Below are 62046 nucleotides of genomic sequence, written 5' to 3'. Positions count from 1 at the left end.
TTTTACTACACATAGTCCACATCGTATTGTATTTACATGGATGGACTAATGCGGATCATCACACTACAATGAAAGAGATGGATGGCATTCATGAAAAGACAAACAGCAGTGTCCCATCCACATCGCATCAGCCATTCACCTCATTGTGAACAGTTCCTGCAAGGAGATAAGAATATAAACCTTTTAAGTGTGACCGGAAAACCAACACCATCAAAGCAGCTCTTATCCTCAGCTTGTGTTTATGGAAATGTTCAGAGGGATTTGAAGAAGCCCAGTGAGGAGAAACTGAGATCACACCGCTTTTTGGGTAAATAAGGCTGTGAATTAATCTTCTAGTGTTTATATCAAAATAAATAGGCTGATGTGTATTTGAAGTTCAAACTTCACTGAAAACTTTCTGCCACGACTACTAGTGCTATTCAACTCATATATTTTTGGGTGGTCATTATCTCAGTGACGCTGCCCTTGGAGGAGGTGACTGTTGGTTAATACATTACTGGGTGTGATCTGGCAGACTGACAGCACGCTCAATAGCTAATGCATTCATGGCGTCCTCTGTCCAACGTGCCAGCCACTCTGCTTCCAGCCTGATGCAGTCATCCTCTCGGACACGACAGCTGTAGTAGATACTGAGGCCTCGGGTTCACCTTTGCACCAGCAAGTTTCAGAAGTTGAAATTTCTGCTGATGTAAGCCGAGTATTCACTGGGATCAGTGCAGACAAGCAAACAAAAATCCATATGGCACAATCAGGCCAGCGTACTACACCAAGACCTCTGGCTCTATGTCTGGTGTTTCCTGGACTGGGTGAATCATGAGCGCGAGTGCAAGTCCCCCCCCCCCCCCCCCCCCCCCCCAGCTAAGAATCTAAAGCTTATAAATAATAATGAATCTGTAAACACTGAAAACAGAGCCCTGACTAAAAAATGTCTCGTTTTGATTTTGGTCTGCTGCATACCACCCTTCAACTGTTATCCAGGAGGACAGCTCACATCTTGTAGAACATTTCTTAAATGTCACATAGTTGCTGTGGCACCGTTTTCAACCATGTCAAGCTCCTGTTGGCATTTGAATTTTAAGTTCAGTGAAAAGGTCGTGGACAGTGGCACAGATAAGAAGTGAAGACACCGGCCTCTCCATGACAGTGAAATGCCACTGTCATACAGCATACTGTAACAACATTCAAAAGCAGCTGATTGGAGATGTCTACAGAAAAAAGGAGAAGCATGCTTTCCAGTTTCCTCAGACCTCAGGATTGCTATAACAAGTGACGCTCAACTATGAAACTATGAAGTCTCGTCAGAATATGGACTGGGAGTCATAACACTCTGGAGGCCGCCACAGTTGTTATTGTCCAGTAGCGCATGTGTGGAATAACGATTTACTACTGCCGTGGTGTACATGCACAGTAGCAGCATTTCCACCATCGGAGCCCAAACATTCTCAAAAAGTTGCACCTTAGAAGTGGCTCCAAGCACTGTTGTCATGCCAATGGGTGCCCAAAGCGCAATGAAGATTTTGTGTTTTCACTTGCAGGTTGAGTTAAGCACCACCAAAAAGCAATTCATTCTGACAAAATGTGACACATTGTAGTATAATGTCTTGGACTGTCTGACAATATTTGGTGAAGCAGAAAGGACATTTGTAATGCAAAGGTAAAGCTGCTCAAGTCCCACCAAGTTATGAAAGCTGGACTCTCAATGCAGACTGAACACTGTGGCTTTTTTGAAAACAAGTGCTACAGAGGATGAAAACCTGCTGGTGAACTCCTCAGAATGTCATAGCTTGAAAATATCTCTTCTCTGATAGGATGGTTCCCCAATGAAGACACTGTCAGGGATGTAACTGACTTTCAGTTCTACTTGTTGACTGGAAGCCAACATGACAGGCTCAAGCATTACAGGAATTACATTTTTGGTTTTGTCAGCATGCTTCGAAGCCCAGTGTTCAACCTGTGAGGCTGCCTGTAATTCCTCAAGTGCGCTGCATCTTCTGACTTTGCATTTATTCCTGGAAGAGGCCTGGTTTGTGTCAGTATTTGTTTGCCTGCAGGCAGACAGCGTCTTTCTCTCTCTGGCTCAAATCCACAGTGCTGAATATTAATCATGCTTTCATGTTTCATTTTAATGTGCATGAGTGTCTGATCATGCAGCTGACCTACTCAGCTGACTGGGGATGTTTATCACACTGTCCCCTAGTTAAAAGTTTGATGTTCTGAACTTTCCTAATGAAACAGAGTCGCGACAGATCGATCAGTTTAGGTAAAGAAGTAAGAAGAATGAGAGCTTAAAGCTGCTGACATTTACCTATCTTTTTTTTGTTTGTTTTTTTTGTTTTTAAGTTCCTCTTTGGAGTCAGCCCCGCAGAAAATATGATATAAAGTGCAAGACATTTTACATGGACGACAAGAGACACAGGCAGACTCCACACAGATTCAACCATGGATAGAAATCCATGAAGTGAAAGATAGCTGCTTGGTTTTTGGCCTCGCTTCACACGATGGATTTTGGCTCGGAAAAGACTTTCTTTATTTTGCATAGATTATAAAAACTTTTCCTTTTACACGTTTCCTCAGGTCCTTTTATTATTTTTTTCATTCATTGAGCATTTCTGACTCCAACTGGAAATTAATTGCTCTTCAAAGGCTCTACTATCAAAATATATAATTTTCTGGTGCAGTAAGGTAAACAGAGGGCCTCAGTCTGAAGATTGATTTGGTGCCTTTTAGGTGTGAGGACGGATTAGTGTCTTTACTGTGTCCTGTGTACAAAGTGTGCTACATATAGATCGTCTCTCCCACTTTGTCCTCGTATCTTTGCCAAGGTTACAGCCACATCTGATGCATTGTATCCATTATTCAGGCAGTTTTTCTCTGATGCTGATTCGACATTAATCACGTAATGGCCTCCGTGGTGGCCAATAAAGGCTATATGAGAAACGTGACTGTGTTCATCTATTATCTCATTAGCTCCGTAAAATGACATATTTATGACTTTTTCTGACATCATTTATGGCTTCTTTAGTTTTTGTTGCTACGCTGCAGAAATTGCCCTGTTCCTAATTGTCCATGTTCTTTCCTCATAGGAGACGATACAGTAAGCCCCCTTGCTCCTATAATTAACCACATGTATGATTTAGAGTGCACAGATATTCAGTCTTACAGACTACTGTAGATAACACCATCCTACAGAATGTCAGAAAGTTTTATGCGAACTTAGATGTAGTGCATGTAATGATATACACCGTGTGCAGTGATAAGGCAGTACATCAAATCCTGCTTGTACTGCATGCTTTAGGTGCATCCCTACTTCAACAGACTCTGCAAAAAGCATCATTCTAAGCCGTCCGCGACCATCAGGTGTAACGTTAGTGGTTCTATTACTCAAAACTTTGGTGTTACAGTAAAAAAGCCATAAGCAACTCTCTAACCATCTATCATCTATACCACGTTATCTAATTTAGAGTTGCTGGGAGCTGGAGCCAATCCCAAAAGAGTAGACTGGGTAAAGGCAGGCTGCACCCTGTATAAGTAGCCACTCCATCTTTGGGCAAACGCAGAGAGTCTGACAAGAAACACTCATATTCACACCCACACTAACTATTGAATCACTAGTTATACGCAGGCTCTGTTTACACAACAAAGTTTTTCATTGAAAATGGAAAACTTGCATTTTGGGTGTCTGTTAACAAGACAACGGAGCCACTGAAAACACAACTTTTGGCAAGCGCCTTTTTGAAATCAGTCCTGAAAATGAGGGAAAACAAAACTTTCCTGAAAAGCTGCTTCTGCGCATGTGCACCACAGTAAATAGTTCTTCTGCACATGCACAAGTTAATAACAACAATGGCAGCCTTCAGAGTGTCATGATTCCCAGTCCATAATTTTCTCCTGGGATATGGTGGCTTCATAATTGAGAGTCACCTGTAATCGTCTGTTCATTTGAACGCTCGCCATTTTCAATGTTTATAGCGTATTCTCTGCGCGCATGTGTGTGTTTGTGTGGTTTTGTTACATGCAGAAGTAGAATTTGCAAACTCTCGAAAACACCCAGAAGGGCCCCTAACTCAGTAGTAGTAAGTGTTGGAGCAATATTTGCTTGATATACATGTATTTATTTCTGAAAACCAATTATCCAGCCATTCATGTTCTGTACCAGATTTATCCAGACTAGGGTGGCCTAAACTGCAGGTACTGCAGGTGAAGATGGAGTGTTTGGATAGTTGGAGAAAGCTGGAGGAGCGAGAGAAAACCTGTGCAAGCCTGGTGCCAACGCCACACAGAATAAGCTCTGTCAGCCAGAAAATTACAACAGGTAATCTTGTTGCCCTAAGACAACAGTGCTAACTACTGCACCACTGTGCCACCCTGAAACCCAGTTAAGGTTTGGCAATTGAGCAGCACCTCAACTGGAACAATGTAGCCTGCCTTACAGGAGGGGCTCATCACACATCTCTTATCAACTTACTCTTTATAAACTAGATTGTTGTTTACGTACACGTGGAATCCTCTTAAATCACGTGCCAAACCTGTATCCTATGTATTTGAATCGGTTTACTCTTAATAGGATTGATATCTTCAGGAGTTGGATTGTATTATCTATCTTTAGGCATTTATTTATTTATTTTGGGCTCAGAGCGCCTTTGTGAAATAACGTCCCATCTGTTTCCAAATGAATTTCCATTTCCCTGATCATCCAGAATCTTAACTGTGCCCTCCTTACCCAGATTTCTCCAAAGTAGAGTATTTGGGGCACTGCCACGAATTATGACTGTTCTGGTCAATGTCCTCCAACGATTTCTGTTCAACTTTGTGTTTGAAATGCCAGCAGTGAGGGTACATTTACTCTCCCACTGCCACAATTGCAGCTTTGCCTTCACCTAGAAGCACCTCAAGACTGAGCCGTTTGGCTGACGGTGCAGCTGATGAAATCAGTTTCACTCCATAAACCCTTGATGTCAACAGCTGAGCGACATCTGTGGTACTCACCGTCAGTGTAGGAGCTAATGATGCCCAGTGGACAAAGTGCACTGCAGAGTTATTTTAAGAGTTGCTTGCAAATCTGGCACCTGTGTAAGTGTCACACATGCCGGCCCGACTTCAGTCATGGAAATACACTCCGAGGTCCACAAAAAGGAGTGGCAGTGTGATTATTCTCTGCATCACCTCTGTGGGATCTGCTTTTCAGTAAAATAAAAAATGTTTGTATTTTATGTAAAGGCAAGTGAAGCTTTCCTTATTTCCTCATTTCCTTTGTCATTTTGTCTTTGTTACAACAACTATTTATCTAAACTTGCTTGGAGTTTGTCCCGATTCACATCCTGCTTCACATTTGCTCAACGTGTAAATACGTCTTGTCTGTTGTAACACTTTTCAGTAATCGCACCTAGTTTTACTGCTATGTGCTGATCGTGAGCCCCAGAAACAACAACTCACTCATACCTGGGAAAGCTCCCCCGAGTGGCTTTGGCTTGTGTGTTTTTGGCTTCCTTTCCTCCTTTAGCCAAACCAATGATAAGCCCCCACTCCCTGTCAACATAGCTGAAATTAAATGGATGAATGACTGGAAGAAGGACAAAGAAATCAAACGCGCTCCACTTGGCTCCATGTTAATAGGAAACCCAGACGGCAGTATTGACTTTGTTTAACTTTCAGATTCAAGGAGAAAAAAAAAAAGCCCAGAAAGAGAACATTAATAACACTTTCTGATTAAGCTGCATGAAATCGCTAAACCTTTTAACCATTTTCTCTCCTTGAAACACAATTTGTGCAGATACACTCTTGGACCAAATGTATTGGACTGTGTCGTTTAGTGTCTCAGTTGTCAGTTTCTAGCTGAGTTGCTCACAAAATCCCAGTAGCTGCCATGACATTCACTTATGAACCACTAAGTGTTCCCCAGACCAACATGGAAAAATACTTTGTCCCTGCAGTTGAACAACTTCTGCATTCTTCAGCTGGCGGTAGTTTCATATCAACTCTCTACCTGTTTGCACAAAGCAAACATTAAAAAGCGGATGTAGCTGTTCTGATGATGGTCTGTGATAGGGAAGCACCAAAGACATGCAGAATGTGCATTTCTGTGAGGAATGACAGGAAGCTCCACGACAGGTATTGTATCAGCTGGGCCTGCAGGATGGACATAGGAAGCAAGAATAACCTCTTGAGACCTTTTGCTTTAGCTAGAGCTGCCAGGTTACCTTCTGGTTGGATTTTATTTCTTAAACACTGACATACTACCTCGAGGTATGCCCAATGAAAACACAGTGTGGCTGATCATCGTCACGACTCATTAGCAGATTGCACTGGTTTGAAACTGCTGACGTTACTTGGATACTTCATAATGTTGTACCAGGGGAGGAATTTCAATCAATTAACATGATTATTAAAAGAGCCTTTGGACTTGACTGGATGTCAATGCGAACCGTATCAGAAAAGGTCCCCATGTGTGAGCTATTTATGTACGCCAATCGCAGTAGTAAACAAACCCACTCACCACCAGGGTCATTTACATCTCACACATAATTACGCAGCTCAATGCGGTTTAGAGGATCACAGGACTGCATCTGAATCTGCATTTTAATGAGGCTTTTGTCTGCAAGCTGATTGTGAAATTACATGCAAATTATATCTCTGAGAATTCTCCTCTATAGCAACAGATACTGGTGCAACCCTTTATATATCTTCTTTAACTAGAACATTCCCTTTTTTTGTGTGGAGGTGTTATTTTTGGCGTGTTTCGACTCTGCGCCCCACAGAGCTGTAGTTTAATGGTCGATATCTTCTTTATTATCTGCAATAAATAACTTAACCTGTTTACAGTTTGTGACTATCAAAACAATTTGCAATTAAACTACCAGAGTTGAAAGTTTTAACAGGAATTAGTCACTATTTTCTGCCTTCTTATGAACAAAATCTTTGAATTATATCTGTACCTGCAAAATTCCCATTTTCAGACGTCCTCTTACTGAAGGTTAATATTCATACTATACTGCAGTTTTGCCTAGATCCATCGACAGCCTGTTATACTCTCAAATTCCAGTGTGCTTATTATGTTGACTTTGGTTTGGAACTTACATTTTCTTTCACATCATGTATTTATTTCCTCCTGAAGAGTTGGATCTGGCGGTTACAGTAATTAATTTGCAACAAAATGTTAATATGTACATGTCCACACTTATAGGCACTGTGTGCATATTTTTTTATTATATTGTATTTTATCTGCTTTTTTAGTTTCTGCTATGTGTGCTTCTTTCTCTTTACTATCCTGTTTTACCACTGCAAATTTCTCCACAAGTGAGATAAATAAAGGGATATCTTATCTTATCTTATCTTATCTTAACACAATGTGGACCAGAAGTGACAGGGTGTGCAATATTTTTGGAAACATCATAATAATCACTGTCTCCTGCTTAAAAAAACTACAAAAAAGTATCAAGAAAACTGTATCCTCATGCTCTGTACATCTTTTGTCAAGAATGATTAAGTGACTAAATGTGTTTGTTTATACACATTTAATTTAGATGGAAATACTCTCCACAAAGGATCTTTCACCTGTAGTTGTCTTAGATATATCACAAAAAGCCACAGTTATCCCCCATGTCCAAATAACCCGAATCATTTATTCGAACCTCTGTGAACGGAGCACAGCAAATTTGTTTCACGCATCATGAAGCAAATAGAAGCGTTTTGTTGTCGTCCGAAGTGGCAAAGACAGTTTACAAAAACAATAATGAAAATAGGTTTGGCTTGAAGGAAGTGGGATAGAGACAAACAAAGCAGAGACGAGTGGGACAAAAGAGACAAGAAGCCAAAGGGACTTGAATAAAGGGAGCAAAACACAGACACAGAGAGGAGGAGGGGAAGTTTTAAGAAAAGGAGTGGTGGTATGTGATGAAGTAAAGGCTGGACTGAGGGGTCTGGATTGTAAAAAATGATTCCTGGGCCATTAAAGCTTGAATTCCTGAGTGGGTGTCACAGGCTTCACCCCACAATGATGTGACCTCAGAGGAAATAGATCCTAATGTAAAAAGTCCTAATGTCAGCAGTTTTCTGAAAATTGTTTTACCAGTGATTTTATTATTTTTTTTTTCATATGCAGTCCATCTGATCCTTGTGTTTGTGCTTTTATTCCGTTTTTTTGTGGTCTCCAAGATGTCCATCCTGATAAATAAATTTAGCCGGGCTCTGGTAATCATAGAAGCCTTATTTATTTCTATCAAATACTTTGAAATGTATTCACAAACCGCATTTTATGAATTATAGAGCCAAACTGCAAAGAGAGACTTTAAATGCATGAATATGATTATTGAATTTTTTATTCCCGAGTGCTGATGCTTGACTCAGTGCGATTTAACCAGTTTGCATTATTAAAGTATATATGATATTTTTACTACATGGCTGTTCAGATCATCTACATAAACCACGGGAGCTCCTATAGGCTGACTAAAGCTGTGGAGACTGAAAATAACATGTTGAAATAATGGTTGCTGTGGTAAAGTCTACCAACTGAGGAATAAATATCCTTTTATGTCATGCATCCAATAAGGAAAGACCGATTATAACACTGCGTTATCCATTTCAAATGAGTTATTTTTTGAACTCTCTGAAATATGGTTGGCTGATTGAACAAGGATGTTAAAAGAGTGTTAAAACATCTTGCTGAAACAAGCCGGCTTCAGTGATTGAGGTCAAATGCTTAGCAAATGTTTGATTGTGGATTTTTAACCATTAGATCTAGGCTATTGACATTTGAGGCATTGTGTCAATAAAGTGCTTTGCTTGACTGAATCCCAGCAATAAAAGTAAAAACACTGGAATATAAAAAGATGTCTCCACCGTGGTTTGTTTTCCAACATGTTTTCAGGCATGTAAAGAAACATGGCGAGGAATCTCCACAGAATAGATGTGAAACACCGAGAGCAACAGCTCTCTTCGATGTTGATCCACTTTCTATCCGGCTTCCAGTCTCACTATAGATCCTCATGCAATTCTCATGATGTCAGCGCACGCTTGGCTAGCTGCGGTTAACTTCCATTAATGGGTGTACTGGCTGTAAGGTGGAGGTCCTCGGGATTGACGACGGTGAAGACTGAACAGCTGTGAGATTAAAGGTGGAGGCAAATCGGATCGGGCAGGGTTTGTTGTCGGCAGCCCTGCCGGTGTGTCTGCAGTTGTCAAAGTGTGCATGTGTAATCAGTGTGAACGCTCTCCTGAACATCTGAAGTTCGTCTCTGCAGTGTGAGGATGCAGCACTGAGAAATGGATCTCCCAGAGGAGAGCCCAGGCCTGACAAGTCTAGTGGAAACACTGGCTCTGACGAGCAAGTGAGGCAGAGTGTTGTCAGGAGCATCTTAGGAAGATCCCCAGGAATCCCCCCAGTAAGATATCAGTGTTGCTTTTTAGCCCCGGAAACTCTAGTTCAGATGTGGTGTTTCTCTTGGTGGAAGCTGGGTCATCGCTAGGTTAAAGGTGGTCTGTACCACTCTGGTTGAATGAGGATCAAATGCAAAACCATGTTTGTTTGTGAATGTTACAAGAACTGACTGTACTTATCACAACGTCTGGTTCTGGATGCTAAATAGTCGCAGATGTCTTGTTCAGATCAAATAAATACTGTGTTCACCACAGCCTGTACTCAGCGTTAACAGCAAATCTTTTCATTAAAACTCAAGATATGTAAACCCGTATGGCTAAAAGCAATGATTGCCAATACTTTATCATTAAAAAAAACAAAAAACAGTTCTAGTAGCAGCAACAACAGAATATATCAAGTATTAAAATAAATACTGCATTATTACTCAGGCTTACTTCACACACAGTTTGGCCGGACCAGTAAAATGGTTGCAAAATACTGAAAACTTGTGAGTATTTCCTTAATTTAATGCACAAATAAAAGCACATCCTATTAATGCTCACAACAGTTTTTACTAAATCTATGATGAACAACCTCAAGTTTGAAGAACAGTCCAATCTGGGGTAAAGGTCAGGAAAGAATCCTGTTACATCTTTAAACACAGGATTTTTGCATGCACGTACTCACTCTCACTTTATGACTTTGATGCTGATGTTATTTTACCAGCAGTAAGCTTTCATTCGAACTCGCAGCTGGATGACTGACTTGCACCTTGATTGAGTCTCCGTCTTGCATCAGGCGCTGTGATCTACCAATCGTCACCCACCAGAGACCTGCCAGTTTGCCGTCAAGATAGAAGTTGAAGGCATACCGAACATCAATGTCCCTTCGAATGAAAGAAACATCAAGCAAAAGGCTTGGCACCTCCAAATGCCTGCACTTGTTCACAAGAAGCAGCCTCTCAAGACTTCTCATGAACTCTGTCCAGCTGCTTGTTAGTGTCTCCTAGAGCCACTTGAATGAAGTCCCCCCCCACCCACCCATAGTTCAGGGTACAAAGTTCTCGCTATTGTCGCAGTTGTTAGCAGCCAGTGAATCATAAGCTTTGTTCACACCGGGCATGTGTAGCTCCATGTAAACAAACACTCTGGTGTGGTGAGATATTTGTCAAAATGTGAACGCTGCTATCCCAATTGGCACGTAGCCATCAAGGGAGTGAAAACCCCTTGAAGAGCCGGTCTTACTTTGATTCCAAACAAATCTGCGTGTGCTTTGTTTTTGAGTACCAAAGTATCACGTGGAAAAATATGTGGACACAAAATAAAGCGAAAGAGTCGATCTGCTTCCGGTGTTTTACGCCTTTGATGCATAATTTAAGCTCTCAGTTGGTAAATAATACCACCACAGTCATCCTCCAGGTGCATTGATGAAACTCACAGCGTTGTTGAGGAATTAAGGTGTGTTACATCTTTTGCACTGATATGAGATGTGAATGCAAAGTGCCCCAAAGTGGAATCACAGCCGTAATATCAAGTTGTTCCCTCAAACAATGTCTCAACCGGCGTTTATTTACTTCACTCATTCGTTCATTTACCCTCCTCACAATCTTCCTCTGGTCTCTGTTGGCCATCTTGCTTTGGGTCGTGGTGTTTTTCAACATTAAGTGGATTTCTCCTCACCGTGTTCTTCCCATGAAATGCTTCAAGGGAAATGCCCTGAGGGTATTTACCTCCCTCATTGGGTCAATTCACTTGTTTTTCGCACCATGAGGAATGACCTCATTCTGAGGCCCTGTGAGCTTACGTTTCATGATTGACAGCTGCCCTTGACTCCTGCGTCGCGTCGCAGAGAAGGATCAGGGGATGTTGTGGTCTTGTGAGGGGGTGAGCCGAGCTGCCTCACTGATAATGCAGCTTGCAGCGGCATCTCGGGGGGGGGGCCGCAGCCCAGTCACACAAGGGTAATTACCCGAGCGCCGGGGTGTGGGGCAGATGAAGTGATTTCATCACCTCTGAATTAAACATGGTCCAAGGAATATGAACAATCCACAGGCTGCTTTTCTACCAACCCGGAATCATTCATGAGGCCTTTTATGACTGAGAAATACACTTGGTCTTTCTAGGTGTGAATTTTAAGGAGAGGGACTTCATATTTGTTTTCAGCACCACTGAATTAAACATGCTTCGAAGAATGGGAACAATCTACACGCTGCCCATGACCACAAACACTCCGCCAGAGGGAGTTGAATAAACACAGAATTCAATTCAAATATGCTTCAGGGAATAGGAACAGTCAACTTCAGGGGAAGTTGAGCCGTAGAACAATTCACAATGTTGTTTCTGTAATATATTATACATATTTTCAAGTGTGAATTGTGCTGCATTTTGTTGCTCAATGAATTTTGGAGACTAAAGTTTCCTGTGTTCCTAAATCCAGCCTGTGCGTTCTCTGCTAAGGTTTAAAATCCCCACTGCATTTGGAAGACTTAGTACCGCAGACAAAGGGTTTGTTCTTTGCCTCCTGTCTGCCCTCTTAATCTTCTTTAGAGTTTCACTTGTGTCCTTTTTTAATCTGGATCGCCAGGTGGTTTCTTTTTGTGGCATGATCTTTATATTTTGCCGAATGCCTGAGGACAACAATTTTGTTTTTAATCTGCTTTTAATGCCGCCAACCCGGGAAGAGTTGGGCCCAGAGGCAATATTTCTCTTCTATATGTAGGTCCCATTCATAAAAAAAAAAGTGTTATATGAAGAGTACTATGAGGAAATGTCTTCAAATTTAACTCAGCAGCACTTTCCTTGAATTTCAGGACCAATTGGTGAAATTGTACTGGTAAATATTGGATGTAAAATGGACTTTACTTATATCGAACCTTGTCAGCAGTCTCAATGCATTTTACATGGTCAGTCACACAATCATCCATTCACTCACACTGCTGTCGTGGTGTCTGCCATGCAAGGTCAACACCAACTTGGGGTACACCGTCGTGCCCAAGAACACATGGCAAATCTTGTGATTGGAAGACGACCTGCTTGTGGGTTTAAAAGAAAGCCTGAAGCCTCCAAATTGTGTCACCTCTTTACAGTGACATCTATGTTTAAACACACTTTATTGCATCTGGAATGGAACGATGGAAATGTCACCACTTAATGTTGGGACACGACCACTAGTTCTCTCACATTGTGTTGTGCATCTTCTACATATGCAGTAATCATCTATCTAATAAAGGCATCGATTAACCTCATGGCACGAACCCAGAGGTCAAGTGAATCACTGTATTCACACTCTACTTGATATTGTTGTTCTTATTGAGTCCATTTGCACTTTTAAAACAGTTCCAAGTCCTTTGTTTTCGGTTTAGACTAAAAAATTGGAAGCAAACTCCTGCCAGTGCTGCATCTGTAAAATCATTTACATGCAGTCTTTGTCTCCATCAGCCTCCAGAGTTATGTGCTCCCTGACTGACAGAATGAAAAGTGGAGGCAGAGCGCTGCGTTGGCGACCTCGCTAATGCAGTTCAAACAAGACCAGGTGTTCAATGTGCCATCTGTGTGTGTGTGACTGACAACCTGCATGTCACAGTTCAGCCCTTCCCATCAAACCTTCATTTGGGACTTGTCAAAATCCACTTAACCACTCAGACATGAATGGCTAAGCTCCTCCACTGATCCTGCTTCTTTTCTTTAGGGGCCCCCGGGGCTGTCGGATCGAGACCGGGCCCTTGGGTGCTCTGAAAAAAAACTCCACAATCTGACACACATGTTCCAGTTAGGAAACATAAGTATAATCATGTGCGAGCCTTCTTGGATTTTGCTGCATTTACATTTACACTCATGTCCATGTAGAATTTCTGAGCCACCACAGTTTTTCCAAACAGATCAGATCAAGATGGATAATCTCAAAAATATTTACAATTAAAGAGAAGTTTGCTTCTTTTTTTAGTTCTCATTTCAAATGACACACTGCATATTCTGAAACGCTGGAGTCCCATAACACTACTTGCAGCCTTTAAATGTAGCATTAAAATATGGTTAGAATATGTATTTATTTTCAAATCCAAGATCTGGACACCGAATGTCATAGCAAACTTTGATATATCGAGGGTAATGTGATACTGCAGGGGTTGTAAGACTTCAAGAGTGAAGTTCAAAGAGATTCTTTATTCAAAAGGGAAAAAGCAAAAGCAAAACTTCCTTCACAAAAAGGAAACAAAAACCCAGAGTCTGACCAGGAGCCAAATCCAAAGCCTGGAGGGAAAATGGCAAAGACGCACACAAGTGACACAGATGAGAAGTCCAGGCAAACTGGACACGGTGGGAAGCCAGGACTGAACAGGACAGACGAACAAAAAAACAAACCTGGGGTTTTAGATTAAACAAAAACATGTAAACTCACAGAACTAATATAGCAAGACAATTTCTCATTTCTGAGTGGATCACAATATAAAGAAAAACATGAGTGCGTACATTTCTTTTTTTTGTTTGTTTGTTTTTTCACAAAAACCGTTGTATCTCCACAACATCCAACATCGTCATCAAACACTACCATGTTTTGTGTTACGCAGCCTTTGACCTCCTTTATCAAATACATTCAATAGTAATAGACGCTGGTTATAGTTATACTCTATCGTCACTCCTTATTTTCAGGAAAAAAGTCAGTGAGACAAGAATTCAGGTATAACTTCCGATATTAACACACGTACTTAACAAGAAACCACTGGCTGATTGGAAAAGTTTACTGTACCACCAGAGGTTTTGAAAATATCATTATTACAACAAAAAGGTAAACTAAGGAAATGCCAACTTAAAGTTGAGTTAAAACAAGCAAAGCAATAACAATTTTGAGAATACATGGGACTAAAAAAAGGCAATAATGACTGTTTGAAAAGAATTAACTACAAAAACAATTTGAACTAAATATTAGCAAATACATTAAAACCGCTTGTATGGAATCATAATATCTATTTTCTCTTATCTGTAAAATGTTAGTATAATACAGTTTTTTAAATTATTGCTCCTTTTTTTCATCAAGAAAATCCCTGACCTTCCAGTTTGATACGTTTTAGGTCTTGTGATTGCAGTCTAAGTGGAAATAAGGTTTAAGTATCCATTGATTGACTTAATGTTCCTCTGGAAATAAAAATGTTTGTTGAGCATCCAAATCCTGACTTGATAAAACAGACCCTATCGAGGCGCACAATTTCTCATGGACAAATATATTCATATATATTCTATTGTGAAATGCAGTCGATTGATGCTCGTCTTTGAACTGGACACACACCGATGAATCCTCTAGACATAGAGCGATCTCCTCAGGGATCAAAGCTCAGATCAGACGCTCCAAGTTGGCACAGACAGCATGGGTGAACCTGACAGTGATGACAGAAAAAGAGATGGCTGACAGAGAGGAATGGCATCCATCTCCGGCCTCTCCTGTGCGTCGAGGTGACGAGCAGCCCGCTGCTGTGTAGCCAGGCGGAAAACTGCCCTTTCTGGCTTGAGCAGCCTCAGCCCTTTGGCACCTCACCCTGAACGTATCCCTCCAGCATCTCCATCCATCTGCAGATCAGCATAATCTGCATCCTCCTGCCACGGATCTGACTGATACTACACCCCCCCCCCCCCCCCCCCCCCCCCCCCCCCCCCCCCCTGCTGCTCTTTGATGTCCACCAGTCAGTCGCCAGTTATTAAAGACCACTGGTGGCGATGGGGAGGGTTGTTTCTCCACACTTTAATCTCACTGACTAATACGGCAAGCAAATGGGGTCACAACCCTGACGCTTAGTTAATACCTTAAGAATATGTGAGGATGCTTGTGTTGATACATGCAACACGCGATATCAGTGAGCAGAGGAAGACGAATAACCAGCTGGGTCTTCTGGGAATATATTACATTACACTCAACCTAAAGTGTCATCTTTAATTGGCTTTTAAACTCTTACATTAACTCCTGCATGCCCTGATAAAATAGCGCCTCATACAGCAACGGAACCACATGGATACAATATTGCTATTTGCTGCCCCCTGCTGGTGTGCGGGGTGGAACTACAATTGCAAATGAGTTCACGGACCATCCGCATTGTGAAAGATGTATTTTATTCTTATTGTGTGAATGCTGGAGTCATTCATTTTTATTTTCTTTCAGGGTTATGGAGGATTAGGAAAGAGGGGGTTGACTCGGGTCAACTACATACACCGACAGACTACAACAGGGATGTCAAACATAAGTCCCGTGAGTCGAAAACGGCCCACAAGAAGCTTCTATCCAGCTGCCAAACTACCAAGCAAATTATACAATTTTCAATGAGAGCATTGATTTTATATATATATATTTTTTTTTTTAAACAAATTCTCTTCAGTGTAGGGGACACAACACAACACTGAGACTTGAGCTGAGATATATGTGATGTTGCTTTCAAACTAGACTCAAAGCTGTGTCTGTAAAAACATGTAAAATACAACAGCTATAGAGAGATTTTTGTATTTTGCTCCTGAAAGTTTCAAAATAAAAATTGTTGTAGATTGGCGTAATTTTCTGTAGTATTTGTTTGGTTTTGTGACACTATAGACCTTTTTATCATGTAGACTGCGCAACAACAAAGAAAATCATCAGAGTTTATATTCAAAGGCTATTACCACACTATTTTATCAGTCTGGCCCACTCAAGATGAAATTGGGCTGCATGTGGCCCCTGAACTAGAATATGTTTGACACCCCTGGACGACAACGTCTCTCAATAAGAGCATTTGCCTTGAAACATCATTCGAACCCCACACAGACATAAACATGAAGGCACACTCTCATACACTCGGAGGCGGTGGTTTATTTGAACATGTGAGTCAGACAGTCCCTGTGGGCTACAGCTGGAGAGAGAGCTGCGCGCCCCACCCAGCAGCACCAGCAAACGTGCTTACAGCTGCCCCATCCCCTCCTCCTCCTCCTCCTCCTCCTCCTCCTCCTCCTCCTCCTCCTCCTCCTCTTCCAGCCTCCCCCCAGCCAAGCTCCCTCTCTATTTTATGCGTGGCGAGAACCCCTCCCCTACACTCCAGGATGTATTGTCCTCCAACTTTCTCAAGTGAGTTAAGTTTCCAACACTGAGCCTCTCACTCACAGCTCTGTGGCGGAACTTAAAGAGCAACTACTGGATAGCTGCTGTTGGCAACCAGATGCCTGCTTGTGGTGAGTGTATTTTTGTGTATGCACAGGAATGTGATCCTCTGGTTAAAAGCTGGTAGCTTTAGGTTTAAGGGAGGGGGGGATTTTTATTTTGTTAAGCTATGTTTTCAAAAGATAGATTAGATGTTTGAATTGTAATCCTTGTGTCTAAATGCTGTTAATGTAAGTTGATGAAAACTTTGATTTAGCAGTAAACACTTAGACAAGTCAGGGCTTGTTCCCTCTTGATTTTTATTTTATTTTTTTTCATTTTTTTAATCATCAATCATTACTTTGTTTAGGATGTAAACAACCGCTTTTCACACATAGTTAGTGATGTTCATGACATGTGATTGTCTGCAAAAAGTTATTTAGTTGCATTTTCATTTTAAATTAAGTTGTGGGACTGTTTTAAATGATGCCTTAGTCCATACACGTTGGGTGTGATTGCTGTGAATATACATCCTTTGGAAAATACAACATAAAGAAGGTTGTAACACACATAACGTTTTTATCATATAATTAGTCTTTTCTTTCTTTTTTACAATGTGCTGTTAGTACTTACTAGTGCTACTTTGTTACATCAATCCAGATGTGTGTGTGTGTGTGTGTGTGTGTGCGTGTGTGTATGTGTGTGTGTGTGTGTGTGTGTACAGTGAATTTTACTCCATCTGACTATCAAGACCATTTTCCCATCAAGAAGTTTAAATACTTTTTTCTGACATCCAGACACGTCTGACTCAAAACAGGAAGAAGCAAACTCTTAACTAATACTTTGTGACCCAGGTCTGGTTCTTTAAACTTGTGAGAATAGACAGAGGAACTGTAAAAACACTCATTAGGTACTCAAGGCCCCGGGGGCACGTGGATCTTTTGTCTGCCTGTGAGATGCTCATCGCCTGAGAAATGTGACTCCGCACTCTCCTTTTCAAGCCTCTGTGGTTGATGCCTCATGCTGCACTTTTGGCTCAGACAGTATTAATTTAGAGACTGAAAACAAACACAAAGCGCCCTGGAATATTTTCAGAGTTTTTTCCACGAAGAGTCTCAAAACTAATTTATTGAAGCATTTCGGTCACTTTTGTTTCTCGTAGTGTATGCTTTGTTTACGTTCGTCCGTAATAGGGACGTATACACACACCGTGTCTGATAAGCACTCAGGGCGATGCGATACCATGTGGCTGTGTAACAATAGGCTGTTTATGTGGATTAGTGGCAGTTGGAAGCAGAAGAGCAGTTGCAGCCAGGCACAGTGCGGCGCTTCTCAGCCTTGTCTCTTGACTGTATGAAAAGCAGCCAGATTTTCGGGGCCGTTTTCAACCCGGGGGCATGTCATTTACTAAATGAATGGGCCTCTTTTCTGGACAGTTGGGCCAGTCACAGTCTATCATGACAAGAGACAAGCGAGCCCACAGTATTACTTCTCTCTGCAGAGGACTGTTTTCAGCAGGCACATTTGCATTCCTTCAGCGAATGGTGGCATGAGGGAAGCAAAATAATCATAACGATGATGTATGAGACAGTTTATGAACATACTGTGGCTATTACTAACACAGCTCATGCTTGTAGGCCCACTCTTAAGTCATGACAATGTACCATGATGTACTGTCTGTCCTACATGCTGAACTGTATTCATCCATGTTGTGTTATCTTAAGCGTTTTAAATTTGCTTCTTGCTGGAATGCTCTGATGGTCATGTGTCCAGTTTTGTGTGAAGGAAGGCCTTGGGGAGTCTATTACAAGACAAACAGGGAAACAGGCAATCACAGACATGTATTTACACCTACTAGCCTCAACACGTTTTGGGATTTTCGGGAGGAAACCTGAAGAAACCTGAGTACCTGAAGAAACCCCGTGCACACACATGGAGAACATGCAAACCCAGAAAAAACCTCAAGCCTGGATTTGAACTGCGGATCATTGCATTGTGGGTCAGTGTTGGCCACGACAGCACAACAAAAGACCAACACAATGAATTCACCCTGAATGGATATTTAGCAGTACAAGTCTTCTCATGTACCTCAGTCTGTCTGGTCATGTTCACTCAGTCATTAAGAAATTACTCATACTGATAAAAAAAACTGCCACTTGACCAAGCAGTCCTCCTCCTCACCACCGCTTTTGTCGCGTTTGGATTTTGTCGCATCATTCACGTTGTTTTGGTTTTTGCGCCCGCGGCTTCGCCGCTGGTTTACTCTCTCTATGCTCACGCCGTCATTTCCAGGCACAGTCAGCAGCTGTTTTCAACAAAATGAACCTCTAATAACCCACTGCGTGCTTCCTGCTCAACACCGCACAGACCGATTTAGCGTCAGATGGTGACATAGCGTTGCCTTTAGAGCCGCGGAGCCTGAAACCAGCGAAGACACCAAACAGATGGACTCAAACTTGAAACATGAAACATGTGTCACCTGCAAAGTCCACCTTAATGTGCTTTGAGGAAAGATGTTGTCAGATGTCTAAATTATATACCTATTTTTTAAAAAAAGATAGAAAAAGCAACAGACAAGTAAAAACAAAAGAAATTACCATTTGTGCAGCTTTTGGCCATGGCAGGTACCTCCATAGATTGGACCCGATGAGCGTCAGTTCTCTTCCGGTGGTATCAGGGAACCTCCTGCCCATACATCTGATTTGCAACTATTTCTTACGTTAATTAAGATTAAGAAAGAAAATGCAAAGTGCAAAACGCAAGGTACAAAACTTCTCATTTAGTCATTAAGTAACCTGACATGCATGTTTCGAGTGAGAGAGGAAGCCAGAAAAGCCCAAAACAACCAATGCCACTCAGGGAGAACGTGCAGACTCCACTCAGAAAGGCCCTGAGACAGAAATTGAGCTTTTTGTGAGGCAAGACTGCCAGCAGCCATTGCATCAGCGTGCACCAGAAACAGCATATAGAAGACTCTTTGATAACACCTTTATGTGCAGTAGTGGCAGGTAAAAGAGGGACATTACTTAAAACTGTACTGTCAGCTGCAAATAGTTGGCTGAAGTGTTTGTTTTATTTTTATTTTTTCAAAAAATCAATCCTGGCCACAAACGTGTGCTGGGTAATTGTTGTATACGACATCTTGCAAGTGATACTGAGTGATGGGACTGCAGGCTGGTCTTGTTGCACTTCATGTACGTAGTCAACATGAGAGAAGGTGTTTGGACTCTCCTGCAGAGAACGAAACAAAAGAATACAATGGGTTTTATTGAAAGGCAGATTTAGGGTTATTGCTTTGTCAAAGAGCGGCCATGTGACGATTCTGATCCCAAAGGTCGCAAGATCATAAACCTCAGCAAAAAGTCTGTGATTTGTGTTCTTCGCACTCGGCTAAAAGCACGTAACGTTCCGGGTTCACAATGGAAGGAAACAAGGAGAGGTTACATCCAGGAGAGAGCGATCCTCCAACTGAGTGCTTCTACTGCTTGTGATTTACGGTAGACTGAACTGTGGCCTCTCGAGTCAAATCTTGATGACTGTGAGAGCGCAGTGAGCATTGCATCTGCGTCACACCGTGCCTCTCCTGGCCCGGGGGTCAGGCCTGAGGAGAGCCGAGGAGGTGAACGGGGTCACGCTGCAGGAAGACATCAAACTGCTGAAGATCGTGGCACAGCTGGATGCCTCTGATTCCGTCACTCTCCTGGAGCTTTATCTCAGTGCTTCCTGGATGTCTTTGTTGCTGGTGACACTGGTAAAGTTTGAAACAATGGCTTATCGTGACAGTGGTCGGTGTTTACTGTGTTTGCCTGAAGTCTGGCATCTCTGTGGGGTGTCGATTTCCTCTCCAGTCGTATTGGTGCGAATGTTTGAATCCCTCCTTATCTCCTGCAGGACGGCTCGGTGGGGAACCTTGATGACCTGTCTCAGGAGTACTCTCAGTATTACGGCACCTCCCTCAGTGACGTGTGTGAAAGGATGGAGGAGCTCAGGAGGCGCAAAGTGGAGCAAGATGCAGAGTTGGTAAGTCGCCTGATCAGCACTCAGTTGTTTAGGTTAATCGTTTTCAGATGATTAACAAATTCACCACATCTTTTGAATATATTTGCCAAATTTACTTTTGCTGATGTTGATGAATGTCCCTCTCACATCTGTCCATTCAGTTTTGAGTAAGAGGCAGTTTAGCTTTGCATGAACCACTGGAAAGAGTTTACCTTGCTCAGTCAGAAGGTGACAAAATCTGCCTACCTGCACTTTCGAAATCTAATTACCAACTAATTACATGTTTGTTTACACAGGCTGGCGGTTTCACTCAATACAGACATGAATCAAATTGATTTTCTCATCAAACGCCCAGCATGCAAGCAAATAAGCTGTTTTCCCTGACTTCTAAAACTGTCCCTTCAACGTGCGGCTCCTAGAGTGTGTTTTAAAAGTGTATTTTGAAGCAGGAGTCTCCCGAGATGTGTCTCGTTCTTGGGGTAACATTTGGTGGTTAACAGGTACCAAATAGTGTTTAAAAGTAAGGAGGTTTTTTGAAGAGTATTTATTGACTGAAAGAAAAATGTCACAAATATGTAAGCGCCTGAAATTACTTTTCTGCGGGGAGGAGGAGCTCAGTCATCCAGGAAAAACTCTAAAAGTGAACCTGGCTGAAAGGAGTCATTAGGGGTGATTGGGACGTCTGATTAGGTTTCCCATAGTCGCCTCTCATAAAGTCTGCCAGGGAGGAGCCCCCGAGGTCTGCCCAGGAGAGATTATAATGTATGTTGATTGGTCCGGGAGTGGCTTTGGGTCTGTCCATGATAACTGAAGGAAAGGTAGAGATATCTGAGCTTCTTTGTTTTTCCACCCGCCTGCCTTAAGCCTTTAGTGGGAAAGAAAATGAATGAAATTAAAAAGATTAAGTAGCTTTGCTCCATGTTGTGTTGACTTTCCCACTGCTTTGGTTAACATATTTGCTTGTTTGCTTGGTAGCCTGTAGTCCTACCCTGGAGAGCAGATGTAAACACTGATGAAGGAAATCTTTGAGCTTAAGAATAGCTCCTTGAAATGTAAGGTCATTTCCAAGCGGATTCTCCAATCTTTATCGATGTGCTATCTAATTTGTCAAATTGAGAAAAAGAGTTATTAGTAGTTGAATTGGATGTAATGTAAAACAAAAAGGTTTGACAAAAGCATTTCAAGGCACTCAGAAACTCAGAATTATGTCATGTTGTTACGACTACAGACGTGCCAGTGATATGGGGCAGGCATTTAAGTAAATATACCTGAAGTGACGTCGGGAGTCGGAGGTGTCAAACACACAAGTTGCACAACCGGCGTGTCTGAGGGTTGGTTAGTCTGGCCTGTGCGATGACCTTGTAAATGACAAAGGAACCGTTTCAATTTCATTTCTGAATATGAATAAGAGCTATAACTCATTCACTGGGCATTGTAATGATTTACCCAAGCTGAGAGATCAGTGACGTAACGATGAAACCAAGCTTCCTTAAAGCTCGAATTATGTATGGGCATCGATGAAATAGTGTGACAGATCATATTTGATCTGGTTTCTTTTAAATTATTGAGCTATGACGCAAGAATCACGAGGGCTTTTTTTTCTTTCTTATTTGCAAGCCTTAAACACATTGTTTTCATTGTTTCTTTTACTCATTTTCAAAGGGTTATTTATTTCTAGTGTACAGCAGTGGGTGGGGACATAACTGGTGACACATCGCCGGTGTTATTCCATAATGTGGGTCAGCTGATTCATTTACATGGCTAAATTATTATTATTATGTCTCTTTCTATGGTATGATGACAATATACTTTACCTCTCCACATCCTCTGCCTGTGTACTGCAGGGAAAGATTGACTCATTGGCCACATCACTGCAGCTCCGCTCTCAGATCCAGGTGAGTGTCCAGCTCCGAGTGTGTCAGACCCCCAGAGGAGGACACTTCCTCTTCTATGCGTCAGCAGACAGGCTCATAGCCGGCCGAGCAATTGGCCCATCGTGGTTGTCTGGAGCAAAAGCAATACACCAGGCCACAAAGTTACATTAAACTGAATGTGACACAGAGAACTGGCCTTCAGACGGCAGTTGAATGTTCGGGAATGAATCCCAAAACCTGGTGATTTGTGGGATGTTGCTGTACTTGAGTAAAAGCTGCTTCATATTTACAGTTGGCATGTTCTATAAAAGCCAAATGTATCTATCTTTAAGACATGGAGCGATGTATTCACAGTCCTACCTTTCGAGAGTAATGGATGCTTTTCGGTGTGCTCATTGTTTTAACGACATGATGAAATACATGTGCAATCACTCCCTCGGAAGCATCCAGCTCTAAAGGCAGAAGCATATAATTGTCGCAGAAAAACCATGAAGGGACGCACACACAAATAGAGTATGTCGCAAGCTTTCGAGAGTCATGGGAAAGCAGCAGAGTATAAATGACCATGAGAAAACGTAGAATGTTTGTTGGTGATACTGACTGGCACTACTGGAATACAATGTGTTCACAATAACAATGTCTTTCTTTGTAAGGAATCCCTTGGACTCAGCAGTACCACATCGACTCCAGAGACAGAGAGGAGGTGAGAAACAACTCAATCAACACTGAACAATCTAAGTACTACCTTGGTTTGAATATAAGACAACTCTGATTGTAACGCCATCGTCTGTTTTACAAAGGTTTTAAAACAAAGTTAAAAAAAAGACATGGAATTAAACAGCACTTGTTAATAAGTAGCAGGACAGGGACACATGTGAGTAAACTTTTTCAGACTTCTCAGATGTTCTTTCCTGACATGGTGCACACTTAAGATGGTCGTCTCACATCCGAACAGAGTGGCATGTGGCAGCAGTTAGACGCATGCCAGACGGCAACAGATGTTCTCTACTCAGCTTTGTGTGGAAGTGGGAAGTCTGCAATCAAAGGAGTGACTCCATGTCGGATCGGTCTGTCTCATTGGGTTGACTTTCCCAACACGCAGTTTTATGCACAGTTTCCTCAGCCTGTGCCTCGCATAGATCACCGACCTGGCTGGTTTTGAACACCTGCTCTTCTCATAATGCAACAATTTGAGACGCAGCCTTTGAACAGCTTGTCAGCACCCGTATCTGGAGCTGACTTGTCATTGCTGTATGATCTTGTATCTGAGGCCCCTGTCCTGTTGTTATGCAGACCTATTTCCAGAAAAATAAAAACCTTTCGTATATTTAGGGACATTTTTCTTAACATTCAGATGATCTGAGGAGAAGAGCTGAGGGACCAGGACTTCCATGATTTATTAACTATATCTGGGGTTCGTATTTTGTTAAGATTACTTGCTTCAATGAAGCTTTTTATAGTGCTTTAATACACTGAACCTTGACTCCTCCCCCTGTATTATCACCACTCTCCACATGTGCATTTCCTTTGTTTCCTGTTGCCCCAAAGACTCATTTATGAGGCATTTTTGTGTGACCTCTGAACCTCCTCCCTTCCTGCCATTGTTTGTCTTGAGGGATTAAACAATTAGTCACATCTTGTCATTGGAGAGACGAATGGCGGCTTCAAATAATGACTCAGCAGCACATTGATTTGATTACATTTGTTAAAAAGACACACCAACACTTTGAAAAAGGATATTGAGCAACATCACACTTTATAAATTTTGGAATTGGCCAGCATCATTTAGACTCCTTGTATGAGTCCTGTTGCAACATTAAACTTAAACTGCCCCCTAGTGGGACCACTGTGTACTGTGACACAGTTTTGTTTAGTTTTTTCTACAGAGTCACACTAATCCAGAGATTGCCTCCCATATTATTTGTAGAATCAGAATTCCATATGTATTTCCAAGTGTGAGGCATCTCTGACCAATGTGAGAAACAGAGTAAATTAAGGATAAAACAAAAGTAAAACATGTTGTAAAATGTCAACATTAGAGGCAGCCGAAGCTGTGATGATTGGGTGGGTTTGATAAGTAATTATGTATTTAACTCTTTTCAGGGGACTCCATGAAATACTTCTTAACAAAAAAAAAAAAAACTGCATCAGTAAACATTTTTTTCAATAATAGAAATGCTGTATACTAATATAATATATATTGAAATTTGGAGGCTTTAAAACATTGCTGAGTGTAATATCTTTTACCCATATAGGACTCACAATTTGTACTTTCTGAAAATATGAGCATATGAATTAAACATTCATTTTAGCAAAGGAAGCCCAGCCAGTTACTTTAAGCACAACATGTCAATTTAATCATTTTAAGAATTATGAATACTTTTTTTCTGATCATATTTTCAAGTGTCTCTCACGTGTCACACTGAACAACCAGAGGTCAAGGTGACATTATTAGTACCTGTAGGTAAATTGTTTTTGCAGTTGCAGGAGAAGATCTGTCAAGCGAAACAGACTCATTAAAAAAAAAGAAGACATAAAAGCGACACAGACACAGACACAGACAGGTATTCACTCACAGGCTCACTGACTGAATTAAAAATTTATAAATGAATAAATGAAAATCAAACAACAACTAAAATGTGATTAAAAATGTGTTAAGAAAGGAACAATAAATAGTTAAAAACCAGGTCAGACTTTCTTTAAAAAGGATAAGACCCATAGGTAAACTGGACTTGTTTGAAAGAGAAGAGAAGAGAGCTTGGTGTCAGATGAGTGAGAGCTGAAGTAAAACCTCAAAAACACACAACAAACAGCCTTAGAGAGAGAGAGAGAGAGAGAGAGAGAGAGAGAGAGAGAGAGAGAGAGAGAGAGAGAGAGAGAGAGAGGAGAGAGAGAGACGAGAGAGAGAGAGGAGGGTGAAAGTGTTCGGGGAATGCAGCAGCCACGTTAGCGCTGCTGTGGCTGCAAAACCCCGAGAAAAAGGCTCTATTGTTGCGGCGATGGCTGCAGAGCGCTGACCTCTGTTCACCAGCCGAGAGCGGCCAGTCGGTTTCATCTGCTTTGATTTGACTCCACTGCGATGCCGCTGTCATGAGCTGCAGTCCGCTTCTCTGACTCTTCTGTTTTTATGTTTTTATATTTTATTTTAAACTGGCTCAAGTCAGGAGGGTAACAACGCTTGATGAGGGAAATGGTGGGTTAGAAGGGAAAATGAAGAAAATAACTTTGGACAACAGGTACTGTTCTCTTCGGTGGTTTGATGCCACATTTGAGCTCTTTGAATCAATCGGATCTATTAATTGTTTTTGTTTTTTTTAGGTTTCCTGTGCACAAATCCAGCTCAGATGATGGATCAGGAGGTGAGTTGAAGTTTGATAAGTATATTGGTTTGTAGTTGGCGTAAATCTTGTTAATCTCACAGCTGCTGGACACTGTTCAGCAACACCTGTGAAGAAAAAAAGTATTTTTAATTGCTGTTATGTTGATTTAGTACAGAAATATGCCGATTTTTCTTAATAATTTTTGTGCTTTGGTTTAATATTGTTGGCCTATATTTTCTCTGTAATTAAAGTAAGCTGATTATATTCAACAGGAAGATGGGATGGAAGGAGAAAAGGCAAGTCTTTTTGGCAGAGTTTCAAAAAGTCACAGAAGGGAGTGATACGCCAGATATCCAAAGGTATGTTCCACAACAAGGGTATCGTTTAAACTATTCAACATTTTGTGTCATTCCTAGTTTGGGAAATCAAGTGGTTTCACTGTTGATTGCTGTTGAAGACATCGCCCAATTTTTTGTTTCTACAATTTTAAATTCTGTATAAATAAACACCAAAATCCAATATATATATATATATATATCAATCAAAACTGACCAAAATTACAGTGTTATGCATGCTGTCGTTGAAAAGAAAATCTCTAAATGGGATTTTTTTTTTTTTTTTAAAGATTCCTTTAAAAAAAAGTTTGTATTTGCAATAAATGGTACTAGTGTTCTGCAAAAGTGTGCACTTTTCTGAATAGTGATGTTTTCTGTAACTGTCATTAAGTTTTAATGTTTAGTTTTAAAGAAGCAATGACAAGGTGATCAAGTCCCAATAGATCTTTCATTCTGAAATCATCACTTCGGTTTTGGCCTCTTAGTTATTGTTTTGTTGTCGTCTTGCAGGTGATGATGTCGGTTTCGTGGCCAGTGAAATTACCATGAGTGACGAAGAGCGCATTCAGCTGATGATGATGGTGAAGGAAAATATGATCTCTATAGAGGAAGCCCTGGCACGGGTAGGAAGTTCTGTCTCTCTTTTTTGATGAAGATATGTTGAAAATCTCTATTTAAAATCCTTGTAGAAATTTGTTGAAATGATCTTTTAGGATATATTCTAAATATAGAAACAAACACAGACTCAATCTTTCACACTTATGGTTCAATTCAGAACGAGCAGTTAATGTTAAAAGTGCTTTTAAAATTCTCACTGTGAAGAAAAGGTGCTTTCCACTCCACCACCGTGTGGCCCTGGTCTGTCTACTTTTGTTTATTTCTTTTATAAAGTAAATAGTACTCCAATTTGTTTGCATGTTCTCCCTGTGGATATGTGGGTTTTCTCCAATATATACATATATGAGGCTATTTGATGCCTCCAAATTGCCCGTAGTGTAGAAGTTCAGTATAAAAGTTGTATTAATTGATAGTTGTATGGAAATGGTCAAGGTTTGTTTTCATTTGTACAAGTTAAAAGTTTTGCTGAAAGTAGTTTCCTGTAAATTGTTATAACGTGTAGCTTTTGTTGACGGCACCTCTGAGATCACACATAATAGAGTGGAGGAGTCCATCATTAACCAGCAGGCTCATCCTCTTGTTTTGCAGCTGAAGGAGTTCGAGAACCAAAACAGACAAACCTGCAGGTCCGAGCTGACAGAGTGGGTTGATCCCTGCAGTCCCAACACAAGCGAGTCGCTCGGCTGCAACGTAAGTCTCCGAGCTCCCGGGGGGGGGGGGGGGATCTTAGTCGCGTTTTAGTGCTGAATCACTGCCTCAGCCCGTGTGTTGTGCATGACAGCCTCTGATCTGCTCGTGCCAAGGCTGCTGAGCTGTTGACAGTGCCCCTCTCTGTCGCTCTGTGCCTGTCCCAACGATGAACTGGGGCCCCTCTAAAGCCCTGCAGCTCAGGGCCTTCTCTCCGACTGCAGGCCACTGGACGTACTCCTATTCATCGTTGTCAAAGCGCTAACCCCCTATTGTACCGCAGTGAGCGGGTGGATTCAGCGAAGGGCAATGTTATGCAGGCCGCAGCTCTTTTGTCCATGGGTGGGGTGATTATGGGGCTCAGGTTCAGGGCACATTTTTCAGATTTGTCTGGATTGGCTGACTATTTCTTTTAGCTCTGCGTCGCTCACTTTCTCTTTTGGGCATATTCATATGATGTCTCTATTTGTTTTTAATGCTTTTTATCTTTGTTCTCATATAGAACTTCCACAATTTGGATGTGTTTACAATATACTGTAGTATCACGAACCACTTAAATCTTTAATATTGTTTCACATTTTGATCTGCGAGATGGACTAGATCCTCTTTGAGTGAAACCAATAAATGTCATCTGCGATTAGACATTTAAAATGAGCAAGTCCCAGGGGTACTGTTTGTCTGTTCTTTTGCATTTTCTCGATATTATTAACCAGCTGATATAAGTACGAAAGCGGTCAAACAGCTGTGGTATCTTTGAAACGACGAGCATTTTGCCTCGAAGATATTTTCGAATCAGTTGTCGCACATATGCTTTATATGTGTCAACTTGCGTTGTTTTCTGTCCTATAAATGTATCAAGCTGCAAATAGTTTCTGCAGAAGATACCTGCAGCGGCATTTCACGCAAGTCCAGAGCTGAGTTATTAGAAATGGAGAATTAAAAATAAATAAAACCTCCCCGATAGTCAGTGAGCTCACAAGCTAAATCTGTCTGTGCAGCTCAAAAGTGTCGTTTCAAACTGCAAATATTTGATTTTTTATGACTGGAATTATTGGTCAACAGACAGATTATGATATTAACCTGCAAACTGCTATTATATTATTCAGTGTTTTTGTTGAAATGCAATGCCTTCTGATCTTTCTCATCAGCCCTGTGACCTCTCAGACAACGAACAAGAAGAAGCAGTGACATTCAGGAGGCTTCATAAACTGGTCAACTCAACTCGCAAAGTCAAGAAGAAGCTGATCAGGATTGACGAGTCAAGGAAGACGGAAGGAGAAGGTACGAGCATCCAAATATCATAAAGCATCTAACAACCCAAAGTGATCCACAGCTTCTATTGAATACATGTAGAAAATACAGAGTAAATCTTTTCACTGTCCTACAGAGTGAAATTACACGATACAAATGAGGCAGGTTGCAGTTATTTGCCCGTAAAATTAAAGGGTGTTTTGTTTTGCCGAAGATAACCACAAGGTGTTTACATAAGAGTCTAAACCAAAATATCTGTCATTGTGCAAGGCATAATTACTATTTCAGGAAGTGAATACACAGTAATGGCAGTTTTTAATATGTGTTTTCACTAGTTTGACTAATCTCTGCCTTGTTTCGCAGTTAGAAGAAGATTATGTTTGAATGTTTGTCTAATACATGATTTGAAGCAGATTGGAGGTACTTCTGAAACATTTAGCTACGACATACTGCTGCACAAGCCAAATAAATAGAAATGTTTGTATAAGACCCTCTGCTGATCTAAGCATGCAATTTTAAATTAGTACAATTTAATCACATTTTACTGGATGTTTATGTCCTTTCCTTTTCAACCTCCAGAGGACATGAATGTGGAGGGTCTTCCCTGTGGGGATCCCAGCATTTCTCTGTATTCAGGCGTGCAGAGAAAGCCTGTGATGTGTCCTGTGGACTCGCTGGCTTCTGCTCTGCAGGAGCAACTCACCTACGACAGGGACTCTGACAGCCTGACCACGTCGCCTTCATCCAGCAGCCTGGACACCTGCAGTAGCCACAAGACCTTCCAGGCCTTCGGCAAGTCACATGGGAGCCCCGCGCACCAGGGGGCCGGTGAAGCGGGAGAGCCGAGGGAGGCGGCTGAATGCAGTGGTTCTTCTTTCTCGGAAACAGAGGGGTGCAATAACGAGGAGCCAAAATTGGCACGCTCAGTGACCGACGGAGAGCTCTGTCACCAGGTCCTCAACCCACTCGGCCACCACGGGGTGAGTACAGAGGAGCCTTTGAGGAGGAATTGAGTAACAACGAGCGGCTCTTCCGACATGGCGGTGCGTCTTGCCAGTTCAGCACCATTATCTCTAAGGGTTCCACACAATCGCAGCGCTCCGCGGTATCGTCTGTGTCACTGTTGACAAACAGTTCGTAGTGATAATGGACGACGGGATTGAGCCCGGTCAATATTTCCAGCTGTTCGCACGTTCAGTGTCAGCTGACCTCTGACTCAGTAGACACGTTCACACCATCCTGGAAAACAGTGTGTTGAGTTACAATTTGTCTGGTCAGTGTGAAAAATGGCCCGAGTGAGTCTTGATTCAGGCAGAAATAACTGCAAGAATCTTCTAAAATGTCACAACTAACTAAAGGCCACAGCCATATAAATTACTTCTTGTATTTGTGCTATAACATCAATCTATAGTGTATATTATTTAACAAATGGCCTAAACACTTCACAAGTCTTTGGTCTTCACAATAATTATACTTTAAATAAATTGCTACTTCAACAATAGTCACAATGTTTTGCGGTGGGTAAATTCAACATGTGTTTCGTTATTTACAATATGAATTATCTGCTGTATATGACTGTTCTTTGCTTTTATCACTTTGTTTGAAGACATTTGTGGAAGTTTAGACTTCGTTACTTTTTGGAGACTATGCATTACATCATCCCACTTTAAACAGATATAGTCTGAGCAATTATTATATTGAGTATACAGTAACTTTTACAGTAACTAATATGATTTTTGTATATGATCAATGTTCCCCCCGTAATTTTTAACGTCTATTAATAAGTTATTGTTGATATTATTATTCTTTCCAGTGTTGCTGCTCAAATTTACTGTATGTCAATTAGTACTTTACAACAGGCACTCAGTATATCATATTTTTGTCTTGCTTCTTCCACAGAGGGCTTGCAGTTTCGGAGGATTTGACCTCACCAACCGCTTGGTTCACACGGTCAACTCGGACAATGACAACACTGTACGATACTGAACTCTTATTTTTACATACTTTTACTTTGGATTCAGAAACTGTGACAGGGACATAATGCGCACGGGAAAGACGATAGAAGTGAAGGAGAGAATTAATAACAAAAATTTTAATAAAGCAATACATTTCTACTTATATGAATGATGTGACTTGCTGGGGAAATGGAGCGTATCCCCAACCCTGAAGGGTGGTTGGAAAATTGTGTATGTGTTTGTTAAAAACTAAACCACAAAGATTCAGCATTGTTTGATTATTTCCTTTTATTTTGCTTCTGGCTGTAACCAGAAGAAAGATGGAGATGGCGCAGCCAAAGATGGTGTCAGGTCTCCACCAACGTCACGTATTTCACTGGGCAAGAAGGTCAAATCTGTGAGGGAAACCATGAGGAAACACATATCCAAGAGATACTACAACTCTGTCTCTGAGCAGGTATTCATTTATTAAAGCTTGTCGCTCACTAACAATGCACTATATTGAGAGGATTAATGGTTTTCTTTTTAAACTCTTAACGTCTCCCAGTCGAGTCCAGACCGTACATCCAGCTGCCCTCATTCCCCCCAGACTGACTCCGACTCTTTGGAGAAGCCCAAACTGAAGCCTGGAGGGTCGGTGGAGAGCCTGAGGAGCTCCCTCAGTGGTCAGAGCTCAATGAGTAAGTCTCTGCGTTGACACATCCCGATGAAGAGGAAAATAATCCTCAGTATTCTCCTCAGATACTGACTGAGCCACTGAGCGCTGATGGAAAGGTTTCTGTTACTCTGTGCGTGTTCCCCCGCAGGTGGTCAGACGGTGGGAACCACGGACTCCTCCAACAGCAACAGAGAGAGCGTGAAGTCTGAGGATGGAGAGGAAGACGAGCTGCCTTACCGCGGACCCTTCTGTGGACGAGCGCTGGTTCACACTGACTTCACCCCGAGCCCGTATGACACCGACTCGCTCAAACTGAAGGTGCACGACACACCCATCACACAGTTCAAGGCTTGCATCAAACAGGAATCCATATTGGTTTCCAATATTCGGGCCTGCGTCTGTTTTACTTGAAACTGAATGTCGCCTCTGTGACCCTGCAGAGCGGCGACGTCATCGACATCATCAGTAAGCCTCCGATGGGCACGTGGATGGGCATGCTCAACGGGAAGGTCGGCACTTTCAAGTTCATCTATGTGGACGTTCTGAACGAAGAGGAGGTGAAGCCCAAAAAGACTCGCAGGAGGAGGAGGGCCCGGCAACCCAAACCCACCTCTGTGGAGGAACTACTCGATCGCATCAACCTCAAAGTAATAACCTTCAAATGATAAAACGCGCTTCATACACACATAAACACACACACTGCAAACATGGGAAGAACTCACTTATGTGTTCATAACTACTGTTAAATACTATCAGGTTAAGTTCTGTGTTCAAATAACAGCCGTTGCTTATGATTTAAATAGTTTAACACACGAAGCCGCTCCTGGCAGAGCTGGTCCAGTTTAGTTCACTATTATATTTGTAGATTTCATCTCTACTGAGCTTACAGGCTGATTGTTAGATTGTTCTGGCTTGATCTTACTTCTCAACAGGAGCATCTCCCCACCTTCCTTTTCAACGGCTACGAGGATCTGGACACGTTCAAGCTTCTGGAAGAGGAGGACCTGGACGAGCTGAACATCAGAGACCCGCAGCACAGGGCTGTGCTGCTCACCGCCGTGGAGCTGCTGCAGGAGTACGATGGTGAGTTTTACCCTCAGCAGGGTGAAACACAAATAAAACCACAAATCAGCAAATGTTGTAAGACTTTGGAGAGAACTGTCTCGCTTTCTTCAATGCTTTTCAAATCTTATATCTATGAAGCATATGACATTCATGTGCTCCTGGAAAAACTCTGCGCTTTCTTTTTTTTTTTTTTTTTAAAGCTGAACAGTCTTAAAGTGTTTTTGCAATGTAATCCATCAACATTACCATCAACATTACACTTAATGACTCAAACAAACCCCAGTGTTTCACAAAAATAAGACTGGGTTGAAGCATGCAGGAGCGCCAGGGCCGCTCCAGGGCTTCCTGGAGAGATTATAGCTCTCGGTTGGTCTGGGAGTGGCTTTGGATCCTTTCAGAAGAGCTGGAAGTTGCAACGGAACAAAGATTACAGGGATTTCTTTGCTCTCCAAAAAACCGCCACAACCCCATGTGGACTGAGAAGATGGAACGGATTGATAAACTAAGCAGATGGGACATGTTTGTTTCCATGAATGTGAGTTCAAACAGGAATACAGGCCTATTAGAGTGTATCATTAATACAGAGCAGCAGAGCCCAACAACTTCTTTTTTTTTTAATGTGAATGTCCAAACATACAAAATGAAAGTTTTTCCCTCTTTGGGATCATGAAGCGTGACCTTGCGCCCCCTGTTGGTGGTCTTGTGCCTTGCAGGGAGCAGTGACCCGGAGCGCAGCAGTCAGTGTGGAGGCTCCCAGGAGAAGCTGCTGCAGGACAGGCGTGGCCTCTTGGGAGATTCCCCGCGGGACTCGGGCTGCTACGAGAGCAACGAGAACCTGGAGAACGGTAACGACAGCCTGACTCGCCTGTGAACTCTGTCCCTCTCCTTCAGGCCCTCTCCGGCCTCTCCAAAGACTCTCCGGTTCTTCTCCATCACTCACACCCTCCGACGTCAGACTTCACAACCTCCTCTGGAAAGACTGCTGTCGTCACACTGATCTCTGGATTTTCATGATCTCTCTAACCACAGTCAGACTTTCTTCTGTCTCTGCAGTACGGAGCCCGTTTACATGACGATTAAGATCCAATTACTGGGAGTAATCAGATAATCCTAATAATCTGATCTGACATGTTTACCTGCACTTCAGAAATGACATGTGTCAGGTCATCACCAGATTTGTTTCGGGGTACATAAGTGACTCAAACTTCCTGTCACTTTCAGTGATTTAACGTGAAATTCATCCCCTCTTCACTCCAGATATGTCTCTTTGTCAACTCTCTGAGCTGCACGTTAGGTTTCCCATGTCACCTTCATTTTCCATTATTTGTTTTACACATGCAGAGGTAGAATAAGAAATAGAAAACAGTAAATCACATTAATGGGTATCCATGCTTCAAGACATTGGAGCACAATCTAAATATGTTAATTTGACAAAACTCGCTGCATTACGTTGATTCTCTTATCTGATAAGTCCAAACATCAGATTTTAAAGTGCATTTAAACGGGCTCCTTATGTCAAACTGTGTTTCTGTCCATTCAGTGCTTTTAGAAGCTGACATGCCTTTGTTCTTTTTTTCTTTTTGTAAGAATAAAATCTGCCAGTCAGTATTAAAAATGGAGAAAAACCGAAGATTGAACATGACGGCGCCACATGGGGATGTTTACTAAAGCAGTGACACTTTCACTCTGTCAGAGTCTGTTCGCTCTTCTCGTAGCGCTCCACACAAATAGATCTAAGGTCGTGTGGTTGGGTTTTTTTTGCATTTACTGAAAGCGGGGACTGTTGAACCGGTGTGTGATGAGAGTGTTTAAACAACCATAGACTTAATTTAGCTTAAAAAAGAGACGAAGAAAAAAAACTTTCTCAGTAACTGCGGTACTTATTTTCTGTGAGTGCTTGCTTTTTCTCATGGCTGTATCATTGCTTACTGTGGTTGTTGGGTTTGGCTTCGGTCTGCAAAGCGTCGACAAGAGTTGTTCCTGTTGTAAATGAGGGCTCTGAATGTCTAAGGTTCATGTTAAAGGTGTGTGTGTGATCCGCCATGCATGTACAGTCAAATTCTGCTGTTTCTTTGTATATTTTTTTAATTGATCAAAAAAAATAAATTGAAAGAATAATAATAATGTTGCACAATATTTTATCACGTGCCTGAAAACTGTATAATGCAGAATAATTTAAATATTTACTTAGGAGTACAAACGTAATTGTTATAATTTGGCTTTTTGTATAATTGTAAATGCGCTCAAATGCAGAGTGTTACTGCTACTGTAAGATGTTTAACAGGTTCAAATCTGATTTCAGACTTTCTGACCGAGGCGGTTTTAGAGTCCGGAGTCTCTGCATTTTCTTGAAGTGTGTTTCTGTCATGGTTGAGTGGGATGAATAAACTGCTACATGCTTTACCACACCCGACTGCTTTTCTTTCATCCATCACTCATCGTAGGACTCATTTAAAACCTCTTCCTCTTCTCTTTCACTCCCCCACCCCCCAATGTCTCTGCCTGCTCTGATGCTTCCCAGACAAAAACAAGTTGCCTTATGTAACCTGCACAAACTCCCACTTATTTATTCCAGGAAGGGACAAAAACTCAGCTTCAGCCATCAGCAGGTCCTCGTCTGGCTTCGAGTCCGGCCATCTTCCCTCCCCAGAGCACCACATGACCTCTCATGGACGTTCAATCCTCGCAGTGATTCCTGCCGCCGGGGAGTCTGGGAGAGGTTGATCGGGCCTGTGAGGAGGGGAGTAAAGACACATAACAGGGAGAACCGACAGTCGTCACGCTGCGGCGGTGAAGTCTGGACCATGAGAGTGGAGGGTTCCTGTTTTGGATCCTGGAATGGCGACAGATCAAGTTTTAATGACTTGCTGCGGCGACCCCCGTGAGGCCAAATAAATAAACACCCAAATGGAGGAAAAGAGATGCCAACAGGTCACCACTAGGGGAGAAAAGTGATCTGAATCTCATGAGGAGCTCATCATTGCTCTGAAAGAAGAAAAAGAGAGTCTTCATGCACACAGGAAGTGGAATCAAAATCATAATCAGGAACTGATGTACAGAAGTATTCCTTCTCAAGTGGTCTCCTTTATCTCACATGGTGTGCAGACTGCAGATGTTCAGCACGTCTGGATTCATGGATCCGACTGAGAAGCTCAGGCTGGTACGCTTTCCCCTCGTCCTTTATCCTGTTTTTCGATCCAGAATGACGTCACTTCCTCTGCGCTTCGTAAATCACTCTGGTTCACGTCAGACACCAGGAGAGCTTGTCTTGATTGAGAACTTTCTGAGTTGCTGCGTTTCATTTGCAAGACTTGGTATGAAAGCGACCCTCAATGTGCAAGTCCTTGTTTGATAGAAAAGCTTTTATGTGCTTTAACAACAATGAGATACTGTTTATTGCTCACGTAGTTTAGGCCCCCTGGTCCTGCAGTTGCCCCGAGTTCACCCTCAGGATATTAACCTAACACGGACAGGCCTTTTATTACTTCTGTAACAGAGAAAGGCTCTGAAGTACATTTAGAAACCTGAATAAGATTACATTTTTACTTATATGTATTTACTGTCTGCATCTGCTTTAAAGAGAACAGTTTGTATTAGTTTTGTGAATAATTTCCGTCTGTATTTCAATTCATAATTTACGTGAAATGAGTTCGATGTTTGCATTGAAGCGAGTTAGAAATCCTTCTTTTATTCCAGTCTTTCTCGAGGTGCAGGGGTTTTAGGAAGCTGTGACAGTGAGCGGCTCGTTCTGTTCAGGTCACAAGTCAGAGACACACAATGGATCCTCTCGGTGTGACTAATCAGCAGCCCCCCCCCCCCCCCCCGACTCAATTATTCCAGGACAAACAGCTTGTTTTCTTTTTACGTGTGTTCAGGTGGAGCTGAAGTATTCATGAGGCCATCTGTGTTCTCGCCATCGATCTGAATTATGTTGCAGGAAAAACACAAGAGAGTGTAATAAAAACATTTGTGTTTAATACGGTTGTCCTGAGCTTTCTTTTTTATATCCATGTCCCCAAGTAAGATTCCAATGTTGCTGTTGCGCTCCGAGGCGAAGAAGAAAGACAAACCTCTGTCACGCCGACAGAGGCCACTTTCCCAAATACAACTGATTCTGATTTCTTTGCTGTGAAACATATTTTCCGGGTCTGCTAGAGTGCAGTTACTTTCCAAACATAATGGATGCTGTTGCATAGTGTTTCTTCTCCATCAGGGTATTTGAGATTCAGGTTTATTAAAAATGTAATCGTCGGGTTTCCATTTGCCTTGCAGAAGTATCGCAGTGTGTTATACAGTATGTTCCTGTGTTGACCTCGAGCCTCATAGTTTTATTGTCTGATCGAAGTTCAGGAGTTACACAAGCAGCAACGCAGGAAACAAACAAACCAAATTTATTGCAAGAATTCACTCATTGGTGTTTTAGTCATTCATTTATTACAGACTATACAGCTTTTTAAAATGTAATTTGGATAAAAACAAACACTTGACTTGCATTTAAACTTTTTTTTTATTTTAAAGTAGTAGAGTATGTCTTTTTCTGACATATACATATACACATATATATATATAGAGAGAGAGAGAGAGAGAGAGAGAGAGAGAGAGAAATAAACTATTATTAAACTTTTTTAAAGTTTTTATAGGTATTTATCCTGTCATAATACATAAATGAAAGTTTTTGCCTGTTTAAAAAAATGGGTGTAAAGATTGTTTTATTTTTTTAAAGGAAAAACTTATTTTTCAGAAATATGTGGATATTTCACAGTAATTCATATTTCCTTCTCATTGCTTATAAACTAACATTAAAACTAAAACAAAAAGAGCTTGAAATATGTCAGTTCATGGGATAAGATGACTAAAATATTTCAAATTAATGACAATTAGTTTTTTTAGATGGACCTTAATGTCATTGTTTCATACACACATTATTTAAAAGAAAACATGACTCTTCATCACTTCACAATTTAATAAACATTTTAATAAATTAAAAAAATAAAATCTTTGAAGTGATTTTGTATTCAAACTTTATTGGAAATAGAAAAGAAGCTTTACTTCTTAAGAAGATTTATAAAACCCCCACCCCTGTTGTCTAGTTATTAAATGAGCTATTTTCCATAAACTCCTCTTACACTCACTTTTGCAAAAATCTACTCATTTTAGTTGAATTTGATTTGTTGATATGTTGTATTGGAGTAAGTTACATCTTGTGAATGTTGCTTCCAGTAGAATCAGCATTTCATGGCCCAGTGTGTTCAGAGTTTAGCCTGCGGAGGCATTTCCTCAAGGCACCGCTGGACCAGCCCCAGTGCATCCCGTGCGGTACCCCAGGCCAGGCTGACTCCCCAGCCCCCGTGGCCGTAGTTGTGGACCACCGGCACCTGGCGCCCCCCCAGCTGCACCACCTCCCTCTCCACCCGCGGGTTCCTCCTGCCGGGCCTCAGGCCAACCCGCTGGCTCAGCACTTTAGCTTTTCTGAGCGACGGCTCCAACCTGCAGCAGCGCTCCATGATGCTCTCGGAGTCGCCGCGGTCCACCTGCAGCCTCCAGTCTCCCTGCTGCCGCGTCCCCCCCACCGTCACGCTGTGGGTGCCGGGGTACACGTATGTCATGCCGTCGCCGTCTCTGATGAAGTGCGTCAGCCAGGGGGCCTCCACTTGGAAGACCTGGCCTCTGACCGGGTACACCTGAATGTCGCCCACCAGGATTCTGGATCCCAGACCGGAGCAGTTAACAACGATATCATAGCTGCTACTCAACTCGTGGAGACTGTGGACTTTCCTCTGCTCTAGTTTTCCTCCAGCCTTTCTGAACCTGAAACAAGAATTCATATTGTTAGAATTCAGCCCGAGCACACAAAAAAACAAAACAAAACAGAACAATGTCACATACAAACCTCTTTTCGAGCCACGGTAAGTAAATGGAGCATTCACATTTCACGGTGGTCATCGCCTGCCCAAACTTGTGTTCGGGAAAACGCCTCAGCTCCAAATCGCTCATTTCACGAAATCCGATCACAAACTCTGACCACAGGGGTTTTTTATCAGCTGGCGGCTCCCTGAAAACCTGGTAACTTGAAGAAACACAAAAAAAAGGAACGTGAGAAGCTGGAGAGGGTAGTGTAGTGTAGTGTAGTGTAGTGTAGTGATGTGACCTCTATAACCGCTGTTACCCGGAGCTCAGGATCACTCCAGCTTCTGGTGCCACTTCAGACTGAGCGAGAGCCAACAGGTGATCAAAAGAGTCTTTGAACCATCGTCTTTGTCTCTCCAAGGGAATGTCTGGAAGATCAGTCATGTCAAACACGCTCACTTGGAATATAAGCGGCACAAACATTTATAAAAGAATGAATTTTGTAGGAGTTTTTTTCTGTATTGCAACAAGTCTTAATACATCTTATACCACAAGTCTGATTATTTTCATTTTAAATTGTTCCACATTTAGAGGAACACGGTTCTGTCTGTTTAATGAGAAGAAGTTTCAAGGTTACTTTATTTTGTAACCGTGGGTAGATTTGTTTGCACATTGTTAAATTTAGCACATGTCTTATTTCTTCAAACTTCAGTCATTCAACAACCAAACAACAACAACAACAAAGACAAGCAGTTTGGTAGATTTTCTTCTGGTGCAACGGAAATACCCACTTCTGCTGCTCATCCCACAAATGCACGAGCTTTACAAATGTGTCACATGCACTTTGGAATAAGATTTATTGCCAGAAGCAATGATAAAACAACGAAACGCATCAAACAAAAACATCTTTTGTGCATTTTTAATGATGGATTTACTCTAATTAAAGTGAGAAATATTAGATATTTTTTCCTGACCTGGAAACGCCGTAGCAAACACGATCCCCGCTGCGACATCGCTGGTGGTGTCCGGGCTGAACTTCTCCGCCAGCAGAGTAACGGAGCAGGAAGGGAGAGCCTCGGCAATACAGACCGCAGTGGAGAATCCCACCACGCCGGCTCCCACCACCGCAACCCGGACAGATTTCATCCTGGACACCACTGCAGCTCGATCTGAACCCTGCAGAGAGCAAATCCGAAAAGATAATCCACAACTATGTGAACACCTCAAAAGCCACAATTTAATCCAGGCACTCCTCTATGCAGCGACACGTTACATAACAGACAGTGACATCTAGATCACACACAGTCGGAAGAACTAGTGAAGGAGTCAGCCAAGTTATTGACACAGATTTATGATGCACTGTAAAGATAATGCAGGTTGACCTACAATAAAAGAGATTCAGTAACAAAATACCTTACATATACTAATCATTAAGTTGCCCCAACTACGACTGTCCAGTCTATTCATCGGCGTGCAACATTTTAATAATGTGGCGGTGCCACACAAAACATCTGCTGTATTACTTCTGATGCACATTATCCTGACAGGGAGCTTAAGATCAACTCTGGTGTAATATAATGTTGTATCCCAAACATACATTCAGTGTTCATGAAGGGTGAAAAAGACCAAAATCATCTATTAACATTAGTGTGAGCGAATCTGGGTTGACATGCAGAAACATGAAGTACCAGATTAGACCCTCAGAGGATCTGTGCCGAGTTCTCAGAGATGATTTCAAACAGCCCTTGTTCAGGCCCACTCCAATCGTGTGCAAGCGTGCTCTGAAGACAACACAAAGTATTGTTTTATCTCCTGCAAGTTCCAGAAACCACTCACACATGGGTGTAAATGACATGTTCAACCCTGTGTGTTCACTGCAAACTATCTGAAAAATCTTATTTTAAAGGCATTGTGTCATTCTAAAAAGGCACCGCATTCTAAACAACACTGTATTTTATTACCTGGGCGATATAAATATTTATGGTCTCAATAGTCATTTAGATGGTACAAAAGTTCTCACAACATTTGTGAAAATGTGTTGCACAATCTTGTTGCCACATCTTTTATATCTGCACATTCATTTGATATAACCTGGTATTTACGTACCTTAAACAGGACAGACCAGATAAACTGGCCCTAAGTATCTAAACTGTCACATGCAAAACATTTAACATCCCTTATTACTACAGTGAGATTATGATTGAGAGCTGATATATCTCGTCCAAGGACATTTAAACTTTACAAAGTCGGTTGCAAAAAATGTATGACACTTTCGCGAAGTGTCTTTTTTGTAATCTCTTTTAATCTACTCCAAACATCATAACAAAACATGCAGTGAAAACCTGGACGTATTAATAACCACACCTTTCCACAAACTAACCTGACTTGTGCCTGCATGTTAGTGTTTTTATTTTGTTATGAGAGATCAGCATGGACTTGATTTAATGATATAAAACAACCTGAACCACATCACTGGTTTCTAACACTGGCTGGAAAGTCTGAAATATTATTGGCAAAGTGCAGCTTGTATGGGAAATAAAGACTCACTGCAGCGTGTTCGCCCTGTCTTTACATACAAGCACAAAAACAGCCTTTTTTTTTCTTTTTTTTTACCATTGTCCGCTGACCATATCTTGAATTCACAGAAAGCACACCTTAACTCAGCTGATCCACCATGCACCGAGCTGTCACTGAAGGGCACCATCGCCCATAGTTGTTTATATTTATGCAGAGACTCCGGAGACGCACAGGTCCTGAAACAAGTCTTCCCACCAAACACAACGATTAAAACGAAACAAAAGAACTTCAGGATACAAAAAAAATAACACTGCCTTGCAAAAACTTCCCCCTAACAGCCCATTCCGCGTCTTACACAAATATTTAAACTGGTTCCGACAGGCATTTTCTTCACTTACGATTTCACATTTGATCCACAACTTACGTCACAGCCTGGAGCTCATTGACAAAAGCAGGAAGTAGTACCATCCACAGGTTGTGTCGATCAGCTAAAGGCAGATCTCGTCCAAAGTTCAAATATCGCGATAGAAACCCCGCACTTCACGTTCTTCTGTCCTACAGAGGTAAGGTCCTAAAAGATCACTATTTTAATTTACGCTGCGGTTTGAGGGTGTTTAAAGGAAAAGCGCTCGCTACGGACACATTTTCTAAAGCAGCCTGTGCAAAACGTTACTTCAGCCTGGAGCTTTGGTCGTTTCTGGTAGTTGTGGCGGGGTTTGTGGCCTGGCAGGCGGATGCTTCGTGTAGTTTGAAGCCTTTAGCTTGTTCTGCTAACCTGCACTGCATTGATCTGCAAACTCCTCCAAACACTCAGGAAACCTTCATTTAATGTGCAAAACTGCAAAATGACACCATAAAAACACGTTTTCTGCAGAATAGAGACGATTTTCCGAAGCTGGCATCAGGATCTCATATACCAGGGCTGAAACAAGCTTAACCTGTGTGTTCAACGTTTAAATAGAGTATTTATTTATTTTCTGCCTTGTAACGAAACTGCTGTTTCTTACAATGCGAATAAGCTTTAATGAAAACACTCCTTTTTTTTTTAAATTATTAGAAACATTGATTAAAATTACTTGTAAAATTGATTTTATAAACAAAAAAAAAAGCTTTTATTCAATGTTTATCGTGAACTTTTTTTCTTATTAAGATGTTTGTAGCATTTTTCAGTGATATTAATAATGTTAACAAATAAAAAACACAGCAAATAATAACAAGGTAAGTGGTACATCGTACAGACAAACTCACCCTCTCAGAGACATGGCAAAATAACAAAAGAAAAAGCTAAATATGAGATATAAAGCAAAACAATCATGTATGGAGGGGAGGTTTAGGAACTGAGTCCACAATTATAAGAACAGGAAGGCTGTCATAATGCCAGGCATACCTGCGTTCATTCATTCATTCATTTATTTACATTGTGTATAAACTGAAATATTTTCATTTATTTTCTTCTTCAAAAGAATATTTGCTCAGGCTTTTCAATAAACAGTTTTAATTTAAATTTTTACTTATTTTTTACCTGAATGAGTTTTTATGCCTTTCTTATTTCCCTTGTTTTTTTTTGTAATTCGTAACTTCGATTTAAGACTCAGATTCTTAATCACCTCTTTTTATTGTATTTCCTTTATTTCCCTCAAAAGCTCTGTGAATTCCCTTGTGTCTAAGTGGTGCTTTACAAATTCTTTTGACTTGTCTTGCATTCATTATTTTTATAAGTAAGAAAAACTAAACAAAAAACAATTCTCTAAGCATTACGTATTGTATTCATATGTTGTTGTTTTTGAAAGCGTAGGACTTAATCGTCACAATTTAAAAAAGCTTTAATCCTACTAGTTTGTTAAATCTCTTTAATTTCTTAACTTAAACCCGACACAAAAGGTTTGAAACCACTCGTGTTCCACCAACTCCACAAAATATAACATATTTTGTGGAGTTGTAAAAGCACGTTTTCTATCTTATGACAATACAATTCAAAAATGTTAGTTGAACCATTGAATGTAACTATAAAGTAACAAATTTATCTTTTGATTTAACAAGTGTTATTTTGATCACTTTGACTTACTTTTTTCTTCTTTATGTTTATGAACTTTTATGAACATCGCTGTCGTCTCTCCTCCTTACATGACCGAACCATCTCAGCCTCTCCCTTTCCCAATTCACTCTCCAACATAAGCTCCCGTTTTTCATTCCAGGAGCAGATGTGGTCATTAATGAGACGAAGATGCCTGAAAAAGCCGTAAATGAATCTTCTTCGCTCCTGGTTCTTCATTCAGAGTCGCATATTCAAAGCGTCCTGAGTGAATTCGACCGTCTCCGGAAAGGCGACCTGCTGTGCGACGTCACTCTTGTTGTGGAGGATGTGCACTTTAGGGCGCACAGGGCCCTGCTGGCGGCCAGCAGCGAGTTCTTCTCGCTCCTGTTCACGGGGGGCCGTCCGGACCTCCGGCCCACCTACCGACTGGACGGCATGGCGCCGCAGGTGTTTGCCGCAGTGCTGGAGTTCATCTACAGCTCCCAGGTGTCGGTGGAGGTGAGCAGCACGCAGCATCTGCTGGCCGCCGCTCGTCTCATGGAGGTCAACCCTCTCGTGGACGTGCTCGCTGACCTCGCTGCAGCCGAGGTCACGGGCGGCGACGTGAGGCCAGACGAAGCCGGGGAGGCCGGCGTGTTGAAACCCAAACGAGGACGGCCGAGGAAAGACGCGGGTGTGCCCGAGGTGAAGTCAAGAGGGCGAGCAGCTCACAGCGAGAGCTCGGACGACGGGACGCTCGGTGACTTGTTCGAGTCTCAGCCGAGGGGCGATGCGGATTTTAACCCCGCGGAGCCCCAGGGTCGACAGAGCAAACGCAAAATCAGACCGCCGGTCAAATATAAAGGCTACAAGGTGGGCGCAGATGCAGCAGCAAGCAAAGAGACGGGGAAGAGGGGCAGGAAGAAGAAATACCCCAACACTGAGGCTCGATGTGAGGACTGTGGGAAAGTCTTCAAAAACCACCCGTTCCTGAAGATCCACCAGAGGACTCACACAGGTAATCCGGGCTCAGCTGGCAGTGGTCAGCACTCACGCCGCGCTGTGAGAACAACCCTGGTTTGGGGACTTCATGTGTGACGTTTGCATGTTCTCCCTGTGAGTTTTCTCCAAGTGTCCCACACTTAACAAATAATTGATTCTATTCGAATGAGAGTCGTTGATCGAATCCAGGGAGCAGAAATATGCTGAAATACTAATAATCTGTCTTCTTTGTCTGAAGTTACAACGTGATGGGGTTGTATGTATCTGCACACGCACACATCCATGGTAGTACAAGTGATATTATACTAAACTCGAGGGGTTGCGCTCAAGTTTGTCTTCTGAGTATTTCTCATTGAGTTTTTACTCGTTGCCATGTGTCGTTTAGTTGAATCTTGGAGATCCCTTTCGTCTCTTCGATGTGCTTTTATTTGTGTTCTCGTGAGCGATTCAACACTTTGCAATTCAAGCTTCTCCCCCCCACCCCCCCACCACCACCAGGAGAGAAGCCTTTCCAGTGCAAAGTGTGCGGGAAGAGTTTCACCCAGAAGCACACTCTGCTGGATCACCAGCGCATGCACACCGGAGAGAAACCGTTTGTGTGCAGCATCTGCTCCAAAGCGCTTTCCACCAAACACTCCCTGCAGGAGCACATGAACCTGCACAAAGGTGGGAGCCCAAGGATTTACTGTGTGTTTGCTTCCAGGTAGAATAAAAACGCCCCATGTGTCCAATAAATATATTTAATGTTGTTTTTTTTAGTTATTAATTTGTCCACAAAGACTTGAAAAGAGAAGTGCTATTTAATTATATTTACATATATTTCTTTCTCAGTTCAGACAAGGCGTCATTTGTACAATTAATTTTGGGGTAGTTTTTGAATTTGTTCCATTTCTACACGATCAAAAGAAGATTTATATCGGCATATAAAAGCACGTTGAGTCTGTTGCTTATAGAAAGATATGATTATGTTCTATGATTGAATTTTGAGTCCAGGCTATTTGAACATATGAAGAAATAGTTATAAGGTAACCTAATGCTAGTCTAAGTGTGGTTTTTTTTAGAAGTCAAACTTTTGTCACCCTACTTTTAAATGTTTTCTTATACTAAAATGCATATTTTGGCCAAAAAACAATACGTAGATGGAAAAATAAGCCTCGTATGTTCCATGCATTGTTTTTTAATTACAGATTGTTGCATTATGAAATTGGTTATCTCATTACAACGGGCTGATTATTTGTAAAACTTTTAAACCGAGCAACATTTGGCTCATTTTTCATTCAGAAGGAAACAAGTTCAGAGATTTACGAGTTCTGTATCTCGTGTTTAAAGCATCCTGTCACACGAGTGATGGACTATTTCACTTGTTTTCTCAGAGGAAAAATCCTTCGACTGCGATAAATGTGGAAAGTGCTTCACTCAGAAGAGGCAACTGAAAAGCCATTACAGAGTTCATACAGGTAAGAAAAAAAACGGCACAAGAGAAGCGATTCGGTGTGATGACAATACAGAGTGAGGAGAAGAGAACCTTGTTGTTTTACAGGAAAGTCATTGCCGGAGTGCGCTCAGTGTCACCACAAGTTCATGGACACGGCTCAGCTGAAGAAACACCTGAGAACTCACACAGGTGAAGTCGAAGCCTCCACGTCTCTGCTATTTCAACAGGAACGCTTCTGTGTATTAAATGTTCCCTCTCCGTAATGTTCACAGGTGAGAAGCCGTTCACCTGTGACATTTGTGGGAAATGTTTCACAGTCAAAAGCACACTGCAGACTCACATCAGGATTCACAGGTGGGAGATTTCCCCTTCTTCCACCTTGTACACATCTGTGGTGATTGTCAGGGATGAAGCTTTATCAACCGTTTCATATCCAGCACGTGATTAGCAGTTTGGATCTCAAGTCTTTTTGCATCGTTTTTGCTTTCTAGTTGTCTGATGTTTGACTTTTTAGTTCTGAATGCTTCACTTTATGAGCAGCCAGTCAGTAAGTCTGCAGTTTGATGCTGGAAAGTAGCGAGCAGTCAATTTTTTTAGGGCTTTTTAAATATTTAACATATCTGCTTACTGTAAAACATTAAAGAGTAAAGTTCTGCTTAAACTGTTATACGCATTGCAAGTTGAGTCTGTTTGAAAGGTTGTAATTCATGTAAAATCTATAAAGAGCTCCATGTGGCTTTAAACTCTTTACTATTTACTTTCAGTGTGTCAAAGATGACTGCTCTGCTTTTTCTCAACACATTGATTATATGATGTTTTTCAGTCCATTTTGCTTTTAAGAAATGCATCTTGGTCATTTCAATTTCTAACATTACCACTTGAATATCCGTTTTTAGAGGCGAGAAGCCGTACAACTGTAGCATCTGCAACAAGTCGTTTTCGGACCCCAGCGCACGACGACGTCACGTCGCCTCCCACTCGGGGAAGAAACCGTTCACCTGCTCCTTCTGCAGCCTTTCCTTCACCCGCCTGGATAACCTGAGAACACACACCAAATCCCACAACAAGGAGCGGGCCGCCCCGTTGGAGAACTCCTCAGATGAGGTGGCGGGGGAGGCGGCGCCGCACGAGGAGGTTCGAAACCTCCTGCAGCTGCAGCAGTACCAGCTGCCCTCCGGCCAGGAGCAGGAGATCCAGCTGGTGGTGACGGCCGATGTGGACAACATCAACTTCGTGCAGGCCCAGGACCAGGAGATCAGCCTCATCAGCACGGAGGGGGAGGCCGCGCAGTCCTCGAGACTCACCCTCCTCACCCAGTCGTCCGGACACCTGCAGAACGTGGCCCTGGTCACGCCAGGCGAGGCGGCGGACCCTCAGATTCACGCCATCGGCATGCTGGAGGGGCAGATGTCGCACCAGCCCGAGCAGATGCACGTCATCACTCTGAGCAAAGAGGCCATGGAGCATCTGCAGGCGCACCACGGGCCTCCGCAGCCGCTGCAGCTGGCGCAGCGTCCCATCCAGCAGCTGCAGGTCATGCACCAGCCCGTCCAGCAGGTGGCACTGGCTCAGGAGAGCCCCGCTGTGGGGCAGGCGAGCCGGGGCCAGCACAGCCAGGCCATTCACGTCAGCAGCCAGAGCAGCCAGCCCATCTCCATCAGCCAGACCAGCGAGCAGATCTCCAGCCACCACATCCAGGGACAGACCTTCCAGATCCAGGCGGGGACCGTGTCCTACCTCTACACCACCGGGCTGCCGGAGGAGAGCTGAGCATGCTGGGAAATCACACTAATGTCGCCCTGGAGGAGCAGAACTAGGAACACTGCGACTGCACATCACACATTTAAAAGCATTCAAACTGTCTTCTGTCTTTAAAGTGTCACACGTTTCCACTGAAGCCAAGCGCTTCACCTTTTGAGGTTTCCTTTCCTCTTTGCTGCTGCTTCTTGTTTTTGAGGGCACAGACGTTCATTAGAGGAGAAACCATGTTGAAGATGGCCACAAATGGAACTTTTCTTCTCATTATTTGAGAGCCAAGAAATAAAATAGATTATTTACACTGCTGATGCATCATCCGTCCATCTTCTTTCCCACTTTGTCTTTATGGGCTCTCGGTGGCAGAGCAAAGAAGTCCAGACATGTCTGTCCCCTGGGACTTCCTCCAACTTTCTGGGGGGACTCAGTCACTCCAAGACCAAACCAGAGATAGAATCTCTCCAGTGAGACTCTGTTTATCCTGTGATGGACTGGCGACCCGTCCAGCCCCCTGAGACACTAAGCTGAGTTAAAACAGACCACTGCAGATGTAGTTTGGCAAAACGAATAGAAACATATGCAGTTTAATTAAAGCTCTCATGTCTCTGATGCCTAGATGTTACCTGTCATATGAGGGTATCAGAAAATCTTCAAACTATACTTGAATCGTCCTGTCTGGATTACAGAAAAGCATTCATATAGAGGAACAACATCAATTCTTAAAAGAAAAACAAAAAACTAATATTTGTGGTAATTTCATTATGCTCCTTAATTGGATTTAAGAAATTAGGGGGAAAAAATCTCACTTTCTTTACTGTGGCCCCTCAATTTATCATTGAGCACGTGTAATATGATACCAGCCTCATCATCTTACCAGCTACTTCTGCTTCTGGATCACATGATATTAACAGATCAAATGTCCAGAATTGATCTATATTGAACTTTAATATAAGAAAGTCACTTGGAAAAAACCTTAATTGTTACAATTTTTGAACATCAAACACTTTGACATCTTAAATGTGACGGAACAAGGAGAAAACATTAAGTAACTTACATAACGATGGTCTGAATAGCATCAATGTCTCTAACATGAGATCCTCTTTCAAACTGATACTAGTAATTCAGTTTCTGATATTAGCATTGCAAATTAAATATGAACCAAAGTAGCATGAGTAGCTGTTTTTAAATAAACAAACAGTAATTAAGCAATGAAAAGTGTTTTAGTAGAAACTTTCTTAAATGTGTTTGCCCTTATAAATTATTTCAATTCCACCCATGGACGAACATAAAACTGTAAATCTACATAAACAGAGTGTCAGCAGGTGAGACGAGCTGCTCCAGGATCCAAACTGCACCTCACAGGTCTGGTAGCAACACCTCAGCCGTCCGGACACGCAGGCGAGATGCATCCTGGAAGAAAAAAAGAAATAAAACAAAATATTCTTAAATAACATCCAAATGCTGGAATTCTCCATCGAAAACAAATATCTAATAAAAGATTAGGTTGGGGAGACCGTGGTAATAAAGGGCTTCACGGTTATTATTGCAGCATTAAACTCTTCAAATGCTGTTTTGTTCCTGCGTCAGGCTCCGTCTCACCCTCGTGTGCGAGCGTCCCCTCCATGTCTCGGCCCGCTCGTGTCTCGGCTCTGCTGCAAAGTCCTGCAGTGTGCTGTAGGTCGTGAAGCTGCCAAGCTGCTGCTGAGCGCTCCTGTGTGGACCTGAGACAGAAATAACACAGAGACCCAGAGCAAAAAAAAAATACATACATATATATATTAAAGTTTAAAATGTCGTCTCGAAAAACTGGCTTTAACTTCTCTTGTGAAACGGCGTGAGCAGCTCAGCAGGCATGACGTGATTCTCTTCCTCACTTCCTTTCACTGCAACACTGAGGTCGTGTACCTGCTGAGGGGCTTCTGGTGCTCAATCTGCTGAGTGACAGCGTGTAATAAGCCCGGCTTTGACCTGAGAAAGAACAAATATGAAGAGAAGCAGAGAAAGAAATGTCAAGAGTGCTCGAGGCAGATGGAACAAATCTCTCAGGACGCACCCGGTCCAGAGAGGCTCGAAAAATACAGTTACTGCCAATATAAGAATATGTCAACACAGACACAGACATTCTTTCTTCTGTTATTTTCTTCTCAGTAAAGAAATCATACTTTATTGAGGGGAAGTATTGATCTGTATTCAACCCTGTTCTAGTCATAGTTAACTCATATACATATGTACCTGTTAATTACAACTAGTCCACATAAACTAAGATATCACCACCGTTACTGTCGCTAAAATTCTCCCCCACTTTAACCTGAATTTAACTTCACAAGTTCACACCTTTGTTTGGATTTAAATCCCCCATATTACCTTTAATAACTCAGGTTAGGAACCATTCATTAATTGTAACCATCACCTTAAAACTGCGTTTTAATCTTAAAACAAACAGTATTTTTTGCCTCACAGTTCCTTTATTTTCCATTTTAACTGCATTACTTTGCTCCGTCACTTAATCTCAGAAGATTTTCACATTAGATTCTGTCATTCACTGATCTGATCGTCACTGTTATTCTCCTAAAATGATGCCTTGGAGGTTTCTATACCTGCAGTCGAGCTCCGTCCACAGAGCGCCTCCATGTGGCTGAGCTGGCTCTGCAGTTTATCCACCTGCTGGAAGGCCTCCTGCTTGAGGCTGCTCTGCACCTGCAGCTGCCCCGTCACCTGGAAGCACCGCCGTCAGACTCAGCTCTTTATTTCTCACATTTAGACATGGAGGTAGTGTGGCACAGTGTGGCAGATTGTTTGACTGATTGCAGCTTTAGCGCCACCATGTGACAGACGTGAAGTTTCAGAGTAAACAACACTGACTGTTGGATTAGTGGGACTATTATTAAAATGTATTGTGTTTTGAATTCAAGGAAAAAGCTTTTTTTTATGAGGTTTGCACAACACCTAATAAGGCAAAGCCTGAATGTTTGTATGGTATTGGATGTCATCTTATGAAATCTATTTTAACAGAATAAAATCCAGCAATTAAAAAAAAAGAAAATAGGTAATTTTTGGTAATAAAGTAAATTTTCTTCAAATTTGTCTCACAAGTCCATATTACTCAAAAGTGCTCTAATTAGATTGTGGCCCGAGCTCAAAGGTCAGGGTCACTATGACCTTACATGTGTCCCATTTTTTGAATGAGATATTTCAAGAAATCTTTAAGGGAATTTAATTATATTTGTTGCAAATATTGACATTTTGTTTTCTCTCCGGGGATCAATAAAGTAAATCTATCTATCTATCTATCTATCTATCTATCTATCTATCTATCTATCTATCTATCTATCTATCTATCTAGAATATCACAGAAAGGCTGCACTCAGTCCCTTCTACAAAGTTTGACAGAAGTCCTTATTACAAGAGGTGATTTCAATCTGAAATCTCGGGTGCAACATCACATAGTCGACACATATTATACGATCTATACAGCTAATTTCAAAACAAAAACACATTTATTAACATAAAAGCATGTATTTCTTGGCAATTGTTATTCTTTAAACTGTATTAATTTCAAGTACAAACTTCATAGAGGAATCATGTTACAGTTGAGAAATTTAGTAGAAATCCACTCTCATGGTGTTAAAGACCCTCGTCATTGAGAGGGGGAATCGTGCACCGACCTGCTGGATCTGCTTGGCGCTGCGTTGCCTCTGCAGCCGGTTCGTCCTGCTGTCTCGGTCCAGCTGCTCGCCGAGTGCTCTCAGCTGTCTGTCTCTGTCTTCCATGTCTGCTCTCATTTGTTCCAGACTCTGCACTCGATACGAGTCCAGCTCCTGCCGGCTGCGGGCCTCCTGTGCAGACTGATGCCGGGCCGCCTGGAGCTCCGAGGTCTGCGAGCATCGGCACACGCACAGTGAGGACATTGCACAGCTGTAAAGCGAAGATCGTATCTCAGTTACCTTCCTGCCGAGCAGCTTCTTGGTGCTGCCGCACTCAGCCCGAGTTTGAGACAACACCCGGCGGGCGACGTCCAGCTCCTCCTGCAGGAGGAAGACCTTCTCCTCGGAGATCATCTTCACCCTGAGAGCTTCAGAGCGACTGGAGACCTCCAGCTGGGAACGACACACATTACAGTCACGAATGGTTAGAGAATAAAAAGAAACACTGACATCTAATTATTTTCTAGCTAATTTAGTTCTTTTGTTTGAAGAGGTTTTGTTTTTTTGTTAATTCTGTTTTTTTACACTTGATTTGTGTGGTTTTTTCATCAGTGAAATTGTTAAATGCATTTAAAATCACATTTCTATTCTTCCTTCACTTTGCATTATTTGGCAATATGTAATAACATAAATGTAGTAAGTATTTGACCTTTAAGAATGAATTACATTATCACATTATAACTAACATTATATATGAGTATGATATATTATGATGTATGAATTTACAAATACAAATAATTAAAATTTGCTTGGTGGACCAGATTGAGGCCTCTTGCACGACACCCCCATGATTTACAGTTTGATTCAATATAAACCATTTTAAAGTACTTATTCTTAGACAGGATTGTTGATTATAAACGCGAGTTGCCAAAAAAGACATGAGGCCAATGATCGATGCAACTTTGTAAACACAACTTGTTTTTCGACGAAACTGAATTAAGGAGAATAAAAATGTGAGGGTGTGTAAACAAATATAAGCTGAAGTGTTAAACCCATCTTTTGATCACATCACTTTATCTGAAGTTTTGGCCTTTTTTTTTTTTTTTTTTTTTTATGTATTGAGCTACATAATAAAGACCCTGGTAGATTCTGCTTTTTGTGAAATAATTTATTTTTTGTGTGCAAAGTGAAATAATGTAAGCATCCAAAATAAAACTAGTGTGGTTGGAAAAGCTATACTAAAAAAAAAAAAGAAAAAAAGAGCTGTTTAACAGCACTTGGGACTTATTTGAAAAAAAAAATAAGAAATTTAATAGGGAGGCTTATAATTTTGACCTCACCTGTATACATGTTGTACATATAGATGCTTATTTTAAGAAATCACAGAAAGAAATGTATAAAAGTGTCCAATAGGAGGACAATGTTTCATGATGAGCTTGGGATTGTTACTCTGGACTGATTGGATGTTGTCAGTGTTTCCCTCAGCAGGATGTGAGTTTGGCTTCATGCTGCGCCGACCTGCTGACTCTGGAGAAGCTTCCTGTGAAGCTTCTGAAGATCCACCGCCTTCCTCCAGCGGCTCACCGCCTTCAGCTTACAGAGCAGAGCGCTCAGCCGGCTGATCTCCAGCTTCAGCTGGTGGACTTCTTCCTTCTGAAAAAAAAATCCTCTATGAGTATTTTCTCGATTTTAGGATTGTCAAACTGTATAATCTTCATCCTTGCACCTTTATCTGCGTGAGCAGGAGGCCGTCGTTGTCCCTTGTGCAGCCATATTTGTTCTTGAGCTTGATGATTTTCTCCACCCCCTCTCCTCTCACTTTGTTCACCATCACACTCACGTCCAGCTCCATCTGCTGACGATACTCATCCAGTCGGGCCTGAAACACAAACAACAAACATCCCAGAAACTGAATAATCAGCCCAATAACCAATCCATTATGGAGCATGACGATCAGGAAATGGAGCCTCGGAAGTCTTTGATGCTTCTGGACATGAGAACCAGGTCAGATGTCTGACCTGTAGCTGGATGCAGGTGGAGAACAGGTGTCGGACCACGGGGTCGTAGCGCTCTCTGTATTTCAAGCTGAGCCGCTCCTCTGAAGTCCTCTCCTCCTCCTTGAGGTGAGCCACTTGAGTCCGCAGGTCTGAGATCTCCAACATCATCTCACGACATAAAGCCGCCGCCTGCGGGATGAACACGCAGCAGTTTGCCTGAAAGCTGCTTCTGTCGTGGCAACCTGTGAGCCAGTCTCCTTCCACTCGGTACAGTTTCACCTCTTCTGAATCGCACAGGAATCAGTGAATATAACATGATTTACACCATTTACATTTATCTACAAGGGTAAGAAAAAAGTCTGTAAGAAATAAAGATGTCTGCTTTCATAGTCATACTGATACTTGGCTGTTGAGGCGTCGCAGCAGGGAGATTCCTGACATTGATCCATTAAAGACTGTGACCAAAACCTTTTATTTACACACTGTGTGAAACGATACGGTGGGAATCATCTTAATGCCCTCATGGGGTTCCTCATGGTGCCTCTTGCAAGGAGGTGCAAGAGAAGGATGGATGGGTCAATGAGCGTTTTCATCTCAACATGCGAGCTGCTTCACAACACTGCCATCTAAAGGTTATTACAGAACGGTACGTTCAGTTTTCTGTCTATGATTTCAGAGGGAGAGTGTGTGTCTAACCGACTGTGTGTGTGTGTGTGTGTGTGTGTGTGTGTGTGTGTGTGTGTGTGTGTGTGTGTGTGTGTGTGTGTGTGTGTGTGTGTGTGTGTGTGTGTGTGTGTGTGTGTGTGTGTGTGTGTGTGTGTGTGTGATGATGACGGTCAGTGTGTTTGTGTAGATTGAATTTGTAGCTTGACGTCCTGGTGGTGCATTAAACGTTGAGTCTGCAGTGCAAGTTGCAATGAATTGCTGTAACAATTATGTAGTCAGCTATCAACATGATTCAGTAAGAAGAATAAACTCAGGCTTAATAAAACTGACAGACTGTGGTTATTTATGTCGCTTTAAACAATGCAAACGTCCATGGGACCACAAACTACAAACATCAAAATTCACCATTTTAGCTGAAATGTAATATTTGAAGAAGCAAAACTGTATCTGCTCTCATTAACATACTGGTTGTCCATATTGACTATTTGTGTTTCATATTGTTGTGATTCAATATCAATGATGTTTTGAACTTCTTCAAACTCCATGTCTGTCCACTAAGGCATGTACCAGCATACGACATGCCCGAATCGAGCAAAAGGAACGTATTCTTTTAGTTTTGGGACACGCACTCCTCCATGCTGTGTGCTCTGTTTATACCTCAGGAGTGAAATTCTCCAATCAGAGAACAAATATATTGTATATTGAGAAAAACATCCATCCAGTTTGAATGGGTTCCTCCAAACTAATATCCCTGGTCACTGGTATGAGAGTACATATGGTCTAGAGCTGTATTTATGTGCAAAAAAACACGAGTCAGGACATCAGCTCTGCAAAGCACAGTGCTCCATATAAGATCAAATATTGAAACTCTGTCGCCACTCTGAGAGGAAAGTAGTTTTGCACATGTGTTTAAAGGATAGAGGTGGAAAATATGGAGGATGTGTTGATAGAAACACGAGAGGTGTGACTGCTGTGTAGTGCTGCCAGAGGAAGCCGGATAGCCAGAATGTAACAGTGGTTTAGTAAAACAATTCTGCAGCAGATCACTGCTGAGAAAAGCAGGAGTAAGTGAACCTACCTCCATGTGAGAACTACTCATTTGAGCATCTTTAAGACTCTTCAAATCCTGCAGGGACATGGGAAAAAGATAAATGAGTAAAACCATTAAAGATGCATGAAAGTCTCCATTAAAAGCAAACTTAAAGTCGACCTTGGCCTGACTTTTAATTGAATTTTATATGAATTTGAGCCATCCATCTTAAGGTTGTCAGGGGGACCGGGAGACAATCTCAGCTGACTGTGGATGAAGACATTCACCCTGGACAGGTCACTGGTACACACTCCGGGGCAGTTTAGAGTCTAGAACTAATCTCGGGTGCTGCTTTTTTTGACTGTGAGAGGAAACCAGAGTAGCAGGATAAAAAACCTAGAGGGAGAGGATTGTTTTGGTAATATGTAATATTATCAATACAGCAATGATCCAATAATCAGTTGCAGGCTTGTGTCCTTTCTGTGTGGAGTTTCCATGTTTTCCCTGAGGGTGGGGTTTTCTCCTGGTACTCTGCAGCTTCTCAATATCATCAAAAACACACTGTAATATTGAAGCTACTATGTAATGAAAGTTACTCACTCGTTGCACATTTTAAACGATTTAACAGCAATAAATCTAAATGAATTCACTAAATCTAAAAGTTAAAGAGTTAAAGATTTATCTACAAGCCACAAGTGAACGTACACGTTCCCTCGTCTCCATAAACTGCAACCCCAAACCAAATCTGACCTCTCGGCGAGCTGCTTTGAACACACGAGTACCTGTTCTTTGTGGTACAGCAGTTCAGTCTGCTGCTGCAGGATTTGCTCATAAAACTGTGAGTAGAACAGGAAGTTTTGACGCTCACGCTCCATCACTGAGGAGGAGAGGTGATTCAGACACTGCTGCAGGTGATGCTGGGAGGCTCTCACCTGAAACAGAAAACACCCAGGACTGTTATCAGTGTGTGAACTATGGCAACGTGCACGACACTGCAATCACGAGAGGAGCGCAATTGTTTGTCTATTGTTTCTTAATTGCACTTAATGGCACTTTATTGTGACAATGTATATCCTGTATGAATCTAGTGAGTCAGCTGTAGTCATGAGAAGGTGAAAGGCAAGCTGAATACACACAGGCGAGAGATCGGGTCCAATATTTTAATTTGAATTCCTGCATCTGTGATTCACATTTTCCTTATATAAGTACTGCAGTTATCCCTGAATACATAGTTTTTGTGTGGAATTTAGTACATTTTTATTTATACACATGTTTCTCTTTTTTTTAAGGTTATATATATTTACATATCACTCATAGTGTTACACACATATTTGGATATAGATAATTCCTTAGTCCTCATTGTAAAAGCGTACATATCTTTTTATTTGACACTATATTTTATTTTATCTTCTATTTTCAGCTCATGTGTAGTTTAACTGTTAAAATCATAGGATGATTCATTTTTGTCATGCATCTTGTACAGTATGATGACAGGGCATTCAAATTAAATCAACATTACATTTTTAATTTGTGCTCCTGCTGTGTGAGATCAGTCAGATTGTCTCAGCTGATGTGGAAAAGGAATAGAATAAATCAGTATGCTACATAAGCTTGATGAGCGACCGTCTGCGCTGTGTGTCAGTCGAGTCCTTGTATTTTGTCTGCTATACTAGTCAAGTTGTAATTTTTTAACACAATATATTAAGATGGGTAAAGGAGCCACCATAAGCATAGACTGCATACAATAAACACTGGTCTGTCCTCACCTTTGTACTGCAATAACTACATGAACTATGCAGAGCATAGAGCTTTAGAGAACGATTGTTTTGAGTTTCAATGAAAAGACACTTTCATGAAGAAAAGAGAGAAAAATAAGGAATGCAATGTGTTTTCGCAGATTAATATAAAGGAAATCTTTACTATATATTGTTTGCTATTGTCCCGGAAGAAACCTGAGTCAAAAGTGAAAACATCTGCATGTTGGCAAAGGTAATCATTTTCCATCATTTGGTGTGTTTATTTTTCATACCTCTCCCTCTGCCAGCTCGGCTCGCTCCATCAGCTGCTGGATGAAGGTTTGCACCATCTGCGGCCGCTCCGGGGCCAAACTGTGCTTCAGAGGGGCTTTTTTCCACATCTCTGACGGCGCACACACAGGATTGTTGTGACGTCACTCCCGCATTGTTCAGGATGAAGTATCAACCCACTTTTTTTTAAAGTCTGTGTTTTTTCAGATACCTGTGGGGAGGCAGGCGTGTTGCCGAGTCCGCTCAGCCGCCGCCAGCGTCAGCTCCCTGTTGATCCTCCTCTGCACCGCCGCCATCATGTCACACTCGGCGCTCTCCATCAGGAGGTGAAGCTGCCAGGCTTTCACATCCACCTCCGAGGCTCCAGGAGGGGGCAGGACAGACTGGCTCCCTGAGATCAGGACCTGGTAATCTCTTTCTTTCCCCATTCGATGAGCCAGAGCTCTCATACTGGGGAAAAATATTTCAGTTCTGTCGAGAACATAAATAATTCCTGTCAGTTTTACCTCTCAGGTGTTACATTACAGATTCAAAGTAGATTTTTTTTTTCTTCTTTTGAGCAGGAAAAAAACCCACATTTTAGTTGCTTATATTGATCTTTTTTTTAATCATAATGCGTGAAGATCAGGATCAGAATGGAGTTTGTCCATTAATCAAGCAATTTATATAGGTTACATTTCTTTCTGTAAACACTTTAACATAAAATTCATTTTGAACAGCTCATAATTAATAGAGCGAAATGGAAATATCACATTAACAAGCACTGACAACACGCTGCTATTATCCCCTAGTTTCCTCAAAACATTTGAAAAATCACCCTGTTCTTCAATGTGTGGTAAAATGAAAGTTATATCACCTGTAGAGTTTCACAAACTGCTGATAAAGAGCCGCAGTCCTGAAGGTGTGCACGCCCAGACGAGCTTGGGCCCAGTTTTCCTTGAAGACCTCGAGCTGCTTGGCGAGCAGGAGGAAACCTTTCAGCACAGACTGGACTCTGATGGGATCCAGAGGAGAAGCTGAGGCTTTTTCAGCCTCCTGCAGCAAACACACAACATAATAAACACTTGTGTTTGTCAGTCATCATCAATGCATCTGCAAGCAGAGCCATAACAACTTTACTTCATGCGGTTTGCCCCTGGGCAGGACGTCGTGGTCATTTTCGTTCCGAACAGAAAGCGGCTCAGCCTCTTGTCCACTGTTCAGGACGTCCTCCATGAGCAGGGACACACCCAGGATGGCGGCGTTGGCCTGAAGTCTGCTGCGACTACTCAGACCACTCAGACAGAGCTGGGAACCAGCAACAAACATGATATTTCGTTATGAAACACAGTTACCGGGCAGCATCGCTGCTGACAGAAGTGCAGAATGAAGACATGCTTTGTGCTGCACCTGCATGCAGTATTCAATCGGTGGGACGTCCCAAACTCTCAGAGGGAGCATCCCGTGACAGGCGAGGAAACTCCTCCATGCAAACATCCTCTGCGCCTGCATTGTGTCAGAGTACAGAATCTCAGTCTTCCTCACACTAACGTGTCCTTTTAACACTTTTTACAGTCCACTGTGATTGGCTGACAGTACCTCACAGCCCCGGGTGTCTAGAGGTTGAGGAACCGGCAACGCGAGGCTGAACGCATCCTTCTGCAGGCTGTTACTCAGCAGTGGGAGAGCGTTGGCCATGTTGTCACTCACACTGTGGTAAGAAGCGACATCACCAGAGGACAGGAAGGCCTCCCTGAACACATGGAGGAGATAAACAGGATTAACTCTTCTAACTTTCCTTATGAGGCCGTTGAAGGTGAGTTAATATGAGGAATGGAAAGTGGTTTTAACCGTATCGCCTGACCTGATGAGGTTTCTGATGGCCGTGTCAAACTGCAGCAGGAACACCTGCCTGCGCAGCTGCAGCAGACGGCCGACCGTCTGCAGGCTGCTGGGATCGGACAGGTTTTCAACCTGCCGCTGGATCTCCTGCAGCTCTGTCACTGTGCAGCACCCAGAGAGGAAGAGGAAGAGGCAGATAAGAATTGTTCAACAGAAATTCATGCTTGTCTTTCAATACAGACTATATTCATCTGCTATTTTAGATACATTTTATGGCTTCTGTAACAACACGATCGCAGATTATAATTGAATATTCTGCACAAGACAGTGATATGAAACTTCCTAAAGTCTTGGTTTTACACTTTAAAGTTTGTAGAGGACATTACCTTCATTATAATTTGTTTCTCTGAATTGCTGCCAGACCGTGTTAAAAAAACTTTTATACCAACAAGCAAAGTTTAAGCAGACAGATTAAGATATTTCACGCCGACAAATGGATGACAGGTGCCTCATCTTTACTGATATAGCTTCAGTTTTACCTTTAGGAAGACTGTGGTGCTTCATTTGTAAATCAAACCTACCGATGCCTTCAGGACCTCCCCAGTCAGCAGCCAGATGTGAACCTGCTGCATCCCCTTGTCTCCTGCGCCAGTCGTCTCCGCTCCCCAGCTTGGAGAAGCTCAACAGATAATAAATATTGTCGTGGAGCGCCGAGGCGATCTGCAGCGTGTGATTGAGAGCTTCAACACATGCCTGGTGACATCAGAAAATAACTGAAAGTAAATGTGTGAGAAAATAAACACCTGGCAGTTAAACTGTAAAAATGAAGACAAATTGTTCTCCACCAGCTGGAAACAAACACAACAAAACAAGTTGCTGAAAAATGTGCAAATAAAACACAGATTTCCTCAGATCTGTGACGCAACGTTTCTTTTAAATGTGCCCGGAGCCTCAAGAAAACCCAGTAAATTGAAAGGAACTTGTGACATCAAGCATGGCCTGTGACAGTCTCAACCACGCATTTAAGAGTCTCACCGGAACATCCAGCGTTTTGAACATGTGGAGCACTTCAGTGAAGTGGGGGATGTACCACAGGTTGAGGAGAGTTTTGCCGTCTGCACATGACAGCTGCGGCGGTCGATACTGAAAGGGCCTGTGAATGTCGAAGTTTGGTTTCATGAAACAATCAGGTTCAAAATGAAGAAATAAGTAAACGGTTTATGTCTTTTACTGATTTTACAAGTGTAATAAGGACCAACAGTGTATTTTCTGCCTCCACGTTGTAATAATTTGGATCTTTTCATAAAGTAATAACTTGTCAATAGTGTTAAAGATATTTGAACATTTTGACAATAATGTATTAAGTGAAGTAGCATTAAAACTATACATTGAAAATGTAATATACATTAAAAAAAAAAGGCTGCATTTTTCAGACATAAAAGGTTTTTTTGCAGGTTTTATGCAATTTCCTGATGAAAACTACGCATAGTGGATTGGATAGTTGTCATATTCATTAATTTAAATTACAATCTCAAGACTCTCAATCATGGTTATGAAAACAAAATTCACTATTTTAATGAATTATTGTCAGTTATTACGTTACTGGCTGTTAAAATATGAATTAATAGCATCAAATAATAAATGAAAACTGATCCAAACATGTAAGTTGAAGAGAGGCTTATAAAAAGTTGTGTAAAAGGTCTTACAACTTACCTTTTGTTATAGGACATTTCATATGTGTAAATTGTTGTTCAGCCTGCTTAAGATTATGTTAACTCTGCGTGTACATGAAGCGACGGACACTGAATGAAAGCCAGTGTTACCTGTGGTCGGAGCTGACGTCACCGCCTGAAATGAAAGTTTCTCCAGGCTTTCTCTCTTGTCCCATCGTGAAGTTGGACCGACGAATGGAGGGGATGTCATTCAAAAGTGAAGTTAGGCTGTAGTAATATGTAACAATCTGCGCTCTGACACAATGCAGAGATGTATGTGTGCTGAACCTGTAGGAATATAAGTCAACACCTGTTTTACAGTCAAAGTGATTTTTTTTAAAGCACCGGTGAGATTGCATCTTGCTTAGTTGCTGTTTTTCAACGTTTTGATGAACATACTTCCTGAGAAAGCCCAATATGAGCTCCCCTTTGATCTTTGCCGCTTCCTCCTGCAGAAAAAGACAGATTCATTTGCTTTGTGAGCAGCTGATCACATTCATCACCCGAGAGTCCACTCACTGGAGTTTTTATGAAACCCCCCACGGCCTGTTTCTTCTTCTTCAGAAATGAATTCAGCATCTCGTCACGCAGACCCACTTTTTCCAGTTGGATGGACACAAAAGCCTCGGCCAGCCTGGAGAAATGGACACCATTTAAACAGTATTTAGTAAAGACAGTCGTTAATCACCACCAGGGTGTTTTTTTTTTCCTCAGGTTACCAACTTACCTCTTCTTTGAGGAGATAGAAGCTCTTCTTGGGGATTTGGAGGGTAAAGAATTTCCCTTTAGGCTCTCGGTCTTATCAGAAAACCGTGTTGGAGGTGTTAAATCTTTGTCCACGCTCTAGGAATGAAACAGAAAATTCTACCTAATTTATGTGGAACCACAAAATACACTGTGAGCACTCAGGTGTTTCATTTGCTGTTAGTAATCATTGTGTAAGTGGTATTTGATTGAGGCGCTCTGGTCAAGGTGGAGCAATTTTCAGCCATTTTGTGAGCAGCTGTGGTAAAAAGGGTTTTGAAAAGTAGCATTGAGAGATTACAACATTTCAAAAATAGGTTTTTACAGCATACATTAGGTTGAACTTCTTTCTTTGTGTGTGTGTGTGCGTGTGTGCGTGCGTGTGCGTGTGCGTGTGTGTGTGTGTGTGTGTGTGTGTGTGTGTGTGTGTGTGTGTGTGTGTGTGTGTGTGTGTGTGTGTGTGTGTGTGCGCGTGTGTGTGTGTGTGTGTGTGTTTGATTTTCAGCCCTGATGGGGTCCACAGCCCGTGATATGACTCACACGTTTTTCCAGAGTCGTCTGACTCTTGGTCGTCAAAGGTACAATTAAGGTAATCAGTCAGTACACAAACAGCCCCCTGATGCACCTGGTGCAGTTTTTCAAAAGCAAACACCAATCGCTGGGTGGTTTAATTTCAGGACAGCGCCCCCAGCGGTGGGACCTGGTATTGCAGTGTAGGATCTCGCACAATTAGGCCCAATCTTCAAAAAAGTGTGTAAATATACACTTTTACATGAGTAAACTGTAACAGAATGCATGAATGGATGTTTTTTATTGGAGGCATTTTAGATGTGGTGGATTACAATAAATATGATCATATTTAAGTGAAGGACAAGTTCTTTCCAACTGTCAGTGTGCTCACGTGGATTTCACTACTGTACCTGGCACACCGCGGCTGAAGACGAACCACTTCCTGCCCAGTGACAAATACAAGCCAGTTTCACTGCACTCATCAAGGCGTTCTTCTGCACAACCTGACAGGCCAGAGCCACCTGTAGGTTCTCCAGACTGTGCTTGTTCATGAGCTACACAGAGAAATGAAAGAAATCATCCAGTGAGGATTCAGCTCGGGGACTTCATTTGTTGTGCATCGTTAACTAATGGCTGCTCTTGTTTGATTTGATCGTACCTGGATAACTGAATCCTCCGAGTTGAAGCTGAACCTCCCAATCTGGTTCTCGTCCAGTTCCTGGATGCTCAGAGGGAGGTGAGACGGGGTGAACCTGCAGCAGACAGAGCACTTTAGTTTCCTTTCAATCATAGTAGATTGCATGCAGTACAAAAAAAATCAAAACATCTGTTCAACATTATACTAAACAGGCTTAGTTTAATAGGATCTGACTTTGATATACAAGGAGACTCACAGTTTTACACATGTAAAGTTGTAAGAAATGAAACCCAAGCACATTCCCCGCTCGTGAAAAAGAATACTTAGTGACATAAGTGAGGTATACTCTATTGTTTCTCACCTGTCCACAGAGCCATCATCATCCTGTATTGTTGTGAGAAAAGCAGGCCTCTGCAGGACTCGCTCTTTCTGTTCAGCAACCTCAAACTGCAGCGGCCGCAGATACAGGTGAGATTCATCAAAGCCAA

The 62046-nt window shown here is 42.0% G+C and overlaps 3 protein-coding genes across 11 annotated transcripts; 2 read left to right on the top strand and 1 right to left on the bottom strand.

Moving 5' to 3' along the window:
- The first annotated feature begins 16459 nt into the window (after positions 1 to 16459).
- On the top strand, positions 16460 to 36174 carry sash1b (SAM and SH3 domain containing 1b). 2 transcript variants are annotated; one of them, XM_080480436.1, is made up of 18 exons: positions 16460 to 16530; positions 20330 to 20458; positions 22282 to 22332; positions 22965 to 23014; positions 25630 to 25670; positions 25904 to 25990; positions 26477 to 26589; positions 27173 to 27274; positions 28420 to 28552; positions 29102 to 29502; positions 30422 to 30496; positions 30791 to 30934; positions 31025 to 31157; positions 31284 to 31453; positions 31576 to 31782; positions 32068 to 32218; positions 32914 to 33045; positions 34776 to 36174. In XM_080480436.1, exons 2-18 carry the CDS (start codon positions 20414 to 20416, stop codon positions 34922 to 34924), a joined length of 2184 nt encoding a protein of 727 aa, XP_080336562.1. In that variant the 5' UTR covers positions 16460 to 16530; positions 20330 to 20413; the 3' UTR covers positions 34925 to 36174. The 2 variants fall into 2 exon arrangements, with proteins under 2 accessions (XP_080336562.1, XP_080336563.1); XM_080480437.1 differs by having other exon boundaries at positions 30794 to 30934; positions 34776 to 36168.
- Positions 36175 to 36575: 401 nt separating this feature from the next.
- On the bottom strand, positions 36576 to 41043 carry ddo (D-aspartate oxidase). 8 transcript variants are annotated; one of them, XM_080479689.1, is made up of 7 exons: positions 40963 to 41027; positions 40702 to 40811; positions 39736 to 39828; positions 39022 to 39223; positions 38367 to 38475; positions 38091 to 38267; positions 36576 to 38008 (listed from the first exon to the last, which is right to left on the bottom strand). In XM_080479689.1, the coding sequence occupies exons 4-7, from the start codon at positions 39191 to 39193 to the stop codon at positions 37450 to 37452; spliced, it is 1017 nt and encodes a 338-aa protein (XP_080335815.1). In that variant the 5' UTR covers positions 39194 to 39223; positions 39736 to 39828; positions 40702 to 40811; positions 40963 to 41027; the 3' UTR covers positions 36576 to 37449. The 8 variants fall into 8 exon arrangements, with proteins under 8 accessions (XP_080335815.1, XP_080335816.1, XP_080335813.1 ...); XM_080479690.1 differs by lacking the exon at positions 40702 to 40811 and having other exon boundaries at positions 40989 to 41033; XM_080479687.1 differs by lacking the exon at positions 40702 to 40811 and having other exon boundaries at positions 40963 to 41017.
- Positions 41044 to 41112: 69 nt separating this feature from the next.
- Positions 41113 to 47080, top strand: zbtb24 (zinc finger and BTB domain containing 24). The gene is made up of 7 exons (XM_080479323.1): positions 41113 to 41127; positions 42760 to 43596; positions 44079 to 44246; positions 44954 to 45037; positions 45121 to 45204; positions 45288 to 45369; positions 45912 to 47080. The coding sequence occupies exons 2-7, from the start codon at positions 42789 to 42791 to the stop codon at positions 46783 to 46785; spliced, it is 2100 nt and encodes a 699-aa protein (XP_080335449.1). The 5' UTR covers positions 41113 to 41127; positions 42760 to 42788; the 3' UTR covers positions 46786 to 47080.
- The last annotated feature ends 14966 nt before the right edge of the window (positions 47081 to 62046 follow it).

Source organism: Lipophrys pholis (genome assembly GCF_963383615.2).
Source record: "Lipophrys pholis genome assembly, chromosome: 14".
NCBI classification, from domain to species: domain Eukaryota; kingdom Metazoa; phylum Chordata; class Actinopteri; order Blenniiformes; family Blenniidae; genus Lipophrys; species Lipophrys pholis.
The sequence above is the reverse complement of the archived record's forward strand: the minus strand, read 5'-3'. Positions and strand labels throughout refer to the sequence as shown.

Bases quoted from the DNA above. Each gene is read 5' to 3' on its own strand.
- sash1b (XM_080480436.1), top strand. From the start codon at position 20,414: ATGGAGGAGCTCAGGAGGCGCAAAGTGGAGCAAGATGCAGAGTTG. The intron at 28,553-29,101 runs GTACGAGCATCC...TTCAACCTCCAG, and splicing joins AAGGAAGACGGAAGGAGAAG to AGGACATGAATGTGGAGGGT. The intron at 31,158-31,283 runs GTAAGTCTCTGC...GTTCCCCCGCAG, and splicing joins CAGTGGTCAGAGCTCAATGA to GTGGTCAGACGGTGGGAACC.
- ddo (XM_080479684.1), bottom strand. The intron at 38,268-38,366 runs GTAACAGCGGTT...TGTTTCTTCAAG, and splicing joins GGAGTGATCCTGAGCTCCGG to TTACCAGGTTTTCAGGGAGC. The intron at 38,009-38,090 runs GTTTGTATGTGA...TTCTTGTTTCAG, and splicing joins TTACCGTGGCTCGAAAAGAG to GTTCAGAAAGGCTGGAGGAA.
- zbtb24 (XM_080479323.1), top strand. From the start codon at position 42,789: ATGCCTGAAAAAGCCGTAAATGAATCTTCTTCGCTCCTGGTTCTTCAT. The intron at 45,038-45,120 runs GTAAGAAAAAAA...GTTGTTTTACAG, and splicing joins CCATTACAGAGTTCATACAG to GAAAGTCATTGCCGGAGTGC. The intron at 45,370-45,911 runs GTGGGAGATTTC...ATCCGTTTTTAG, and splicing joins ACTCACATCAGGATTCACAG to AGGCGAGAAGCCGTACAACT.